The 72,089-nt window shown below is 43.3% G+C and overlaps 1 protein-coding gene across 4 annotated transcripts; it reads left to right on the top strand.

Moving 5' to 3' along the window:
• The first annotated feature begins 32,214 nt into the window (after nucleotides 1–32,214).
• SPATA2 (spermatogenesis associated 2) lies at nucleotides 32,215–49,572 on the top strand. 4 transcript variants are annotated; one of them, XM_088472133.1, is made up of 3 exons: nucleotides 32,215–32,351; nucleotides 43,545–43,921; nucleotides 48,307–49,572. In XM_088472133.1, the coding sequence occupies exons 2-3, from the start codon at nucleotides 43,604–43,606 to the stop codon at nucleotides 49,555–49,557; spliced, it is 1,569 nt and encodes a 522-aa protein (XP_088328259.1). In that variant the 5' UTR covers nucleotides 32,215–32,351; nucleotides 43,545–43,603; the 3' UTR covers nucleotides 49,558–49,572. The 4 variants fall into 4 exon arrangements, with proteins under 4 accessions (XP_088328259.1, XP_088328258.1, XP_088328257.1 ...); XM_088472132.1 differs by having other exon boundaries at nucleotides 32,215–32,425; nucleotides 43,549–43,921; XM_088472131.1 differs by having other exon boundaries at nucleotides 32,215–32,425.
• The last annotated feature ends 22,517 nt before the right edge of the window (nucleotides 49,573–72,089 follow it).

The raw sequence follows: 72,089 nt of genomic DNA, 5'->3' as shown, positions 1-72,089 counted from the left end.
TGCCAGTCTCTCAAGGTTTCAACACCATCTGGGTTGTAATAGACTGATTTTCTAAGATGGTCCACTATATACTGTTGAAGAAGTTACCTTCTGCCCCTGACCTGGCACAGTTGTTTGTCCAACACATATTTCGTCTACATGACCTTCCTGCTGAAATTGTCTCTGACCGTGGTGTGCAGTTTACTTCAAAATTCTGGAGGGCTTTGTGTTCTGTTCTTCAAGTGAAGTTAAACTTTTCCACGGCCTACCATCCGCAAAGCAATGGCTCCACCGAGAGAGTTAATCAAGATCTAGAGACTTTCTTAAGAATTTTTATGTCATCTTCCCAGGACAATTGGGCTGCCTTGCTGCTGTGGGCTGAGTTTGCACATAATGCTTCCTACCACTCGTCAACTAACCAAACGCCATGTCAGGTTGTATATGGCCTTCATCCTCGTGTTCCCGAATTCCGAAGCCTGCCTGTTTTCGATGTTCCGGCCATGGAGGACATGGTGCGGAATTTTGCTGCCATCTGGACTCAAGTACAGTCTGATTTGTTGAAGGCATCCTCTCGCTATAAGACCCAGGCCGATAAGAAGCGTAGAATAATTCCACGCATGCAAGTTGGAAGCCAGGTCTGGTTATCCACCCGGAATCTTCGTCTGAGGGTTCCTTCTATGAAATTCGCACCCCGCTTCATCGGTCCCATCACCATAACAGAAACCATTAATCCAGTGGCCTACCGTTTACAGTTACCCCCATACCTAAAAACTCCCAATTCCTTCCATGTTTCCTTATTAAAGCCCCTAGTCCTGAATAAGTTCCATAATGCTCTACCTGCTTCTCCTCGAGTCCAGACGGAGAGAGGAGTTGAGTTTGAAGTCACCCAGATCTTGGACTCTCGTCTGCGCAGAGGTCATCTTCAGTATTTGTTGGACTGGAAAGGTTACGGTCCAGAGGAACGTTGCTGGACTGATGCTCGTGATGTCCACGCTCCCATGCTCATCAGGAGATTCCATTCTGCCCATCCAGAGAAGCCTGGTGAGTGTCCTGAGGCCACCCCAAAAGGGGGGGGGGTACTGTCACGGCCAGGGTATTTCAGCATGGCGCTAGGTGGGTGTTACCTGAGGTCGTTGTGGTGCGGGCTGTCTGGTGGCGGAGCTGGTGTCTGGCGGGGGGCTTTGGCTACGCACGTTGTTGTGCGGCCCTGTTGTCACTCTGCGCTGGTGAGGCCTGGCGGCGTCTCCGTTCCATTTGACATGGGCCCCCGCCATCTTGCCTTCTGGCCATGTGATGCGGCTGGCCAATCCTGGTGAGTCACATGTTCCCTCCGGCCAGTAACAGCACGGGATGGGGTATTTTCTTTGCCAGTGCAACGTGTATCTCAGCCTAGCTGAGAGGGAGTTCTCTGTGCTTTCCTGTTCCTGTGAATTCGCTGTCTGCCAGTCTGCCTGTCAGCTCCTAGCTCCCACTGGACTACCCTGCTTCCTCCATCACCCTTGCCCATACCTGAGTGCCTGAGCCTGCTGACATCCTGCACTTCAGTTCACTACCTGTATACCTGGCTTGTTTATTTTCAGTTCACTACCTGCATACCTGATTTGATTATTTTCAGTTTCACTACCTGCACACCTGGACAGCTCTAATTGTTTCTACTTGGACATTAACCCTTTTACTCCCACCACAGAACTCTTGTGCACATTTATATATTCCTGGACTTTTATTTACTGCCATTATATGTCTACTCAAGCACTTATTAAAAATTCTAGTTTTATTTTCAAATCTGCTTCTGTGATCGCTCCTGCTACCACCCCGGGTCCACAAACAACCCAGAACATCACAATGTGATTTTGCATTTCTTAAGGGTTAGTTTATTTAATTAAGATCTCGCTTTTGACTTCAGTACACTTACAATATAATTTTCTTACCGTTTTTTCACGACTTTCAGGGTTCTGTGGGTTGTCCCCACAGCATTAATAGCCCTGGATATCTCCTCCCAAATCCTGTCTTTGGCTCCAGCCCCCATATTTCTTGGGGCATGGACAAGGTTATCCATTATCATGGTCATCAATGTCTCAAGCTCTATCCTTGAAAACGGAGGATTTCTTGCCGTTGGCCTGCTTGGCCCCGCCTCCTCCTCCTCTAGTGGTGGTATTGGATTCCTAACACCTACAATATTTTTAAATTTAGATTAAATAAAAAATGCGTTTTTGGAAAATATGAACTGTTCTTGGGTTTTTATCAAAATGTGTTTAACACTTACCTGCCTCATTTGGCCTCTACACACCATGCTCCTTGCTTGCCATTTTCCAAACTTGTGAGAGAGCATGAAGAATATTGCTTGTGAAGACTATTTTATAGATGTGAGCGCACCCCTGGATTGGTTACCCGTGCATCCCTATTTGCCTACGAACAATGCACACCTTGCCTGCATTCCGTAATCACTGCGTGGGTTGGGCTAGATGTGAGCGCATCCCTGGATTGGTTACCCGTGCATCCCTATTTGCCTACGTACAATGCACACCTTTCCTGCATTCTGTAATCACTGCGTGGGTTGGGCTAGATGTGAGCGCATCCCTGGATTGGTTACCCGTGCATCCCTATTTGCCTATGTACGATGCACACCTTTCCTGCATTCTGTAATCACTGTGTGGGTTGGGCTAGATGTGAGTGCATCCCTGGATTGGTTACCCGTGCATCCCTATTTGCCTACGTACAATGCACACCTTGCCTGCATTCCGTAATCACTGCGTGGGTTGGGCTAGATGTGAGCGCATCCCTGGATTGGTTACCCGTGCATCCCTATTTGCATACGTACAATGCACACCTTGCCTGCATTATTCAATCATTGTGTTTTTTTGGGCCTTATTTAAGGCAAAGCCAAATGTTCCCTTACTTGTTGGTTGCAGTTGGAGTGATTTGTGGTGCAGGAAGGGATTGCTAGTGTTTATAGTGTTTGGAGTTGTTTGAGTGGTGCTTGTGTGTGTTGTTTGAGTGGTGCTTGTGTGTGTTGTTTGAGTGGTGCTTGTGTGTGTTTTTGAAGTGGTGCTTGTGTGTGTTTTTGGAGTGGTGCTTGTGTGTGTTGTTTGAGTGTTACTTGTGTGTGTTTTTGGAGTGGTGCTTGTGTGTGTTGTTTGAGTGTGTTGTTTGAGTGGTGCTTGTGTGTGTTTTTGGAGTGGTGCTTGTGTGTGTTGTTTGAGTGTTGCTTTGTTTTTTTTGGTGTTTTTTTTATTTTTTATTTTTGGGTGGTGGGTTTTTTTTGGTGTTTTTTCATTTTTTGTTTTTGGGTGGTGGGTTTTTTTTGGTGTTTTTTTTATTTTTTGTTTTGGGGTGCTGGGGTTTTTTTGTTTTTGGGTGTTGGGTTTTTTTTTTTTGTGGGTGGTGGGTTATTTTTGAATTTTTGTTTGCCCATACATTTCCAAAACCCGGTTACTTTGTGTGTTTGGGTGGCCATGTTTTTTGAGGATCCAAATAACAACGTGCTTTGCAGACTCAAGTAAGTGTGCCAGCCTACTGCAAGCTTTTTTTTTGGGAGGGGTATTTTAAACGAAAAAAAGGACATTATTCAAACAATTTTTGTCATGTTCTATTGTTTTGTTTTAGGTGTTTAACAGTCCAGTTTGTACTTGATTCAGGTAAGTGTCTATTTTTACAAACCTAAAAAGTATGTTGTCTATAATAATGAAAATGTTTTATGCTGTTTTGTTTACATTTAATAATGCATTTGTGGTTTTTATTGATAAAACAATAATTATGCTTTCAAATTGTAATATTGCCCAATTTCAAAGTTAAGGATTGTTTTCACAATAATAGTAGTAATAGTGGTGTTTTTTTAATAAAATTTAATTTTCTTTTTCTTCCATAACATAAAAACCCGTACACAAACAACACCTGTAGGGGTTCCCGAAGATGGCACAGCCCGACCCTGTAAGAATATGCACCATTATTACTAAGCTAAGTATTTTTGGGAAAATTTTTAAAATTCTTTCTCAACAACACTTTTTTTGTTTATTGTAACTTTACAGAGCGATGTGGGCCAGCTAATAGTGGCCATGTTGCCCCCTACCAACCTTTCTCAGCCTCCTCCTGGTTGTAGGCATAGGAGGCGTGCAAGGGCCAAGATATATAGAACACGTGTCACCCTTTTTGGAATGCCTGATGATGTGGTTGTAACCACTTATCGCCTGCCTACAAATATTATCCTAGACACTCTTTCAATAATAAAGAATGATCTAGAAAGTCAGATTAAAATTCCTACAGCAATCCCACCACTTACACAGTTGTTGACGGTGTTACATGTCTGCGCCTCAGGGTCCTTCCAAACCACTGTGGGGCTGGTGGTTGGCCTCTCCCAGCCCTCATTTTCACGGATCATGAGGCGTGTGCTAGATGCACTCTTCAATCATATAGCACATTTTATTAGTATGCCTTTGGATACGGAAGCCCTTGATGTGGTAAAGCAGAAGTTTTTTGAGATTGCAGGTTTTCCACATGTCATAGGGGTAGTGGATGGCACTCACATAGCACTTCAGCCCCTGCATGCAGGGAACAAATCTATAGGAACAGTAAACATTTCCATTCCCTAAATGTAATGGTGCTATGTGATGCCTCCCTCCAGATCCTCACCCTAAATGCCAAATTTCCAGGCTGCAGCCATGATGCGTACGTGATCCAGCATTCAGGGATTTGGCCAAAATTAAGCACACTGCAAGCTGGTGATGCATGGCTTCTTGGTAAGTCGAAATCCAGTATGTAGCTATAGTAATAGTGTAAACATGTTTTCATGGTCAGTTTATGTATCTTTTGGTGTCCCATTTTAATCAGGTGACAGTGGATATCCTTGCACGCCCTGGCTGCTGACTCCTTATTTGACTCCCGCACCAGGGCCACAAACTCAATATAATGCTGCGTTTACTGCCACCAGGCAGGTGGTGGAGCGCTGTATCGCCCTTTTAAAGGGCCGGTTCCGGTGTCTCCATCACTCTGGTGGTGCACTCATGTACTCACCAGATATGGTTTCTCGCATTGTGGTCCTGTGTGGGATTTTACACAACATTGCAATAAGGAGTCGAGTACCCATGCAGCCAGAGGATGCCTTGCCAGAGGATGGCCCCCCGGAGGAAGGTGTTGTGATGCTGTTGGGGGGAGGGGCAGACGCGATTCTGTTGTTTCCAGATTTTTTAGGTAATCATTTTTACATTTATTTTGAATTTTACATTTGGAGCAAATGTATTTTAAGGTGTACCTAAGTTTTTGATTTTTTTTTTCTTCCACAGAAATCACAACACTTTCCAAAACTGCAAAACTAATGGAACCCATTGGCAATACCCTGTACTGTTTTTGGACAACTAACAAAATTTGCCCAGATATACCACAACATGTTTAGTTAATTTGCCTTTTATTTTATTAATTTGTCTGTTAAAAAACAAATATTATGTTTGTTTTTGGCTATTGTTGTTTATGTCTGACTAAGCAATATATTTTAATTTTGAAAACCCTGAGGACATTTTTTATGTGTGATTCTGTGATGAAATGCTTTTTCCGATTAAAAGTATGTTGGCAACATGTTTGTTATTTAATAAATGTTTAAAAAAAAAAAAAAAGGTTTGGTGTAAATGTTTTTGGAAAGCCATTTTGAGGTGGATAATGTAGGGCAACCCCAAACCAAAAAAAACAAAACATTACTACAAATGTTCTTAAGGTTTACATAAACATTTTTTAATTAGTTACACTATGGAAAGGCACCCAGCTTTGTTCACAAACTATTTGAAATGCAGAATTACACAATTTAATTTTTTATAAAAAAAGAGGACAAATGTTTTTCAAACAAAAACTTTACTGGAATAAGCACAATTTAAAAATGTACAAAGAGGAAAATGAAAACTAAAATCGCTCAAGCCTCCCCACAATCCGCTGTAGGCAGCAGTAGGCCTCTTGTTCGAGTGAGCTTCTCACGAATTTCCACCATGATGTTGGTTAGATCTGTGGACAGAAAAATGTATTTGTAGGTTAAAAACATCTAAAAAATGTCCAACATTTGATTATTAAACATTATTCAATGTCCCAAAAAGTGGGAAAACACAATGATGTTAGGGTGTGTTCGAAAGATTCCTCCACACAACATTATTAATATGTAGAAACTTTTATGGTGTAAAAACAATTGGAAACCCTAGCTTTGTGGCATAACCAAAAAAACCCTAGGATGTTTAAAAAACAACTGGGAGGTGTATTCTTAAGTCATGATGGCCATTTCCTTAAAACACACTGCACGTATTCACTTCTAGAATATTCTTGATAAACCAAAAATACAATGGGCCAAATGTAATAGGGTGAGAGTTTAGAAAATGTGAGAGTTTAGCAGTAAACTCTCACATTGGTTGAGTTTTATCTTCAAAACGGGCAAACATCTGAATGAGATTTTAAATCGTGAGAGTTTTTCAAGTCTAAAAAAACATGCAAGTTTGCTCTGTTACTTTGTTTTTGGACTCTATTACATTGGCAAAGTTTAAAAAGTGTCAGAAACTCTCACTTTTCTAAACTCTCACCCTATTACATTTGGCCCATTGTGTTTGTTTGATATGGCAAACATCACTTTTCCTAATGAAGTTACATCTTAGTAAATTTTAAACACAGTGTACACAACATTAACAAGGTTAGTCTGGTTCCTATCACCTTCCCAAGTTCTGTGACATGTTTTATTTAAATCTAAAATACTAAACCAAATGTAAACAATTTTTACACCAAATAAAAAGCATTTTGGAAACCCCAAAAGGCATACATTTTTGGGCTCCCCCCCAAAAAAAGGGCCCAGACACAAAACATAAGCACAAAATATTGAATAACAGCATTACTGTGCAATAATTATGACACCCATACTGTAAAAAATAAAAATAAAAATAAAGATTAAAAAACACATAACATCAGAGCGTTGCAACAAAGCACCCGATGGAGATGGTGTGGGAGATGGTGCTGGAGATACAGATGGGGAGTAAGTTAGAGTTGGGGGAATGGTGGGAGGGGAAATGGAGTGGCAAAAATCAAAGGGAGGGGAAATTTGGGATGAGGACTCGGGCACGGGAGTGGAGATTTGGGATGAGTGGACAGGGGAGGGAGGAATACTATGGGAGTTTTGGAAGAGGGAGGGTTACTGGGGAGTATGTTGGTGGGGAGGGAGGGCTGGGTTGAGCGGATGGGGAAGGTGAGGGCTGCAGGTTGGGACCTGCATTGCGTCCAAATCTGCGGGCCCTTCTCTGTCTCCGCTGTGTTTCTAAAATGTAAAGATATTTAAAAAATCGAAGTTTAGTTTTCACTTTCGGCTACACACTACAAGTACACTTTATACATTCAGGACAATAGGGACAACATACAGGAGGGTTCGTTTACATTTAATAAAAGAATTGGAAAAGGAACAGACATTTTTAAAAGTCCACTAATTATAACATTTATACAAACGCATACTTATGTCTGCGTAATCGCGCCCGCAAATTCCCGAAAAGGACTGGCGACCGGCGGAGCAAATCCAACCACCGCCTCTCGAGTTGCGCTATATTGCGCCTAAATCTGCACTTCGAAGGGCTCTCCTCACCTCGCATAGGCTGCACGCTTTATGCGGTTGGAAATTGGAGGCTGGGCGTTCGTAAGCCGCCTGTCCATAATATTCACCAAAATCATCAATTCCCGACGGGTAAAGGCCGCTGCTCTCATGATGGCAATGGCCCGATTTTACAGAAAACATGAAATATACATGGGGTAAAATTATGATGATTGGCTAAAATATTTACTCAGTTTCCTTAAAAAAAACCACTATTGGCCAATCCTTTAATCATGTGACCCGAAAAATAAGGTCAGATTTGATTGGATAAAACACGCAGTGTGCAATTGCAAACATAAGAGTGCAAATGATCCTAACGCAAAATGCACATGCATTATTAAAGTAAACACAATGAGCAACAGTACATTCACAGATAATAAACATTACTTTGTTTTGGCAATTGTTTAAAAAAACGAGAACGGGGAAAACACAAACAAAAAAACAATAAAGTTTATTGACACATGAAAAAAAAATGATTAAAAAGAACAGCAAGAGTTAAACACTCTTAATTAGATAATTGACAACAAGCTAATAACAAGCTGATCGATAGTCCATGTAAACATGACATGTGACCATCAATACAACACATACGGCCGCAACCATCACAACATAATTAGCATACAGCGACTGACAGCGCCTGACTACGACTGTCTCGTTCGTTCGATCAGATCAGTCGGTAGCTAGAGGAGGTGCAGTGCTAACGAATGGGCGTCACTTTGTTTACGATCGAACAGCCTTACGATCGGATTTTGCGACCGTAGCCCGTACAACCGTGCGGCCACTACGACTGACTCTGAATGAGGTCCTTAGTCTCTTATTCAAAGCCCGATCTAATCTTAAGAATAGTCTGACAAAAGCACCTGCTTTGGGAATACCAGATTATGAAAAACCTTTTGATTTGTATTGTACGGAAGCTGATGGGTATGCAGCAGGCGTCCTCACACAAAAACATGGTGATGCCAGTAGGCCCGTAGCATACTACAGTGCACAATTGGACACTGTGGCATGATCACTCCCAACGTGTTTAAGAAGAGTAGCAGCAACTGCTCTATTGGTTAGTAAGAGTGAGGATGTGGTATTAGGCCATGATATGATTGTCTATACTCCCCATGCGGTATCTGCTTTGCTAAACTCTGTCCAAACCAGACATGTTTCCTCAGCTAGGTTCACAAAATGGGAACTAACCTTAATAGCACCTGCAAACATCACCATCAAAAGGTGCAGTATGTTAAACCCAGGTATGTATTTACCATATGTGCAGCATGATGCACAAAGGGTGGAGAGAGGTGAGCAGCTGGCAACAGGTGAGTTCTGCAGGTATATTGATGCACATGATTGTATGGAATATCTGAATCAGACCTTTACTGCAAGACCTGACATACGGGATACACCTTTAGAAAATGTAGATGTGACATTTTACATGGATGGGAGTTGTCATAGACAGACTGACACTGGAGAGTTATGTACAGGTTATGCTGTTGTAAATGACGAAGACATCATAGAAGCCGAACCTTTAGGACCACCACACTCGGCCCAAGTGGCGGAACTGGTGGCACTAAAGAGAGCGTGTGAATTAGCGAAAGGTAAATCTGCTAATATCTACACTGACTCTAGGTACGCCTTCGGGGTAGTACACGATTTCGGTGCCTTATGGCGTCTGAGAAAATTTATGACAGCAGCAGGCACACCAATTGCACATTCCAAACATATAAAAGGACTATTAACAGCAATCCAATTGCCAAAGGCAGTGGCAGTAATAAAGTGTAAAGCCCATACAAGTGAAGATGATCCGGTGTCACTGGGCAACAACAGGGCAGAAGAAGCTGCAAAATGGGCAGCAGGGTTAAAAATGAATGTACCAATCAAACAGATCATGACTTTCCAAACAATTTATATGCTGAAATTAATTGAGATGCAAAATTTGTGTTCTACCCAGGAAAAGTCAGTCTGGAGGTCCAAGGGATGTGGGCAAGTCCTCAGGACTCTGGAGAGACGGACAAGGTAAGCCAGTAGCTCCCAAGGCATATTACCCAAGCCTGGCTGAGGCAGCGCATGGTCTGACTCATCTGAGAAAGCAAGGTATGTGTAAATTGGTGAGAGCATACTGGTGCGCATCGGGTTTTTCTTCTCAAGCGGAAAAGAGAGCAATGTCCTGTCTGACCTGCTTGAGGAAAAACATTGGGAAAACGATCCCTACCGAACCATCCCACATTCCTCCGACTGACGGACCTTTCCAGGTAATACAAATTGATTTCATCCAATTACCACCCTGCAGGAATCTCAAGTATGTTTTAGTATGCACTGATGTGTTTTCCAATTGGATTGAGGCATGCCCAGCTGCCACTAATACTGCTGCGTTTACTGCCAAGAAACTTGTTCAGTAGTTTGTGTTCAGATACGGTATCCCTAAAATTATCGAGAGTGATGTTGGTACTCATTTCACAGGTGATGTTTTTCAAAATATGTGTAAGCTGATGGGTATTAATAGTCGACTTCATACCCCCTACTGACCGCAAGCCAGTGCCAAGGTGGAGAGGATGAACGGAACTATTAAAAACAAATTAAGTAAAATCATGGCAGAGACTGGACTAGGATGGCCAAAAGCACTATCGTTGGTCCTACATAGCATAAGGACCACTCCTAGAACCCCTCTAATTCTGTCCCCCTTTGAAATACTGTTTGGTAGACAACCTCATTTGATTATAAGCCCGAAAAGGTAACAACGAGGTAACTGTAAGGTATCTTATATCAATCAGTAAACAGTTAAAACAGTAACAGCAGAAACTGAAATTGTTGTCCCATGATATGCCTGAAACAAACTGTCATGATGTTGAACCTGGAGAAATATGTTATGATCAGAAATTTCTTGTATTCAGGTTGTTTGACTGATCGTTGGGAAGGTCCGTATCAGGTGTTGCTGACGAGTACCACATCTTTGAAGGTGGCCGAGAGAGATACCTGGGTCCATTCCACTCACTGCAAGAAGGTCAACCAACCGGTGGAGGAACAAGGCAGAGAAGAGGCTGATAACGTGGACCTGTCGATCGCGAGCTTGTTCCGGGAGGGTTAAAGGTTGCAGTGAGATATCTGAGCTAAAGAAATTCGCAGGTCCTTGCTGCAGCAATGGACTGGTCTGCTGTGTTCATTTTTATATTCTCTTCTAGAGTTTCCATCGTCCTGATTTGTTCAGGGATATCTGGTTTCTGTGACGGGGGACTGATAGAGGAGATGGGAGCCGATGGCAGAATTGATGGAGTAGAGTCGGAAGGAGGAGTGCTATGCCAATCAGGGGAGTGTTTGACCAATCTTAGTACTGTAATTGTTAAGAGATTTGCTATTTTGGATACTCGGGGACAGTGTGAAGGTCTCTCGTTTGAGGATTATTGTATGTGTGAGTTCTGTGGGTCCGTAATTGATGAGCGATGCATCCAACAGTGTCAACCCAAGTGTAATCAGTATTGGGGTGGGTATCCTCTAGAGGAATATCACACCATGGTGGGCAAAATTTTTAACCAAATTGACTGTTGAGTGTGCTCTCACGTGCCCCATGGACAGCATAATGTAGGATTAGTGTCCTTCCCGTTAAATATCTCTGAAATCCTAGAATTGCAAAAAGGGAAGAAACTGGATGGAAAATTTCTTAATACAAAACCACCCAATTTTAAGCTCCACCAGTACCAAGTAGATAAATCACTTTTATGTTTAAACATCACCAACTCCAATGACCGAGGAAGTTGTGAAGTGACTGGAAATAATCAGACGATGACCTTCTCACAAAGAGCTGACCGTGAGCCTATGAATTATGAACTATTACGCAAAATTAGGTCAGGTGGAAGACACTTCCGGTATAAATATACACTAAGTTCCACCAAAGAGATGATTGGTAGGGTACCAGATGGATATTGTGCCAAGATAATACAACCAGAAACATGTATTTGTCAGATGGGAGAACCTGAGATAGGATTATTCGTGAGGGAAATGTGTTTAATGATCATGATGCATACTATTTCTTATGTTCTCCCCGAGGATGTATATTTTATATGTGGAAGGAAAGTGTATAAGTGGCTCTCCCCGAGTTCCGAAGGTTTGTGTTATCTGGGAAGAGTAGTCCCAGAGGCTATGACCCTCACACATGATGAAATGCTTGGTATTCATAAAAGCACACCATCACCTTATCTTCACACACAGTATGAACACAGAGGCAAAAGAAATATGATACCTGGTGATGTGCATAAAGCCACACAGTTAATTAGTGAGACAACTGACTTTCAAGTTTTAGTAGCACTGGATCCCACCAGGATCGCTTGGGGTACATTAAATTTTAGATATATCCAAGATCTTGCTAAATTGATAGATAATATCACCAAGATGCATGATGACACATTCAGGTATACACGTAGGGAGTTGCAAGCGTATAAGAAAGAATTGGTGCAACACAGACTAGTGTTAAATTATTTAACAGCTGTCACTGGAGGGTATTCTGTAACTTTGGCCACCCAATTTGGAGTAAAGTGTTGCACTTATGTCACAAATGATACCAGCGACCCCAAGGAGGTAATAGACCGGAACAGTGGCGGAACTGTGGGAGACAATGGAGGCAGCTGCCGCCGGGCTCCAGCCCTGAAGGGGGCACCTCCTCCATTGTCTCGTTCCGTGTCCTCTCTGCTGTGTAACCAAGGAGCCCAGGGGCGGGATGTATCAAAGCTTACCTCCTTCCCCTGCTCTGTGCTCTGGTCGTGGGACATCATGTAAAATCTGTCTGTGACCCTGAGCCTGACTTAGCCTGGAGGTGTGGGTGTGCAGGGAGGAGGACGGCGCTGCTATCACAAAGTGGAATGGCCCGTGGGAGCCGGGAGACAGTGCGGGCATGCAGGGAAGACAGCGTGGCTGTCACTGACAGTCTGTGTGGAATGGACCGCAGGAGACTGGGCGAGTGTGCAGGGAGGACGGTGCAGCTGTCACTATGTGGACAGTAGGTGCCGGGAGACTGTGCATGCGGGCATACAGAGAGGTGGATGGCGCAGCTGTCATGGTGTGCAGCGGAAGATCAGCAGATAAGTAGTAGTGGGCTGGGCAGTGACTTTTGAAGAGTGATATAGTTAATGAGCAAGGTATGTCACTCTCTCATCATTATACATTTAAAGAGCAAGATAGTGTAATTATGGTGCATTAATGTATTTAATATAGATTAGATACACCTCCAGTGCTACCAAATATATATATATATGTGTGTGTGTCTGTGTGTGTATGTATATATATATATATATATATATATATAGTAACAGAGATGGCGGCACTAAGAAAATAATACAGATTACCAGCAGGTAAGCTTAACTGCTGGTAATCTGTATTATTTTCTGAGTGCCGCTGTCTCTGTTACTGCATTGTTGGGTCTCGGCTGAGGTCCTAATACGGAGGGCACCAGCACCATTATATCCTATACTTGGAGTGCCACCCTTGGAATATTATATATATATGTATATATACTGGGCCGTAGCTAGGGTAGTGCGGCCGGTGCCATCGCACAGGGCACCACAGGTCAGGGTGCGTTGTTTGGACCTGTCAAATTTCTGTTTATTATCATTCTTGCTTGTAGCTTCCTCTTATTTCATCCCCAGCATCTCCTGGCCTCCCCTAGCCCTTCCCCATGAGGCCATGGCCCTTTTTTGGGTGCATGATGTCTCTTTGAAAAATGAGGGGGGCGTCAATGCGCTTTCTGGCACAGGGCACCAAAAAGTCTAGTTACGGCTCTGTGTATATATAAAAAAAAGAAATATATATATATATATATATATATATATATATATTTCTTTTTTTTTTTCTCCCATAGCACTGGTGGTGTATCTAATTATCACATTATTATTTGTCAAAATAAAAACTAAAAAAGATGGGATTTTGAAATCCAACTGAAAAAAATCATAACTGTGATAGCTATCTCCCAACTCAGGAGGTAAAGTGAGACATTTGTAATCTTTCTGTGCTTGCTACATGTGCTATTTCAGGGCAGACTAGATGGACCAAGTAGTCCTTTTGCATAACCATATGTCAGGTTTACAAAGTCCAAGAGTCGGCATGGGGGGGGGGGGGCACCAACATTTATCTTGCCTCCGGGCAACTGGGATGAAGTTATGCCACTGGACCGGAAGATGGATGAAATTCTGCAACTGAAATGGGAATTTCAAAAGAACCATAATGCTTCAGTGGCTGAAGTAGAGGAGAAGGTAGAGGAATGGGTTTCATGGTTGAACCCAGGGAAATGATTCTCAAGTCTAGGAGAATGGGTCCAGGAAATGATGGCAAGTATAGGTAAACTCCTGATTCTCATACTGGCTGTCATCATGGTAATTGGCATATATGTCAGGTGTGTTCCTACTGTGTTGAAGTGTGGAAAATGTAAAGATAAGGTAAACAGGAAGAACGAAATTTTGATGGTGGTCAGTAGTGACAATATGAATACTGAGGTAAATGTAGAACTGCAATACAATCCTGAACTAGGAATTACCATCGTATAATGTATTATATTTAGACATGCATAAAATGTATTATTAAAATGTTATTTTAAAACATCTTAAATAATGTAAGTCCCTATTCCCCCTCAAGACTTCCTTTATAGGATTGGTGCACCCCCACATCTTTCCCATGATCTCCCAAGATCCGCGGTGTGCATATAATGGTAGTTTTATGTCCCCTCCTAGAGACACATTATTGATGGATTAAGAACCACCTTGTGCCATCCCATAATATAACATTAAATATGTCATAATGTAAGCCTAAAATTAATTGTAAATCAGAGTATGATAGCATGTTGTTTGCTATCAAAGGGTGGACTGTCGAAGCCAGATAATTGGCTGAGACAGGATCGGTTTAAAATTAGATCTGCGCGATGCCATTTTGCGAATGGCAATGAGAAGCCATTTTGCGACTGGCCGCCCAGCACCATTTTAGTGAAGCTCGCCACTATAAGTACATACGGCAATGCTATTTAGCGTCATGCGATTTCTACACAATAGAAAGAAGTTAAAAGTCCTTACCACATAAATACAGCCACTAAAACATATAAACTAAGTATCCCTGCAAGACACGCCCCATAATGTACTCCACAAAACACAGTCACACAACGCTAACTTGCATCTTTTCCCAATTCCCCAATACTTACACACTGCACACTTACATGAAAGGTTCCCTAGTATTAAAGTGTAACATTCAAGGTTTATCCAGTGGTTATTAATGTTGTGTAATAAAGGTTATTTAATATCTAAGGTTTAGTACATGGTAAGCAGACCGTGTCTGGTGTTGTAGTGATCCACTGTGTCTCCACAGATTTCCCGTACGATCGGTGAGAAGATCGGAACAGATGTCTGCAAACTATGGACTACAGAGTTAAAACATTAAAATGTACTCTGTAATGTTAGCAGCTTAGACTTGCATGCAGCCGGAAAAGGGATACAAAGGGCGGTTGGAGGCCATTTGTGTCCATTTGAAATTGTCCAATAAATAATCCTGTAACCAAGACAACTTTAAGAAGAACCAATGGAATCATGCCAAACTTGCCTATTGTATTCCCAATCCCTGAAAGAGTATATATGTGCGCTCTCTGACCCCAGTCGGGAGTCTTCTTGCTGTGCTGTTGATGGAGGTTTCTTGGTGATGCTGGTATCTGGGACCAGAGCGCGTGCGTATGTAACAACTGTACCTTGGGTCTTTATGATTTATTTGCGCTAAATGTCTTTAGATCACAGCATGTAACCATTTGTTTTTATGTTAAATAACTTTTTGTGCTTTGGAAACACATTCAAAGTCTGAAGGCATTTATTTACTGTGCGACTCATTACGCTAAATTGTGACAATTTTAGAAGGTATAGGCAGGATTTAGAAGGTATAGGCAGGATCGTATAGAGGTTTAAATTAGGTATCGATAAATACTAATAATATTGGCTTCCCGGGGGACTTTGTGGCTATTTTGCAGGCGTTGTATCACAACCCCTATATTCAAATTTCAGGCAATAACTATTTATCTACCCCGTTAGAAGTTAAACAAGGCACTTGACAGGGAGATCCTCTATGTCCCTTATTGCTTGCTATATCCCTTGAACCTTTAGCTATAGCTCTGTTCTACAAATGCTTATAAGGGTAATCAAGTTGGGTCAGTGGAGCTCAAACTATAAATTTTTGCTGACAACATGCGACTATTTGTGTCTGACCCCGACAGCTTGGTCCCGGTGCTCATAGGCATCCTTATTGAATTTGGCTCTTTTGCTGAATAAAAAATGAATGTTCAGAAATCTGAAATGCTGTTGGTTGCCAGAACTTACCCTTTTCTTTTCTTCCCCAGACTCTGACCCAATTTAACTTGACTCACCACTAATTTAAGTATGTGGGTATTCATATTCCTGCTAATCTCTCTGATTTATATAAAATAAACTTTGCAGCTATTTTTGACAAAATCTATAAACCATTTTATAAGTGGCAGTTTCTTCCACTCTCCTTACCAGGTACGGTCGTTGTCCTTAAATCTATTGTTTTTCCCAAAATATCGTATGCTATCCAAATGCTTTGTACATAACTTAAAAAGGCAAATATACAGCATTGTTTGAAACACATATTGCTTGGGCTAAGCGGAGTCTGGGTAGATGAGAGGGGGGTGTAGGGATCCTGGATGTCTAGGCTTTCACTGATGCTGATTTTTTTAGATTGGCTATTAGATAAAAATTCTTATACTAATAAGGCCCTTGAAGAATCCCTCTTGTATCACTTCACTCTTTCGGCACTTCATCATGTACCCAAGAAACATTCCTACATGTGTTTTTAATAATATTTTGAGACACATGCACTAGACAAAAGTGATTGGACACTGACAGCAAATAGATCAATCAGATTTTATTGAGGTCAGTACTTTGTACGTCCACCATGTGCAGTGATCACTGCAGATACCCTTCTTGGCAAACTGTCCACAAGTCCCTAGCCAACAGCAGGTGGTATGATTTGCTACTCCACCCTAAGGGTCTGATTCAGCAGCACTATACCAAGACGCCAACCAGCTTATAAAGCTGCTCATTTCCCATTACATACATCCGCTAGTCAGAGAAAACATCGGTAACATCAGACCCATACGCAGAGTTGTGGTTGAGTTTGACATGACTCACAACCTGCAAAGCTTCCGGTCGCCATGTAGAGCTATGGCTGCGTATATGCCATCGCTGGAGCTTAAATTGTGCACCCCTCTCCACCCCCAAATGGCACTTGGCAAATGGCACAATCATTTCTGTGTGCCACTGCGTATCCGCTGCGTTCATATTTGCGGTCGCAGCAGCCTGTTCGTGCACTGCGGTGCATACGCAGAACGTAAACATCGACCGGTTGAGTGGGAACGCAGAATGAGGCCCTAAGTACAATGACCAACTGTTACACTGAAGGCAGGGTTGCCTACCTTTAATATTCTCTTCCCGGGAGAAGCCCGGGTAAGAGAAGCAGCAGGGGGCCGACGGGGGCGGGGCTTGACGATCCGCATCATTAAGCGGTAAAATTGCCGCGATTGGGCACAATTTACATAGGGGGCGGGGCCAAATGCTGTGATTCTTTCAGAATCACAGCTTAAGCCCTGCCCCCTTCACGTAGACCCACGATTGCCGCGGGTATTCTCCTAATTCTGCCCACTTCACTAGGAAGTGGGCAGAATGCGGGAGAAGTGCCTACCCTTCCGGGGGTGCGGGGGGTTACCCGAAAAATCGGGAGCCTCCCGCGAAAACCGGGAGGGTAGGCATGTATGACTGAAGGTCAAGTCAGCCTAGAATGCACCCGTCGTTTCAATTCTTCCCAGAGGTTCTTAGTGGGTTTAAGATCTGGACTCTGAGCTGGCCAGTCCATCCGGGTTACCGAATTTTCTGTATACCAGTCCAGCGTCGCCCTGGAAACATGACAATTGGCATTGTCGTCCTGATAAAAGCATTTGTTGTTTCCGTAGAACTGCCACAATGTAAGGAGCACAGAGTTATTGAGAACATCTCTATACTTCTAATTTTATACTTCCATGCACACATCAGCTGCAGGAGCACACCATTTCACTGGCGCGGGGGTGTCCAATCACTTTTGTCTACATAGTGTATTTTGCTTGACTTCATATTAATCATAAACTGGCTAGATGCCATACAAAGTGAATAGGGCGCCCTCCAAGTTCACAGCTGAAACGTGTCAGGCAGTTATTCTAGGGGTCCAATGGCACCCATATACCTTGAGGAATAACAATATAACAATAACAGTGCTGATAAGTTTATAGTTGCATTTATAGTCCCATTACAATTGTCTTATTTGTTTTATTATTTCAGAGAGATATCTTGTGGAATGTCATGTATTAATTGAATCTTCATTGGAATATGCATACATGTACTTTATTCATGTCATAGATTTAGAACTTGTATTTGTGTATAAGATAGCTACCCCTTTTTATTATACATATTAAATACATTTTACCAACTTGCCTTGTATCTCGTTGGTCCGGGTTAGACGTTTGGCGCTATTATTGTTATGTTGTTATTCCTCATGGCTAGATGCCATACAGTATCTAATTACGTCTGGTCTGGGGCAATTCACTATGCACACCAGGTTTAGAGGGATCATATTTACTTTTCAGGAATTCCATAGTAAATGTCACCATGTGTGGTCCGGATACTTTACAAACTTCTCTTTTATCCAATCTAGTCCTTACACGACCAAGTACCTTCACTCTGATTTGTTGTACATGCTGATAAGATTTGGTCTAAATGTGTCCTCAGTTGGCAGTCAGAAGTGGCAGCTATTAATTACTCAAAGGTTTTATTGGCTCATCACAACGGTCCTATGAGAATTCTCCACTCTCCTATGCTTCAAGAGGTATACATAAGGATGATTAATTGGGCCTAAGGAGCTCACTCAGACCCGCTCGCTAAGATGCATACTCTCGCTGCTGCCGATGGTATGCAGTGTGTATGCATTGTGCGCATGCGTATGCATCGCATTGCGCATACCTTAGTGAAAGTTCACAATGCACTCACTCGCTGCACATAGACAGCCCAGCAGAGTGAGTGACAGGGGAAGCCGTTTGTAAGTGGAAACAGGGGCTGGCCATTAAACACGGGGGAGTGGAGGTGCAAACGCAGGCGTTTTAGAGGTGTGCATAATTATAAGACAGCATCATAGTACACGTCACCTGGCTTGTTTTTACTCTGAAGTGCTCGCAGTGCTTACGGCAGGGTATGGTCAACCTCAAGCGCTGTGATAGCATCTGATGTACCGATGGTTGCATACACTTCCTGGACATGACGTGCACAAGTGGGCATCTTAAAACAGACTGGTGGGTATCTGCATACACTATCTGATCGCTAAGAAATAGTGGGCGTGCTAATGCATTGCTGTGCTATAGCATTGCCTACACAATTTGCATACACATCGTGCGAGCGGCTCTGAATCAGGCCCTGAATGAGCTCCTGTATGTGATGTTTCTGCTTGCACCATATGGACCATGTTATCTATATCCCAATGCTCGTTCATTCTGATTATTGCACCTATATTGTTTTTTTATTTCTGCAATAAAAATAAAATACAAATTGTTGATAAGAAATAGAAATCAAAGACCTATAAAACAGGACTTATAACTTGTAGCTGCTTTCCAAGTTCCACTGGGGTGAATAATGGGCAGCATTCATTGATGATGCTCCCAAACCCACAATGTAGTTCCTTATTTGCATAAGAAAGGAAATCAGGAAAGATAGAGGGGGAAAGGGGGAGCAAACTCCTAATGGGAAATCCTGTATGCTGGCATGTTACGAGAAACAGTGTACCTTGTATGACACTACAGAGGAGAGAAAAAGTACAACCAGATAAGTGTGCAGAATATATGAATAAAGAGGATTCATGAAGAAAAATTAGCAAAAAGTAAAAGTGGAATATTCTCTAATACTCACAGGAAAATAAAATGTACACTGACAGTAACCTAGATATGAGAGACCAATGCTTGGAACACAGGGCCTGATTCAGAGATGGACGCTAATGCAATTTTCACACAGATCGAGCGATTGTTTGCCATTGCGCATGCGTTCACACAGAGGATCCCATCACAAAGTGACTGATAGGTTGCCAGCATTTGGGGGTCAGGAAAACGCAGGCGTGTCTGTGTTAGCATATTTTCGCTGCTGCATTGCGTATGAAATTGCAGCTGCGATCACGTTAACATCCGTCTCTGAATCAGGCCCATAGTAAACTATAAAGAAACAGCCATGGGTAGACATCAGTGATATACAGAGGCAAAGTAACCATAATGAATATGCAGCAGTAATAATAAGTCCTTGCTAAGACAAAGCAGATAATATCTAGACTAGTTCTAAACTATGCAAAAAATCTTGCATATGATATAGAATAGACGCCAGAAATAAAACTAAAGAATTAGAGTATAACTTGGATACACAATAGGGTCACAAATTATAATGTGTGCAGGGAAATGTATCACATGTAGGATGTGATTTGTAAGGTGATATCCAAGATCACAGGTGACAAACAGAAAGACTGTTCAGTATAGTCACTGGGATAGTCAGAATCCCTGCACCAGCAGCCCGACTGCCACCATCCCAACGGTAAGTATTGGGGTTAGGTTGACAGTTAGGGGTTAGGCTGCCAAGGGGGGGAGGGTTAGGGTTAAGCTGCGGTTTGGGGAGGTTAGGTTTAGGCTCTGGGGGGGGTTAGGTTTAGGCTGCGGGGAAAGAGGGTTAGGATACTTGCCGACAGGTGTCGGTATTCTAAACCTGTCAGGATGCCGGCATCGGGATTCAGACCGCCGGCATCCCGTACCCTAGTCACCATATAACCACCTGTTTACGGACAGGGGACTTCAGAAACATAAAACAGTCCATGGGAGAAAGAATTATGATCTGGTGTGCAGGCCAACAGTCAGCAACTTCCCCCACATAAGACTAGAGCAGTCTGTAATAGATGAAGTTGGGTCCAGTTATATATTTATGTATAGGCAGGATCTAAGGATTTCACATCTAGATAGGATCTTCAGCAGGAGTAGCCTGAAAAGCATAAGTGGGACTCAGAACACAGATAAACACATGCAGCTTAGGTCCACAGGTCTTTATGAATATAACTACATTGGGGTTGTTTCAGCAGGAACAAGAGTGCACCACAGTCCAACCCATTAGTGCAGCGTGTCACATAAGATGTCCACCAACCATGCACTGTATTAATCTCCTACAGACTCAGCAAATGCAGTAGTAGAAAACGCGCTCCCTCGCAATGGGTCATAGTCACACAGATGTTCAGCGGTTAGGAAGGCCAGACAATAGGCATATGGGAGAAACAACATAAATCCCAGCTCTGAAAGACATGCTGGAAGAAGTGCTGCAAGATGGCTATCGACACACCAGCTTGGCATCTACCAGCCGTCAAGGAGCCGCGGAACAGCGAGTTCTACAAAAATCCCGCAAACAAGATCCAGGGAGGATCAAAACACAACAAACAGATCTCCAGACAGTACAGCAGAGAAGTTCTAAATGGATCTGTGAGTTTCTCAATCCCTACTCACACCGTATAGGTGATCACTGGCATCTTGCAGTTGGAGGCTGGACTCTGGTGCATCAGCTGATGTCTCTTCAGACACTACAAAACAGTAGTCTTCAGTAGATGCTGGATATATTGGCAAAGAAAACAATAATTGTTAGGAGCGGCTAAGAGGAGCCCAGTAAAATGCGGAATTTGCACACTTGACACCGTCTTCATCAGCTTTGATTAAATGGTGCCAGTTGCATGATTACTACACTGAGAACCTGATTCAGACCTACTCGCTAGGATGCGATCACTCGTAGCTGGCCGATATTTGCATTCTGTGCATGCGTAATGCATCACAATACGCATGCGCGAACCACTGCGACAGATCAGAAAGCGCTTGCTCGCCCAGCATAGACAGCCCAGTTGAATGAGTGACAGAAGAGGCCATTTGTGGGTGGTGACAGGGGCAGGCCACTAGAAACAGGGGAGTGGAGGTACGCCTGTGTGTTTCAACGCCGTTTCATAGGAGTGCATAATTAACATGCAGCGTCATTGTATACGTCACCTGGTTGTATTTCACACATGAAGTGATTGCAGTGCTTGCGGCCAGGTATAGTCAACCTCAAGCGCTGCGATGGTGCTCAATGTACCAATGTTTTCATGCTCTTCCAGATGACGTGCGCAAGTGGGTGTCCTATGAATGGCTGGTGGGTTTCTGCATACACAAAGTGATCGCTCGCCAAGACATAGTGGGTGTGCTAATGCCTTGCCGTGCGATCGCCTCCCTTTGCTGGGCGTACCCTGGATTTGCATACACTGGGAGCGAGCGACTCTGAATCAGGCCCTGAGTGCCATGGTCCTCTGTCAATCCTTAAGTGGGATGTAAGTTGGTCTTATATTAATTAATTATCTAATTTTAAAGGATTTTCTTGTCTCCTTGTGATGTCTTTATTAGTCTCTGACTGGTATTGTATTCAGCCCCAGTTCCCCCTAATTTATTTACACGTTTGCCACTGGTTTGTATAACCTGACTGAAATATTATTTAATAATAGTGTATAAATAAATTCTCATCCATTACATTGTTGGCATCTTCATTCCAGTAACCAATCAGAGGAGGGGCGTTTCTAGTGAGGGGGGGACCGTGTGTAGTCTCCGTCACGGGCCCCCTCCTCTCCGTTCAGCAGCCGCCAGCGTTCTGAGCAGTGCGCAGCCAGCACCGGAGTTATAGACTCTGGGCACTATAGCGCATACACAGGTCACCGGGAAAATGGCCGCAGCGGCCATTTTCCCTGTACTGCGCATGTGCAAACGATGGGAAAATGCCCGCCGCGGCCATTTTCCAGACGTTTTTACAGCGCCGGACCCCCGCGCTGATGTGGGACTCCGGAGAGGTAAGTATATTATGGGTGCAGGGTGTGCGGTATGGGGCCCCCTGGACCCAGGGGCCCGTGTGCCCCGCACACCCTGCACCTATTATAAATACACCCCTGAATCAGAGCATCTTTGTTCTGATTGGTTAGAACGTTAACAAGCCGCTCTGATTAGATACTTGCATATAGATCTCATGTGAGGTATAAATTACTTCACTGTAGCAATTAGGTTAATTTATACATTTTGTGAATTAACTTCATTAATGAAAAATATATTTTCTACAATTTATTTTTTACCCCATGGGTTCCCCCTTGCTCTCGTCAGTACAACTATGTCAGTACAACTATGTCACCAGTTACTAGCCATGACATGTGAAAAAAAATCTGGGTATATAGGAATTATGGGGTCTAATCAGTGATAAGAGAGAGTGAAAAGTGATAAGGTGCCAGCCAATCATCTCCCAACTGTCATCTCACAGGCTGTGTTTGAAAAATGACAGTTGGGAGCTGATTGGCTGGCACCTTATCACAGACTTATCACTTTTCACTCTGTCTCTTATCACTGCTTAGTACATAGACCCCTATATGTGGCATTTAGTACACAAATAAGTATTAAGAATCTCAGGGCTTATGACAGCTAGTGCCAATGAGCGGTGGGTCCAGGGCTGTCTCTTTTATTAACAGCACATAATATTCATCTCATCACAGAAAGTAGAAAGCACCTTGAAGTCTTGAAGTTGTGTACAAAATAACTCATATTATGTAACACTTAAGATTCCACTCTCTTGAATTCCCTCCTTCATTTAGCAAAACTTCCCTGTTTATGTTCTGACATTTGTTGAAACCTCAGCTCTTTAGGCAAGCCTATTTCATTCTCACTCACTGTTTTACCATCTCTAGACTAGTCCAGCTGATTATCAACCTTCTACACACTATCCTAAAATATTACTTGTATTCTTTTTTATGCTCAAACAAACTTCTAACCCCAGACCAACATTAATGTGTGATTGAATCATTCCAGTCCTGCTATGCATTTTTTCCCATTGTAATATGGCTGGACTAATATACAAGCTGGCACTTACATTGCATATTGTACTCTTATTTTTCATTTTTGTGAGCTCGCAAGCAGGGTCATCTTACCTTTGTCTGTTTGCTAATATCCATTTTTTTCCACAATTGTAAATCTCTGTGGAATACACAGTCACTATATGAATTAATTTTAATAATAATCTTAATAAAAATAATTATTTATTATTATGCATTTGGACCAATGAACAGATGATATCTTGATAAAATTGTGTTTTTTTTTTTAAAATGAATACACACAATCAATAGATAACATAAATTACTTGTGTAAATTAGCTTTAAATGTAATATTGATTAAATAAAACATAAGGTAATAAATTATAATAGTAAAACAATAACATATGACCTCTGTGTTATGGGAGTATTGGGGCGAGTCGCATAACTAGTAGCAAACTCTGAAGGAATATCTGACAGAGATTCTGCACCTACAGTAACATGGGTCTGGTGCAAGTTCCATGGTGCATCCAATGGTTGCATCAAAAGAGGCACCAAGCGGGATTGTTGTATCTAAAGACGTACAAAGTGGGTATCCCAGTCCTTGCACATTCAGAAGAACACTTGTACACCAGGGGAAGTTTTTTTTACTAACTTTAGCATATAAGACCTAATTCAGGGGCGCAAGCGCCCAATGTTTTACTTATGCGCATGCAACCGAGACGTACTTTGCATGCGTCCCAATGGTAACTGCCATCAGGCGCAGATCGGAACTGCATGGAGATCCAGGCATTCCTGGGCGGTGACGGGTTGTGGCTCAAGTCTGCAGGCACGTGCCAATGTCAAGAATTGCATCACACTGCTGCACTGACACAGACAGCCAAATACCGTCAGACATGGAACAACCATAAGGTTGCTCAGAAGTCTGTTAGTGCGGCCGATGTCTTCTCGATGGTGCGCCTTTGTGCGCACCACCGTGGATTAGCTGCAGCCGGTGGGCATCTCAATAGACAGCCCATCGGCTGCAGCATTAGCACCATTTTAAAGTAGTGGCTGTGACAGAAGACGCAGCTGCTACTGCTTAGTGTCCACCACTTAATCAGGCCTATAGTCACAAACGTGCACTGACTTATCCATAATGGGTGCAAGGTGTGCGGTGCACACGGCCCCACACAGCGCACACCCTGCACCCATATAAATATACTTACAGCTCTGTTTGCCCGGTGCAAAAATCACTGGGAAGATTACCACCGCGGTTATTTTCCGGTGATTCACGCATGTGCAGTAGAGATGTCCCAGGAACGCGGCACGGGCGCCATGTTCTCAGAGACCTTCGAATGCACAGTAGACTGTGGCCCAATGCCAGAGTCTACTGCACCGCAGGAGAGGAGGGGGCTCGATCGAAGCCTACACAAGGCCCCTCTTCTCTTAAACATCTGCAAAAGTGACTATAGCAAAAGATGCAAAAGTGGCAGCAGCGTAGAATCAACTCCCTAATGCTCAATATATAAAGCAGTATAGTACTTTTGTTCAATTGGGTAATATAAAACATTTACATTGTAACAGTCAAATCAAATCTTTAAAACTTTGGACAGGACATGGATAATGGGGTCATTAGGCTGTAGTGTTATTAATGAACTTTAAATTACAAAAAAATAATAGATGTCAATTGTCCCCAAATTGCAATAGGACTAAAGCTGGGTACACACGTAAAGATTTTCTGTCCAACCAGCCAACTAGTTGGAATGAAAATCTGGTAAGGTATGAAAGCAAATGACAATCAGCAATTTGCTCCCAAATGCCAGAAAATGGACAAAAACTGTTGTTTGAACAAATGGTTTAGATCAAACATTTAACAAACTTGTCTGTTTAACAAACTTGTCCATTTTCATCTGTTTTCTGGTATTTAGGAGCAAATTGCAGATCATCATTTACTCCCATACGTTACCAGATTTTCATTCCAACCAATCAACTAGTTGGATTGTTGGACAGAAAATCTTTACGTGTGTACCCAGCCTTAGATAACTAAGGGGCCCATTTATTAATGATAGCCTTTACAATAAGATCTGGGTGCAATATTAGCACCTGTGATCGCATTGCAGGATGCGATCATAGCGCATGATTCAGAGATGAAAGCTACATTGATCACCGCTGCGATTTCGCACGGAATGCAGCTGCAAAAATATGCTAATAGTTCCAAAGCCTAAGAACGCCCACCGATACCTTCTCAAATGCGTACAACGTTGCTTACCTACATAAATATCGGCGACATGGAAGCACATTGAGCGGCCATCTTGCCCTTGCAGCAGGTCTGACCAGCCGCAGATTTGCTCTCATGCTGCACAGGAGATCGCAAGGGCTAATTTATGCATGCCCATGTAACAGCGTTTTAAATGTCAGACACACCGGCGTTTTATTTACCACCCCCCCGTTTCCTCCCCCAAATGTTGACTACCTGTTACACACTTTGCGAATGGATTCTTTGTGCGTGCGAAATCACAAGGCTGCGGCACGTGCACAGTGCGGCTTATACGCAATGGCAAACAATCGCTCGATCTGCGTAAAACTCGCAGTATTCATCTCTGAATTAGGCCCATAGTGCTGGGATGTAACAAAATGCAACTGCAGGGACAGGGGCCCGAAAGGAGCCCGTCCCTGCGATGTGCCGGGAGTAAAGAGACTGCATCAGTGGAGGGATGGCCATTGACCATCGATGATTCATGTTGAATGCTTTTACCATCGATGGGGGAGAACCAGATGGTTTCCCTCCATCGATGGCAGCACAGCATAACCAAATGTTTCTTTTTTTTTTACAAGGTGTAGGGACACTGAGCATAGCTCCGCCCCTGACACCCATGAAGCCCCACCCCCCAGGCTCTGATTGGCCCACTGGAAAGAACAGGGATGATCATCGGTTGGTGAAACCATCGATGGTAATCAATTGCATAGTTGGTAACCATTGATGTCCACTTGTTATGTTGCCATCGAATGTTGGCTGGGCTTCCACCATTGAAACTTTCGATGTGATGATAACTAACCATCGCATCAAAAGTATTCAATGGCAAAAACTATTTCAATGACTGGTGGTAGCGCCTCTGTGAACGGGGCGGAGCCTCGCAGCTCCCGTCACGTGATTGTGGGGGCATGCCCAGCACTTTCCGAGATTCTGGGCTGCCCCCATGCTCTCCCTTTACAGTGAATAGATGCCGTGCATGATGACAGCATTTTACCCTCATAGAAACCTATGGGGGTTGTGGTGTTGGTGGAAATGGAGGGACTGCAGCAAATATTGGAGCTATCTGCTGCGATCTCTCCATAATACATCAGGGAGATACTTAATATTTGTGGGTATCCCCCAAAACTGGTGTCTTCGGGGAATACACCGCATATTTTAAATAATAAATGTGCCCCAAAGGTGTCTCTTTATCTTGAGTTGAGAAAGGCCCTTTCTCTGTTGTTATCACAAAAGAAACTTATCTGTTCCCATGGATGTGTATGGGAACACTGCAAGTAACTAAAGGCTTTGTTTATACCCGTCTATGGGGGACTTGAGGCCAGCAAGATTCCCTCCAGGTCAAAGCTCATATGTATATTGCAGAAACTTCTTGTTGGCTCTGTTAAGCTGCCAGTAAGGTGGAAAAGAACTCACATTGCCATCCCAGATTGCTAAATAGCTGTGCAACTTAAATCCTGAGACCATTCATGTGTGGGGTTGCTTCTCAGCCAAGGGAGTGGGTTCACTCACAATTTTGCCTAAGAACACATCCATGAATAAGGAATGGTATCAAAACATCCTGCAAGAGCAACTTCTCCCAACCATCCAAGAACAGTTTGGTGATGAACAATGCCTTTTCCAGCATGATGGAGCACCTTGCCAGAAGGCAAAAAAGTGATAACTACCGTAAGTGGCTCGGGGAACAAAATATTGAAATTTTGGGTCCATGGCTTGGAAACTCCCCAGACCTTAATCCAATTGAGAACTTCTGGTCAATCCACAAGAGGTGGGGGGACAAACAAAAACCCACAAATTCTGACAAACTCCAAGCATTGATTAGGCAAGAATGAGCGGCCATCAGTTAGTATGTGGCCCAGAAGTGGATTGACAGCATGCCAGGGCGAATTGCAGAGGTCTTGAAAAAGAAGGGTCAACACTGCAAATATTGACTCTTTCCATAAACTTAATGTAATTCTCAATAAAAGCCTTTGACACTTACGAAATGCTTGTAATTTTACTTCAGTATACCGTAGTAACATCTGACAAAAAGGTATAAAAACACGTAAACAGCAAAGTTGTGTCATTCTCAAAACTTTTGGCCATGGCTGTAATTGATCTGGTGCCTGACCACCCGATATAACGTCCCCTGCCGCATCCCGCTGCATGGGGTCATCAGTCGCATTATCAGATTGCGCTGCATGTAGGGACGACCTGACAGGAGCGCGCATGGCCCAACATAGTGGGTACACATTAGACGAAAATTACAATATATCGGACCGATCCGTTGGATCAGACAAAATATCATCTAATGCAGTGGGTCTCAAAACTCGGTCACCCCCACAGGTCATGTTTTCCAGGTCACCTAGCAGGTGCACAGGTGTATTCATTACACATTGAAACATTTTAAAAGATCCACAGGAGGAGCTAATTATTTCACTTTTGTTTCTGTGAGACCTGGAAAACATGCGCTGTTTGAGGTTCTGAGGACCAAGTTTGAGAACCTGTGATCTAATGTGTACCCAGCTTTACAGCCCTTAATTGTAAAAGGGATCTGATGGCTACAGGTGATATCTGATGCAAGACCATGCTTTTTACGATGCATAAATTGACCCTCTGGGATTAAAAGAAATAATTGGACGTACAATCTTCCATGAAATGCAGCAGCATGCATGGTCGGGGTATGAAAGATAAGCAGTGAAAAGGTTCACAAGTACAAGATCGACATGGTCATTAGGTTGATCATTCTGTAGACATGTATTTAGGATGACAAGATTAAATGGTCGACACATTTAAATGTCGGCACTGAAATGTCAATACATTTTTTTTTTATTTTAGCCTAATTGAGAGGTTCCCAAACGCGGCCCTCAAGGCACCCCAACAAGTCAGGTTTTAGAGATATCAATGGTTGAGCACAGGTCGTTAAAGTAAATTGAGGTACTAATTTATACCCCTTTTCCACCAAAATTCCGGGTCTGACCCGGAGTTGGATCTGAGGGCCTGATTCAGAGGCACTCGCAAAAAGCGAGCGCTCGCTCTGAAACAGGGCGGGCGCTGTTCTTTTTAGTTGCGGCCTCCTGGCCACTCGCATAGCTGTGGGTGACCACCCACAGCTATTGTGAGCGGCCAGGATGATGGTCGCGATGGTCAAGACCATCGGGCTTGCGACGAGACCCTCCTGGTAGGGTCTCGTGGCCGCAAGCCCCAGAGAGCTTCTGGCGCTAATAGAGCCGGACGCTCTCTCACTGACAATGTTAGTGGGGCCGCCCACAAACGGCAGGCGTTCACTTGGGAACGCCTCCGTTTGTGAAGCCACCCCCCGGCCACGCCTACAAAACGGGGCGAGCTGTTGATCAACATCGACAGCCGTCCCATTTGTAGTGAGCCACGAAGCGAGTGCTTTTTGCGCACAGCGACACCATCGACCCACTTGCGAGCGGGTCTGAATCAGGCCCAGAGTTCCTATCCGGATCAGGCCCAGAATTTAGCCGGCGCCGACTCGGGATATTCCCAAGTCGGCGCCGCTCACACCAGTCGGGTCTGCATAGACCCGGCTTTCCCGGTGTGAAAGTGGACACTTGTAGATGACATCATCTCCAAGCGCCACTGAAGCCGGACCAATCGGCCGGCTAGCAGTGCACTCCAGGTCATCGTGACCCGGAGTGCGCTGTTCTCACAGCAGGGTTTCACGGGCACTGCCCGTGTTAAACCCTGCTATTTACCTGGGTTGGATTGCCGGGTCACTCGGCCCGGTGATCCAACCCTCTCCCCTTTTACACCAGGGAGTTGCCCGGGTTAACCCTGCAATAACCCAGGTTTTAGCTCCGGGGTAAAAGGGGTATGTCCTCTCTGGTCAACATAGATATCCTTAAAACCTGGACTGTTAGGGTGCCTTGAGGACCAAGGGCCTGATTCAGCTTTGGGAATAGAGTGAGAATTAGCACTTAACTGTGTACGTGGACAAACCATGTTGCAATGCAAGGGGTGCAAATACATACATTTTTATGTATGTAGCCCACAAATACTGCACAGCTTTATTATTACACTGCACTTTAGGGGGTAAATTTACTAAAGTGAGAGGTTTTAGAAGTGAGTTTTAAAAGTGATGTTGCCCATAACAACCAATCAGATTCTAGCTATTATCTTCTAGGTGCTAGTTAAATGTTAAGTAGAATCTGATTGGTTGCTATGGTCAACATCGCTTTTAAAACTCACTTCTAAAAACTCTCACTTTAGTAAATTTACCCACCTCCCTCCCAAATCTAAATCTCTGCACAGTTTAAATTTGCCCCACCTGCAGTGCAACATGGTTTCACCAAGATGATCAGTTAAATGCTAAATCTCACTCTATTTCCAAAGCTGAATCAAAACCAAGTTTGAGAAACTCTGCTTTAGTGGATTAAAAGGTCAGACACTGTTTACACAGCATCATAAATCTGGGTTATTCTCAGGTCAGCCGCGTTGACACTGAACCTGGGTCTGCCCTGCTAAACTTGTGAGGTCATAATAAGTGGGAGGTGACTGCTCCACAACCACCAGACAGCTCATTTTAGGCATGACCCAGGTTGGATAACCCGGGTTACTCTTTTTACACTGCACCATTACCCAGGTCCATCCCTGATAGCTACCTGGGTTGGATTGCCGGGTCACTTGACCTGGGTTATATTTCAGGGACCCTTTTACACTGAGCTGCGACCCGGATAGACCCAGCAAAAACCAAGATTTTTGTTCTGGTGTAAAAGGGGTATAAGTCTACTGTAGAGGTAATGATTAAGTGGGTGTAGTAGGTATTACCGCCGGCCGCATCGTCCTTAAGGTAAGTTTCGCTAACCCAATTCCCCCCCCTAACCCTCCCTTAGGAGTGCCTAAACCTAACCCCCTCTTCCCCGCAGCCTAAGTCCCCCGGGGGGGTTCCTAACCGTAACCAACCCCCGGGGGTGCCTAAACCTAACCCTCCTGGGGGGGTGCCTAACCCTAAGTCTCCCCGGGAGCCCTAAACCTAACCCTCCCCCAGCAGCTGTCCGTGCCCGGCTTACCTTCGTTCGGTATGCCGGGCGTCGGTCTTCCAGCATATGGTTAATGACAGGCGTCGAGTTTTCAACGCCTGTCATTAGTACCACGCTGGGATTAGAAAGTCTGGAAGCCGGCGGTCGCATTTAGACCGTCGGCTTCCAAACTACTGTACATCCCGATTAAGTTACCTGTACCTGTGGTAAAGCATGGATATCCTTAAACCCGGACTGTTAGGGTGCCTTGAGGACTGAGTTTAGGCACCTCTGGCCTAATGGTGCGTACACATGGTACGATAAAAATGCATGATATGAACAATAACGATATCGTTCCCATCGTTATTATTCAGATCGTTCACTTTTTTGTGCCTTCCAACCCTCAAACGACCAGCGATGCGCAGGCACGTATGGACGATAATGATATCTACCATCAGCCGTGCATGCAGGCCAACCTGGTTGATATCGTCCAGGATATATAGGGACCCACGATTGTTGATCGCGGGTCGCTGGCCCGTCGTTGGTGGTGTGCTGGATGATTGATATCGATCATCCAGCACACCGGGAAAGTGCAGGGCATACTTGTCTACCCACTTGATTCGGCTGGGTGCCTCTCGAAAATCTGGTGCTGCTTCCGGCCCCCCAGAAAGGCAGGCAAGCCTCCCAGCGTCCGCCGACCCCCCCTTAATCGCGTCATTTTGGCCCCGCCCCTGCTTCACAATGCCTGTAATATCGGCATTGTGTAGCAGGGGTGGAGCAAAAAAATTACGCGATTGCGTGGCCCCGCCTCCATTCACAAATGTCCACCATCTGTCCGGCCACGCCCCCTGCCCTGCTGATCTGGCTGCTCCCTACCGAGAGGGGCAGCCAAAAAGTCGGCAACCATGATGCTGGGAGATCTCTCAGCAATATTATCTCAGACTGATCGTACCATGTGTACGCATCATAAGTGCTAAACCTAACAACCATGAAAGAAAACGTCATGTACATACGTCCCAACATGACCCTCTCCAGGAGGGACACAATGCTCTGGTCCTGGACTTCCCTGGTAAGAGGCGGGGCTGCAGCACAGTTCAAAAGTCAAATAGGGAAACCACACCAACTGTCATTTCACACACTGCCAAACATCACTGGCTGGGACTCACTGGCAGTTGGTGTGACTCCCCTATTTGAATTTTGGACTGTGCTGCAGCCCCACCTCTGGTACCGCCACCAATCATAAATTACCAGGGAAGTCCAGGACCAGAACATTGTGTCCCTCCTGGAGAGGGTCATGTTGGGAGATATGCATGTTAAATGTCGACCTTTTGAATGTGTCCACCATTTAACCCTGTTGACTCAAACACGTCTACAGAATAATGTTCACCCTAATGACCATGTCGACCTTTTTTTATTATCTAACGATCGGGTGGTGGGGTGAGGTTTCAACAGGTGACCTGCATGACGGAAGCATGTTCTCCACCACCACCGGCAAGTTTGGCATTACCACCACCTTGCAGGCACCTGTCCTGACCCGTGCCGTGCTGCTAAGCAGGCGGCGGGGGCGCGCAACCCGGTAGAAGGAAGGCGATGCCACGCTGACGTGCGCGTCCCCGCAGGCTGCGTGCTGACGTCGCAAGAAGGAGGAAGTGAAGCGTTCTCTCTCATAATGGCGGAGGTGAGGGCGAAGCTGCGGTTCGGGATGTGAAGGGGAGCGCTCTGGCGGGTTCGCCTCCCTAATTCTCGGCTCGGGTGCGTATGTCCGGCGGCCGGGAGAAGGTGTGCCATGGATGGTGCATGTGCCCAGGTCTGCGCACTAGGTGGTGTATTTCCACAGCCAGGGGGAGGAGAGTGACAGGGAGCCGGCAGCACACCTCACCCTGCCCCAGTAACCTGTATCCTACAGAAAATGCTCTGCCACTTATACTCAGCCCTCATACACTTTATGTCGTGCATTGCTAGGGCAGAGCTTTCTGTATAGCTGCCAGATTGCAGTCAGCTGCCGAGCGTTGTCCCCCCTGTACACGGAATATTGGGACAGGGGCTTGCTGTATAGTTGCTATAGATATATACTATCACTTGCTGCGCATTGCACTATACAGTTAAAACCACCTGCATACATGATCTATTCAGGAGCCTAACCAGTATATGCTTCCTCCATGTCATGCAGCCCCAGCTACTACATCTTCCAATGCCACCTAAATATTTTGGATTCTATTTATTATTTAATTTTTTTTTCTGTCATATGTAAAAATTGATAATGCAAAGGATTGCTAATTATTAATGTTCTGTCATCTTATGATAAAGAATGAACTGTACAACTTTATGGCGTCCCTGCAGTTATAAAGATATTGTCATATATGCACAATTACAATACCTTCTATTTACGGAAGGTATTGTCAGTAGAAGGTATTAATGGTGGGAGCTAGCCATTGTATGGAGCTTCAGGGTTTTGGTGTTTCTAAGTGCTTATTAGAGCCGTAGCTAGGGTAGTGCGGCCGGTGCCATCGCACAGGGCACCACAGATCAGGGGGCGCTGTTTGGGCCAGTTAAATTTCTGTTTTATTATCATTCTTGCTTGTAGCTTCATCTTATTTCATATCCAGCATCTCCTGGCCTCTCCTATCTCTTCCCTGGCCCTTCCACATGAGGCCATGGCCCTTTTTTGGGTGCATTCTGTCCCTTTGAAAAATGAGGGGGGCGCCAATGCTCTTTCTGGCACAGGGCACCAAAAAGTCTAGTTACGGCTCTGGTGCTTATGATACATTGCCATACTTGTGATCTGTTTTGTGTAGTGTTGTAATAGTTCTTACAGGTAATACTACCAAACATGTATCACAGTAGTTTGTAATGGTTACCTATATAGCGTTTATAAATTCAATATATTTCCTATCTGAAAATGGGATTGCTATATTGTTGTGTAATACTTTGCTTGTAAAATAAACAGGGTTGTAACCCTGAGACAGTCCTGTTACCAGTGGTAACTTTATTCATTATAAACTTGTAGTTGATAGAATGTTCTTTGTAATCTCCCTCAAACTCCTCCTATTGCTCAGGTGAGTATACTGGGAAGCTCTTTCTTCATATCATTGCTCCCAGCAATCCAGTCCATTATGGGATGATGTCTGTGGTGCTGTGAAGCCTTTAGAGAAAGTATAGCTCAACTTTAAAGTGCAGTTCACTTCTTTGTGGTGGGCATAGTTATGTCTCCATAATTCCCCCCTGTCACCACTCTGCAAATCCCTGCTTATCTAGATTGCAGGAGAGACAGTGTATGGCCAAGCTCAGTAGTTTCATTCTGGGTATGTTTGCTTACATTTCCCTGAGGGAAATTAGAATTTTTTTGATCTAATTTTTTTTTTTTGTTTTGAGGAAGATTCTGCCTTTCACTGCTAAGCAACTGCTAATAATTCTGGTAGGAGTCCCGCTGTAATATAAAGTTATTTTTCCACCAGGGGGCAGAAGGTTAATAGTTTTGTGACTAGTGAAAAAAATGGCTACTGTAAGAGCTACTTTATATAGACCGGGGAAATCCGAGGTGACTTCTAATATCATTTATTTTATTTTTTTTTGCCAAATGGTAAACCATATTGTGAATACTACCAATATTGTCTTGAAATTTACTAAATATAATGGATAGTGTTGTCTGAATACAGTTGGTAAAGGATGCGGTATGGTAAGCTGACCAGCTTGTAGGCCAAGAACTTTATCTACAGTCACTGCTTATATCTTTTTGTACAGATAATTATAGGTATATTACCTGTCACGTGCATTGCTTACAAATGCAATATGGATATGTGCCAGTCATTACAGTTGTCCATCAACATGGCACAGTTATGTATGTCATTCTCTGCACGCACCTTGAGTCATGAAATAGAATTTGGTAACCTCAGAATCAATAGGTGTTGTATTACCTTGTGTAGCCTTTGGAGGTATGACAATGGAGTGTTGGGAATTATATATTTTAATGAGAACATGAGACCAGATCACGGTGAGCCACTTTTATGAACTGTCTTTAATCTTTATATAGACTGTTTTGTACAGTAACGTAGTATAATGGGTCAGGGCACAAGTTAGTCAATGGTGTTAATAAGTACCTATAAATCTTAGCTAGTGTGTAAGTGCTGATGCTAAAATGCACTTTGCATTTTTATTGAATGACTTTTTAGCCACATGGGGCGGAATTCAATTGATTCCTGCCCCCATCGAGCCCGACGGAGCTATTCAATTCTTGCTCCTGTTGGGCACGATCAGCTGACAGCGCTACATTTCAGCTCGCAGCCCCAGGGGGGTGAGAGCTGAAATGTGCGAAAAGTGACATGTTTGGGGGCCCAAACATCACTTTTCGCGTTCGCGCCCAGCACTTTGGTCGGGTTGAGCTGCTTTATGCAGCTAAACCCGACCACTTTGGGCGCGATCAGCACGAAAATCTGGAACAATTGCATAGCGGCCCGCGATCTCCTGTCACTTTAGACGGGAGATGCGGGCCGCGAAAACAATTGAATTCCGCCCATGATGTCTAAATTAGGTGTGGAAAAAGTTCAGGCATCTAGAAGTATGATGGTAGTGACCAGCTGTTAGAAAACCAACCTCGGAGCTAACTCACTAATTTGTCAGTGTTCCGCATGGGTAGCAGAGATATTCTGTTGCACACTTGAGTCCACAGTGAAACCTCTTTCTCCCTTACTACCCCTACAGTCTTTCACAGTCTTGACCCCTGATTTTGCTTTCCTTTCAGAGCACCATAGACACTCAGTTCATTTTTAGAGGAATATTATCTGAGCACACTTTGCCACCTCTTTGCACCCCCAGACTTTAACAGACACTAGAATATAATGCAATAATGAACTCATGTTAAGAGAGAAGATTTAGTTGATTATTTCTGTCCTCAAGCGGTTGCATTCATGTCATGATTATTATATCCATTTATTTTCTGTACAAAGTTTAAACAAATTTATAAAGTTATATGAAAAGTAAATGAACGTCCATGTAAATTATCACTGATTTAATTCCCATGTGGTGGTCATTTACAATGCACTGTATTGCGATTAAAAACATAGGAAGGTTGAGGCACTCTTATGGTGGGTACACAACTAAGCGATCTGTCTGCAGATGATATTCATTCATACAAACTGAACAACCATCTGCATGCTGCAGCGGGTCCCGGCGGCCGGGGGGGCGTGTCCCGCCCCCCCTCCCCGCAATTATCGCTGTGTGTGTATGGGTGGTCTGCAGATTGCCCGTACACACTTGCCGATGAACAGATATGTCTGCAGGCAGCTGTGCAGCGAAGCCAATGCGATATGTGTGCGAACGACGCCGTTCAGACATATCGCTGGTACACACTGGCTGACGTGCAGCAGATATATTGGCTGATCAATTGATCGGCCAATATATCTGTACCCAGCTATACTGGCTCTCTGAAAATCTCCTTATGTGTTTCCACTGTTTTTTTGTTTTTTTTTTTGTAGTCCCTCAATCCCCCCCCCCCAAATTTTTTTTTTAACAAATGAGTCATTACATAAATCCTTACTTGTATTCAATAGCTCTGCTTCCCTGACGACGGATTCATTTCCGAAACGTAGGAAATAAAGGCATTATTTTAATCTACTAAAGTCTCCCAGTGCCGCCATTATTCACGGATATTACTGGGCTACTATATGACCCTTGGAATGCACGGGAGCACAAAGATTTCTATATAAACAAACTAGTGCCGGATGATTGGATATATTTGAGGACAGACCACTGGTGTGGAAGACGTCCAATGCAAGGCACAGTATCTTCATATTATATGACTTTATATGCCTTAGCTGGATTGACTGGTTATGAGGAATTGATATAATTTTCTTATACCATAACGGCAAGGATTACCTAAACCAAATTATATTGGTCAGATATTGCAACAATACAGATGGCAGGAGCTGACGCTGACACACATCTACATGTCCAGGAATTACTGGAGGTTGACAATAAGGAGCAATTTAGTTACACTGATTCTGAAGTGGATACCATCTTGTTCACTAGTAAGCTAAGTGATGATACCAGCATGAGGTCTAATGAAGATCTATTTAATGAGTGGGTGAAGTTAAAAAAGAAAGAACTTGATTTCTTATATCATGGGATAACGCTGTCAGACCATTAACGGGAGAAAGTAATACCACGTGGCTACCGAATAAAAAATATGCCCACGATAGGGCGATACAGTGTACCCTTACAGTGTATCTAGATAGCTATCTTAATCCGTGTGTACAAAAGATACCTTCCTATGTGAAAGACACTACGTCTTTGATATTTTACAAACTAAGGGAAGGTTTCCCAATAATACTTTATTATGTAGTGCAGATATCAATAGTCTGTACACCAGCATACCACATAATGATGGTATGAAGGCAGTACAGATGCTGATCCAAGATAATGCAGACTATAAAGGTCCCAATGTCCACTTTTTTTTAAAAATTGTTGGAAATGGTATTGAAAAAACACTTATTTTTTGTATGACAATCGATTTTATATACAACTAGCGGGCGTAGCGATGGGGTCAAATGTGGCCCCATCCTACGCCAATGCGTACATGTATATGGTTGAGCAGCAACTTTTTTGCACTGCTCCAATTATACAGAATCATCTGAAAATATACCTACGCTTCATCGATGATTTATTAATTGTTTGGGAGGGTGAAGACTACATGTTGCATGTTGAGGGAATTGTTGGGATACCATAATCGGTCAGGACATGCAGCTCAGCTTACTTATAAAATTAGCTCCCACATGATTACATTTTTGGATGTCAATATATCTTTAAGGGATGGCATATTGTCAACTGCCTTATATGTGAAACCCACCGATAGAAACACCATGTTGCGAAACGATAGCTTTCATCCCCTAGCACTTCGTAAGGGGTTACCATACTCCCAATTGTTACGTATAAAACGCATAACTAGTGATGAACATCAGATGGAAATAGATATGCAACAGATGATACAGAAATTCCAGCTGAGGGGATATGATAAAATTTTTTTGGAGGATACAAAGCAAATTTTTTTTAGCTATACCGAGAGCTGATACATTGAAACCTATACCAAATAAGGATTCATTGCAACATACTATACCTTGGGGTAACACATTTACCACGAAAACTAAAATGGTGGTAAAAAAGGCCAAACAACTATGGCCTCTGATAAACACTGATTCAGAGTTACCATTGTTATTTAATTCTAGAATGATGCCTAGCTATAAAAGAGGACCAAACTTACGTGACCAGTTAGTCAATTATGACATAGCCACTGGATGACGCCGTGGTCTGCACATGCACGGCTCTCATTGCAGGGCATAGTGGGATGCCACAGACGTCATGGATGACGTCACCAAATATGTTCCACTCCCTACGCATGCGCAGAATGGCGATTAACGCCAAAATCAATTTCAGCAATTGCTCATTAGTTCAGTATATAAGGGGCACTCTTTGGGCTATACTACCACCCCTGAGGAGGACGAAAAGCGTTGGGACCACTATTCCAGCCTTTCCCAAGGACTCTGGCTTCTTTGCAGATAAGCACCTTCTTTATTGTTTAAATTACCTTAACATTTGTGTCTATTCCTGTGTTTCATATCCCTTCAAATTGTAATAAATCCCCTTTTTGGTAAAATGATCACTGACAATGGGTTGTTTCTATTTGGTTTAAAGCCTATAACCTGGGGTTACCAAGGGATATCGGAGGAAGTGCTCAGGAATCTTAAAAAAAAAAAAAAAGAAAGTAGTCAGTGCTTTCTTGTACGCAAATATATTATCTGCATTGCCAAAAATTTTCTTATCAAAGAAGTACTACACTATATTACTTACCCCATCTGGCTCTGACCGAGCCCCTTCTTTTAAGGTCTCCAGACACCAGAACATACGGTTCATCCCACTGGTTGGAATATCCATGCAGAGTTTCAGATAAGCCTCAAAGATTTTTTTATTTGGTTCGCACAATTCTACTTTAAGCACGTGCGCTTTACTTAACTTACTGCACTAATAGGCGCAGGTTTTTTCCAAACCCCCCTTTCATACACGTATATGCATCTGGAATGATACAGCCTGCGCTTAACACTTTATACAAAACCCTATAGCTACATAGTGTGCTTTAAAATACCTAAGTACGGCTACTGGGAACTATTGAAATAAACTCCTGATGCTTGGCATTCACCTGAGCTGTTATCGCTCCTGAGGGAAGACCCAGGCACAGAAATAGAAACAGTGGTGCACAGCACTGAACATTATATGTGTATTGGTGAAATGCTTCAAACCAATTCTGTTGGTTCCTGGTAGGTGCAATGGAGATTGTATTGTCAATCAGAATTTCTCATCTCTTTGGGAGGACACAAAGGATGGGTTTCAATTTAACAGGAATTGCCAATGCCCGGCTGCGTACATAAGAGGCGCTTACAGTTGTACCGACATAGCAAGTTTTCCCTTGCACCTCTATAGGGTCGAGGCAAAATTTGTGATGCAGACGCCAGAATGAGCACATCATGCCCGTGTTGGGAATTGAATTCCCCTGCAAACACTTGTTGCATTATGACGACTAGGATTCCAGTGGCACTGACCAGCTTGCTACACAAAGGGGATGGCATCATTGCTGCCCCAGTGGCACCTGTAATTGGCTAGTAATGTGCCTGCAACAGCAATCTGAGGAGCTGCCCAGCACTTCCTTGGCATGTGCCCGACACTGAGATTCCTTCTTAATGGCCCTCTCTACTGTGACATCATTACGTCTTATGTGCGGGGGACGGAGAGCAGCAGTGACTGCCCAGTGCACAGAAGTTATGGCCCTGGCAACGTGGTGTAGGTGGCGATTAGAGAGATTGCAATATGGGAGTGGATAGAATGATGGCGCTTAGAGAAATATTTTAGAACTGCAAACTTTGATTGCACCATGAGTGCAACTGTCAGCTATCTTTAGGCACCCCCGGGGGGACGTTAGGGTTAGGGGCCCCCCCCAGGAGGGTTAGGCTGCGGGGAGGAGGGGGTTGGGTTTAGGCACCCATGGGGGGAGGTTAGGGTTAGGCACCCCTAAGGGGGGGGGAGGTAGGGATAGCCTACTTATCTCCGATGTCGGGATCTTCACCCATCGAGCTCACACCCAGCGGTCATACATAACTATTCCAGATTGATAGTGTACTTTTTATATTTTCCACTGTAACAATGGGATTTGCATATCTAATTTAATCCTATCTGGGTATCCCCAGTCTGCACCTGAAGTCTGCCCTCAAAATATAGCTCACAGGGCTGGTTATTATCCCCATACAAAAAGAAGGAAGTGATGGCTTTTTAGTTAAGTGTTTCTGCCCTAGGTTAATCATCTAGAGCAGATCTTCAATCGGTTTCTACCAGGGATAGTGAAAATACTTATTTGCACTATCTAGTTTTATCAACCACTAATTTATAAAAGGTGGTGGTCGTGGTCTCCAATTAATCTAATAAAACAACTGGCCCGGGTGCCTGTCCTGAGGTACTCTCAAAGATAGACAATGAGATGGCACTCATTGTGATCGACTACTCATGCTGGAGTGCCGTCCCATTGTCTTTTGGCTATATATATTTTACATTTTTCATAAATTCTGAGTTTAAAAAAATATACAGAAGTACAATGGCTAAAGATTTCTGAAGTAACATACCCTAATTATTTAGTAGTTATACATAGCACATTACTATTTATTACATTTCCTGTACTCATGTTGGCAACACCTGACTGGAGACTGGGTGTGGTTCATTAGGTCTACATTGTCCAGCTATACAATGTTTGGGTAGACAATGGAAGATTGACAGGCAATAGATGGTCAGGGACTGAAGGTCGACACACTAAAGGTTGACTGGTAACAAGGTCGACACTCATTCAGTCAAATGGTCGACACATTTAAAGAAAAAAAAAAATATAGGGTTCAGCACTTGCTTCGACGGGTCGACTAGTAACAAGGTCGACAGGCAGTAGTTCGACACTCATATAGTCAAATGGTCGACACTTTTTTTTTTTGTTAGGGTTAGGCACTTACTCCGACTGTTGGGGTTAGGCACCAAGATGGAGGGTTAGGGTAAAGATTAGGGCTAAAAACAAAAAAAACAAAAACAGTGTGGCGACCATTTGCATGTCGACCATATGAGGGTTGAACTAATGACCATGTCGACCTTTATACCAGTCGATCATGTTACCAGTCGACCTTTAGTCTGTGACCTTCAGACCCTGTCTATCTATTGCCTGTCTATCTTCCATTGTCTACCCAAACATTGTCTATCTAGACCAGGGGTCAGGGAACTTTTTTTTACCTTTTACCCCAAAATATATTTAGATACGCCGACGTTACCCCCTTGATTTGAAAGGAAGGAAATCATATAGTAGTTCCCCCATATAATGCCCCTGTAGTAGTGCCCCCATATAATGCCCCTGTAGTGCCGCTTGAACAAAAAAAAAACCACTTACCTCCTGCATCTGTTTTCGTCCTGTCTGCCCGGCTGCTCCTCGGAACTATGGGAGAGACGTCATGACGTCTCTACCACGTCTCTCCCGTAGTGCGCATGGAGAGAGGCGGAAGCTGGAGTTCAGAAGAGAACTCCAGCCTCCGGCTAACAGGGCGCTGCAGGGAAGGAGCCTGGCGCCCGCTGGTAATAACATCTCAGTGGGTGTCTGACTTAGAGCCTCCCTGCGGCACAGCCGGGCATGCATATGAATCATTCTATATTATAGAATGATTTATATGGATCCCCGGCTGTCCGTCCATTACCCCCAGGAATTTCATGTTTACCCTATGTGGGGTAATTTACCCCCTGTTCCCCGACCACTGATCTAGACAATGTAGACCTAATGACCGGATACCCTGGAGTCTGTATAAACTGATTTGTCATTTTCACATGTAGAAATGATTCATGTCTCTAAAAGGGTTTTGAACATAAGCATGGACTTAAGATTTTTTTTTTCTCTCAATTTAATAGTGTCATAGACTTAACTAATGCTAAAAATAAATGTTAAAATTTCAAATTATCTAAATGTTCAGAATTAATAAAATGAAAATGCAAAAGCACAGTGAAAATACTATTTTTTGTGTCACCTATATTTGCGCAGATGCAACCCTTTTTAAGAAAATATGCATAAATTTCAGATAGTGCTGTTTGCACCGGCACAAAACATTCTGTTTGGAGGAGCTGAGGGGACCCTGGGTTGTCATTTGCTTTACAGTCCCTATGCCCAATCAGTGTCTGAGTCTAAATAGAGTAGAATTATAAGAGAAGAGCTGAAAAGTGTAACTTAGTGATTAGGTTAAGGTGCGTATTCACTAGCAGATAGTGAAACGATAGTACGATTACAATATTGTGATCGTACAGTCGTTCCTCTTCCCCTGCAGTGCCTACACTGAGTGAATAGTCGTTCAGTGTAGGCACCCTCCCTCATCCCTTAACCTGGTCAATCTGTCGTTATCGGCAGATCAATCAGCATGTCCAGTCGATGATTGATGTAGAAAACGACCAGCGGTAGCGCACAATGCTGGTCGTTTTCGGTATTTTCATACCCGATTAATGAGCGATTGCACAATTACAATGTCTTAAGCTGGCCACACACTAGATCAACTTACATCCAAGCAGCCAACTAGTTGATTGGTTGGAATAAAAATCTGTTAACGTATGGGAGTAACTGATGATCAGCAATTTGCATCTAAATGCCAGAAAACAGATGAAAATGGACGTCAGACAAGTTTGTTAAATATTTGATCTAAACCATTTGTTCAAACAACAGTTTTTGTCCATTTTCCGGCGTTTGGGAGCAAATTGCTGATTGGCATTTGCTTTCATACCTTACCAGATTTTCATTCCAACCAATCAACTAGTTGGCTGGTTGGACAGATAATCTTTAGATGTGTGGCCAGCTTTAATCGTGCAATCGCTCATTAATATCTGCTAGTTGATACGCGGCTTAAGACTGGTCTTTTGAAATTACATTTTTGCTATGGACTTTTCCAGTGAGACCCATAAGATGCAGACGTGACTGGATCAGTGTGAAAAAGAAAAACGTTTCAAACTATTGAACACATTTGTGCTTATAGAAAGGCTTTAAAAAAATAGACAATTTAAAATTTATTAAATTTCTTTTTAAATTAGAGCAGTTTTGCAACTTATTTATTACTATTTTACTTTGTTAAGGAAAAATATCAAAGACTTGTGCATCTCATATGTTGATGTACAGATGGCTGTGTTTAATTCTAGTCCGTTGCCTCCTTGATTTCCACCCAATGACAAATACACTTATTACTGTCAGTTCCTTTCTGAATGGCTCCTTTCCTTAAATTACTTTTCCTTTTATATTATTGGAAATCCCTTTCTCATATCGTGTAACACTTTTCTAGGAGAGGTTGTTAACAGATTGTTTTCTTAAAGACAACTGCAGATCCTTAGAGGTGTATTCCCATAATACAAGAGAATTAGAACATCTTGGAATAAGAATAGCTGAACTGCTAACAAGTACATATGGACCAAAGTACTTATCTATAAATGTTATACCATAATAGTCTACATTCTAGCACCCTGCACCTATCACAGCCTGTGCGGTTCCTCTATCCTGCCTGGGGTGTTGCTCTCTGCTCTGGTGCTTCTAGCATACTTAGCTGATGCAACAAACTGCTGAAATATAGCAGGTTGTGTGTTAGAAGTACTAGAGCAGAGTGTGACACCCCAGGCAGGCTAGAGGAACTGCACAGATTGTGACAGGTACAGGGTGCTAGAACGAACACTACATAAGTAAATTGTAAATGTGATTTGTATGGATATCTGATTAGCACTGATACTACTCCAGAGTCCTTGTATTTGGCAGGATGATAGTCATGACTCTCCATTCTATCCTCACCAGACAGACAAGCCATGGATGAGATGAGGTAACTGCAAACCTGTGTATAAAACCACTTTTCAATGGATACAAAGTACAAAGAAGACCTCTTCAGAAAATATGTACAGTTCCATGAGTCCAAACTGGAAGCGTCAGACAGTAAACAGCGAGCCATTAGCGATGAATACCTTCGCACCGCCGCCTCTGCCTTACTCAGCCTGCCGAAAATTGATCCCATATATCGATTTCGGCTGATCAGGTTCTACGAAGTTTGTGAGAATTCCCTGAAATCCATGCGGACTTCTAATTTACGCTCCCTCCATAATGCTGCAGCTATGCTGGAGACCATCGGCATTAATCTCTTCTTATATCCTTGGAAGAAAGAATACAAAAATATCAAGGTGAGGAAAGCCCTTGCACGGCTTTAGTTTTATCTAGTTGTAGTAATTGGTTAATAAACATGTTACTGGATTGAAATTACAATGCTGTAAAAAATCTTCCCTTTTAAAGATGTTAACAATACCCTTCTTAAACACAAGACTAAAACCTAGATATTGTGTGTTTTTGCAGCAGATTTCCCAAATCGTAATTACAGGCCTGAGCTTTAAATTGTTCATGATACTTCTATCCATGATCATATTTTTTTTTTTCATAGCTTATTAAATTAATGCATAGTTGGCTAGTCTTGTTCTACATCCAGTTCCCTTGTTTCTCTCATGAAATGTTTTATATGAATAGTGGGATGTTACATTTAATATTGAGGTTAAACAAAGAATAATCAGTGACCGCGCTGAGCGGAAAAATTTGTGGGCCAGGGACCCCTCACTTTAAAAAAATCGGGGTCCTACTCCACTGTTTCTGGGTGCCATCACATATTATGGGGGGTGAGGGCAGGCAGCAGTTGGGGTAGAGCTAGGGGTAAAGGCAGAGAGAAGTTGGGATAGATGTAGGGGTAGAGGGCAGTAAGGGCAGGCAGTGCTGAGGGTAGGGAGGGGGTAAGGGCAGACAGCAGTTGCAACAGTGCTGGATGTCAAGGAGGGGGCAGTGCTGGGGTGGAGAGGGGGCAAAGGTAGATAGCTGGTGCAGTACAGGGGGCAATGGCATTGCACAAACTGGTCCCACCACACAATGGCAGCACCCTGGAGCAATTAAGACGGGGCATCCGTCCCCACTCCTCCGGCTTTCCCCTAGTCGGTAAGGCCTCCACACGTTATCCGTCCCACCCAAACTTGTAAACCATGTGACAGCAGGGGTCCACAGGAGCCAGAGGTGAGCAGGAGGGCAATGTGAGGCTGAATATATAGATCAGAGAATGTGGCGTATTGGCAAGACAGCAGAGGGGTTGTGAGGATATTAACGCTATCCTGTGCTGCCTACACCCAGCCCTGCCGCACTGCCCCTCATTAGCCGAGGCAACAGGTTACATACCTTCTAAGCTGCCCCTTTGTTCTCCCCAGCAAGCTGCAGTCAGGACCGGGAAGCACATGCTGGGGCTGCCGCCTCTCTGGGCTGGCTCCAGGCTCCTCGTGCACAGACCCCCTACCTCCCCCTCCCTTACTGTGGTGGCATTAGGCCTGGCCCTGCTCATTATGTCCTCCGATAGATAGCGAGCCGGGAAGGGGCGGGCATCCTCATTGGACAAGGAGATGCTGCTGCCCGAATATGATTGGTTTGGGAAGATGCTGGGGAAGATACTTTGCCAGTGCTTCCTGCCGGACCCACTCACTTTTTAAAAAGTGAGTCGCTCATTGCCCGTAGTGTGTAATTACGTGCTTTTGCGATTACAACTAATACTGTATAGAAACTGTAGACATTTTGAATCATTTTTCCATTCATTGTACAGTAAACATTGTATTAAAGTCGGTTATATACAATGACATTAGTCTGTAGTGTGCTATAAGCTGTCAGCTCCATTTCCTTTAAGTTAATTGTCTCTCACAAATTATTTCCCTATTCAATTATCTAAAACTAGTTGGATCTGTTATACAATAAAATACAAACAAAAATACTGCTTTATAAGAACACATTAGCAGCACCTATTCTCAGGAGCATGCCTATACCCACACATACATGCCTTCATGTTTAGTTACATAATTAGTACATATCATAATAAGCAGACACTAACCTGAAATATTAATTCATTTATAGTTGTGATGGGAATTCAGTAACAGTGCTATGCCTGGATGCATGCACCCTACATCCTAAAAATACTGTTTTTTTTTTTTTTGTTGGTTTTTTACACTGTAACATCTGTGACCCTTCAAGTTTCCTATATGATGCAAATAGTGCTTGCTAAACTATAAACCCAACCGATAAAGTAGTGCATTGTTTTAATGTTACCAAACCGTAAGACAGGTAGGCAATCTCAAGGGTCACAGACGCTGTATAGAGCGATGATGCGGAACTGGCAAGTTTATGATAAATTCCCCCCCAAAAACAAACCCAATAATAGAAATATATCGTTAACCAATTATTTAAAACTAGTTTAATTGACTCGGCATGTGCCAAGTCACCTTAGGCCCCACACCAGCTCGGTACAGCCCAGTTTTATCCTGTCTCTTTACCAGCACTCCCACTCCCTCCGATACTTACCTCGGCAGCTGGTCCTCCTCTCCTGTCTTCGTTGTGGGAGCAGTTTTGGGGATGATAAAACATAACTATAGCAATAAGCTTAAATGGGTGTATGAATTTAAGGACAGTTGGTATCTGAGTAATGTGTCGGTGTGCACTAGGCTGATGTACTGTGTGCTCAGACGGGGATCGCTGGAGGGTCGAGTTTTCACTCCCCCACTTCAGCAGATGAGATTTTAATACATCTCATTGGTTCTGCTTCGCCTCTGTAAAGAGGCGAAGCGGGAAGAGTTATAGCTGCACGATCTGTGCTGCTATAATACAGCCATGGCCAAAAGTTTTGAGAATGACACAAGTATTGGTTTTCACAAAGTTTACTTCAGTATTTTTAGACCTTTTTGTCAGATGTCACTATGGTATACTGAAGTAAAATTACAAGCATTTCATAAAAGGCTTTTATTGACAATTACATTTAAGTTTATGCAAAGTGTCAATATTTGTGTTGACCCTTCTTTTTCAAGACCTCTGCAATGCGCCCTGGCATGCTGTCAATCAACTTCTGGGCCACATACTGACTGACTGGCTGCCCTTTCTTGCCTAATCAATGCTTGGAGTTTGTCAGAACTTGAGGATGGACCACAAGTTCTCAATGTGATTAAGGTCTTTGGAGCTTCCTGGCCATGGACCCAAAATTTTGATGTTTTGTTCCCCGAGCCACTTGGAGCACCTTGCCATAAGGCAAAAGTGATAACTATCATGCTGGAAAAGGCATTCTTCATCACCAAACTGTTCTTGGATGGTTGGGAGAAGTTGTTCTTGGAGGATTTTTTGGTACCATTCTTTATTCATGGCTGTGTTCTTAGGCAAAATTGTGAGTGATCCCACTCCCTTGGCTGAGAAGCAACCCCACACATGAATGTCTCAGGATGCTTTACTGTTGGCATGACACAGGATGAAGACTTTTGGAAGATGGCCTGGTGTCAAGAAGGGCAGCAAAGAAGCCACTTCTCTCCAGGGACAGACTGATATTCAGCAAAAGGTACAGGGAATGGACTGCGGAGGGCTGGGGTAAAGGTTGTTTTTTTTTTTATCTGATGAATCCCCAGATTGTTTGGGGCACCTGGAATAACATTTGTCCGGAGAAGGAAAGGTGAGCGCTACCATCAGTCATGTCATGCCAACAGTAAAGCATCCGGAGACAATTCATGTGTGGGGTTGCTTCTCAGGCAAAATTGTGAGTGATCCCACTCCGTTGGCTAAGAACACAGCCATGAATAAAGAATGGTACCAAAACATCCTCCAAGAGCAATTTTTCCCAACCATCCAAGAACAGTTTGGTGAGGAACAATGCCTTTTCCAGCATGATGGAGCACCTTGCCAGAAGGCAAAAAAGTGATAACTAAGTGGCTTGGGGAACAAAACATCGAAATTTTGGGTCCATGGCCAGGAAACTCCCCAGACCTTAATCCCATTGAGAACTTGTGGTCAATCCTCAAGAGAAGGGTGGACAAACAAAAGCCCACAAACTCCAAGCATTGATTAGGCAAGAATGGGCGGCCATCAGTCAGTATGTGGCCCAGAAGTTGATTGACAGCATGCCAGGGGGAACTGCAGAGGTCTTGAAAAAGAAGGGTCAACACTGCAAATATTGACTTTGCATAAACTTAATGTAATTGTTAATAAAAGCTTGTAATTTTACTTCAGAATACCATAGTAACATCTGACAAAAAGGTCTAAAAACACTGAAGCAGCAAACTTTGTGAAAACCAATACTTGTGTCATTCTCAAAACTTTTCGCCATGGCTGTACATCCTCCCCTCTCTGCCTGCAAGTAAAGTATTTATTAAAAAAAGAAGAAAGATTTTCACCCAGTTTCCCCTGCTGAAAGTACAGATTAAAAATATTTGTTACCTGTCACGCAAACATGTATTTGCATGGCTGTTGATTAAGCAAATAGAGTATGATCATGTTATTTAGGGTGACCATATTACTATTCTAGCCTTGACTGAAGCCCTGCGCAATGGCTATAGTTACTAGGTTATGATATGTGAAGTGGTAAATAACAATTAAAAATGTCAGCTTTTTTAAAACTATACAGTGAAATTTATCAGTATATTGCCATATGTGAACTTTCATATATCTTCTGAGAATCTTTGACAAATTATTTAATATTATTCTATTGTACCTTAATGCTATTTTTGTTTTTATGTACTAGACATACACTGGGCCATTTGTTTACTATGTGAGATCTGCTTTAATCGATGAAGACATCTTGCATATTTTGAATAATATGGGTTATGTACAAGAACTGGGCACAGTCTACAGACTAAAAGAACATGTAGACACCACTCAAGTCAAGAGAGTTTCCTTTGAACTTTTTCTAGCAAGAGTTGAATGTGAACTCCTACTCGAAATCTATCTGCAAGTGAAGGATAAAGGCTACTTGGAGCTTGATGTAGTAAATGAGCGAAGGAACAGTAACGAAGATGTTAGAGGGTGCACAGATGAAATGAAGAGGCGTTCTGAGTGTAAAGAATCCTTAAACATATCCATGGCGAGGATGGTCCTTCAGAAATCTGCCAGTGAGAGAGCTCCTTCAAAGGATTATTTTAAACAGAAAGTAACCAAACCATCTAAGTCAGTTGATGCGTATGATAGCTACTGGGATAGCAAAAATAAGCCACCTCTGACAGCCCCTCTTAGCCTGAGAAAAGAAGCCATTTTGGTAGATGGAGAAGATGACCTCAAAAATGAAATCATGCGTCCTTCGTCCTCTTTGCTAACCATGTCTAGCTCTCTGCATGGCTGCTCCGATGAATTTTTAAATCTTTCGTCCAACCCTAATGGACTTTTACGAGCGAATGCAACATTTGGTTATTTTCCTAATGAAGATGATGTAGATTTATATACGGACATGGATTCTAGAATGTTAAATGTCAAAAGGCAAGAGCTTGCTAAGCCCGATGTCTGGCTATTTGAAAACAAGATGAATCCGTCTTATCATAAGCGTTCGCATGTAGCCAAAGAGACCGTTTTGATGAAGTGCCAAAATTGTGGTGTATCCTCCAGTGGCTCTATATGCCAAAAGTGTGACAGTATGCTTATTTATAGACCAGACTGTCCTCTACTCAAACAGAGCAACTTGCCTATCAAAACTTCTGTTCAAAATGACAGTTACTCCTCTGGCTCAGTGTTGCGGGAGAAACCTTCCTATGTGACATCGTCCCAAGACAGGGTTTCTCAGCAAAACCCCAAAATGAAGCCTTCCACAACACTCCGCTGTGGCTTTTGCAACCGAGCCGGGGCTTCCAACACCTGCACAGTCTGTTCCAAAGTCTCGTGCGATGCTTGTGTTGTTGCTTATTCCCATGAATATTGTTGCAGAAAAAGCGATCACCATAAATTTGCATCAAACAATCAACTTAATTATAAATCCTCCCAACTATCACATGTTGTGTACAGATAAACTTGCTTAAACTTGCACCTATTATTGTGGGTTTTTTTTTTTTTTTTTCTTTAAGGGCTAAGGGACCGGACCTCCAGACTGGAATTTACCACTGACCGCTAGAACAAAAACCAGACTGGTTCAGGGGGAGATTACAATCAGTGCTTTGTGGTTACTCCTAGTCATTGCTGCTACACCATGGAGCAATAAATCCTTGTAGGCTTGCTATTTAAATTAAAGTTCCTTAAGGAGAGAAACTGATGCATATTTTAGAGAGAGAAAAGAAAAGTATTATATATTAAAAAAAAAAAAAAGTTATTATGTGGTTTTGCCTCTGGTAATAAATTCAAACAGTCAAATGAAAATATGCTTAGCCCCCCTTTCCAAATATTGCTATTAATTTCTATAGCAAGTGGGCACTTCTGAGGATTTGTTTGGTAAGCACATGTAAAATTCTAAATTTTAAGAGACTTATTTTTTTATTTTGCCGATGTATATTCCTATACATATGTTGGTCCCAACTGCTTAATGCATTTTTAATTTGAAGAAAGACATTTTGTGGCAACTGTAAGCAAAATTATGAGTTTCTTAATCACGTTACTCTACTTCGCTGTTGATGTCTAGTTTGCATGTAGTATCCCCACAAAGTGGTATTTAAGATTGTGTCTGGCTTTGTCCTAAGAAGGCTGTGCCCTGTTTTCTAATCTATAGCCGTTTGACGGTGTATACTGTAGGTAAGTTATTGGGTAACTATTTTTAGTTTGGGAAGTATTGCAGAAAAAGGCTAGTGTATAAAAGAACAGGTTGCTCTCTAAAATTCATTGTGTTCACCACTGTGTTGCAGAGGAACGTACTAACATTGTATCTAAAAATGCGATATGCAAATCGTTCATAATTTGTTATTTTTGCATTTAATAATATACACAACCCTTTGGCAATTTACCCAACTATACCAGTTTGCTGTATTGGCCACTTAATACAAATGAGTTTCCTGTTTGGGCTAAGTTAGTAGTAATATACATAAGAGCAGTACACTACTGTTGGAGACTTTTGGGGACCCTGCAGATTGGAAGGATAAGGACAGGAAGGAAGCTACTCAATGCTTGAACCTTTACTTATGGATGTTAATTTAATGCTAGCTTTAAACATTAGTTGCCTTTTCAGCCACCTGAAGCCATGGTGACGTGTAGTTGAGATAAAGCCACTGTTTGTTGGGGGGGTGGAAAAAAATGGGGGATTTTGTTTCATGTCATTTATCTCTGCAGAGTTAGAAGTGGCCTCTTTCTTGTCCTTTACTGTGAAGCGTATATAAGACACATTGACAGTGCCATTTAAATGTATTTAGTAGTAATCCCCTTTCTTAGGGGGCGATTCAATGCAGAATGAGGTGAATAGTGCGTGGGAAGTTGGCACTGGAGCTATTTCTCCTCTGTTTAGTCCGACTATAACAATTCGGAGAATGCCGATTCTTCATAACCTGCGAATCTGCATCCTCCGACTAAGGTTCCAGCCTTGAGGCTTAGTGCTGCGCTAAGTCAGCAAACAGCCTCGCGGCCGGCATTTTAGTCGGATTTCTGCTTTCACCCACAGGAGGGTGCGAGAAGATATCTTTTAGTCGACCTAACAGCGCGCTTAATTGAATAGCTCCGGGAACTCCTTCCCGTTGCTATCAACAGCGTACTGAATTGAATCTGTCTCATATAGTGATTTCAGAATGCACAGATTTATAGGGTCTACAACAAGGCTTCTCATCTCCAGTCCTAAAGTATAACAGGTCATGTTTTTGTGGATGTCTTTAATCGGGGACAGGTGAGTTACTCTATTTTGTTGGGTCAGTAATTATATCGCCTGTTTCTAAAGACTGAAATTTCTTAGAACCTGCTTAGCCTGGTGTGGCATATGGATTTCTAAATTAGTCAGCAATTTGCCCATTGATACAAATATAACCCAGATTATCATGCATTATGTGTTAAGCACATGTGTTATATAATTTTTTTGACAATCACTACTGGTTTTGGATAAGTCTCATACTTATGTCTATGGATTGTTTCTGTTTACAGGCTGCAAGTTAGACATTTTGCATAATGGGCGTGTATAAGGTAACTGCCTAAATATTAATTGCCTTGCACATTAGCTTTTGTACAGCCCATATATTTTCTTAATACTAGCGAAATCTATCAAAGGTCATAGAAGGTTTTGTATGTGGAAAATTGATAGTAAAGCAGATTTTTGCACCACTAATACAATTACTATTGTCTTGTCATATCACTAGGTGGCAGAACAATGACATGTAATCAGGCATAATGTAGATGTATGTTCAGTAGAAGGGAAATTAAAAACAAAACGGGTTGTCGAGTATCCATGATGGCATATAAAGTTCATCAATGCAGATGATTTAATAATCTAATGGAAAATCAAAATGCAGTAAAGCAAAAAAGTGAACTGGTATTTTGTTTAAAAAGTTGCAGTTCTGCAGACTTCGCTTTTTCCACTCCTAGGTCTCTGCAAAGAAAATGACTCCAACTTTAGTTGAGCTTGTATCCTAGACAAATTGCTAATGACCAGTACAACAACTTCAGTGTAGTAAACTGCATTATCATCCTGTATTATAAATACAGCTATTCATTGTGCCATATTAAATCCATTGAATTTCTTGCAAGTGATCTTTTTTTTTTTTTTTTTTCCTCTCTCAAGTGCCGAAAGGAGTTTAAGTCATTATAAAATGCTTTTTGTGTACTCAAAACAAAATTCACATTTTGTAGCACAGTGGACAAGCACTTTGGGGGGGCCTCAATCAATACATATGAGGCACAAAGAATGGCCGCTGCCACAATTTTCATTTAGATACCCAAATAAAAAGAAATGTAAAGTGTCTTTCCAAGCATGGTATACTGGTACGGAATATTGACTTGTGTTCCACTTCTGCTACAGCAACTATTGTTGATATATACAGATAAGCACAGTCATTATGATACAACTTAATGTATTTTATAGTGACTAACCATGTAGAAAACCTCCCAGAACCCTCTGCAGGCCTCATACCCTACGTACAATATTTAGCTGTGAAATAGGAGAAAATGAAAGAATTTAGCTTAGAAAAACTAAGCCCATTTTTTTTTTTTTTTTTTTTTTTTCCCTCCTGGAAAAAAATTAGCTTGACGCACATTATCAAATTAAAAACAGTTGGTCACTGACACTAATGCTTGCAATTGCTCGTCACTTACAGTAATATAAAATCATGGATGACATCCATTCTAGTTAGTGTAAAGGACGTACAGATGTGTCCACATACATCTATCTTTCGTGCACTACAAGTAGCGTTACATAATGCATGAACGCCCTGTGACTCTGTAGCGCCAAGCGTCTTTTTGTGCGACTTTACCGTCCGGTGTATCTCATTCGCACAGCGATGCGAACAGGACGCACAACATCTTCTGATTAAAATGATATGCAGCATGCCTATATTCAGTGCACTGTGGGTGTATCCGTATGCACAATGTTACGTTAGTGACACTGTAACGTAGTGGTTTTTTTTACACCCGAAGTTGCGCACAGAACATAGGCATGCTGCATATCATTTTAATCAGCAGAAGCTTATTCGTACTGTTCACATTACTGTTCGAATAAGAAGGTAAAAAGTTGCACGATAAGACTTCATGCGTTGCTGTCATGCCACGGCTAGAAGGGCTGTTTCTAGCGCAAGGAGGCTAGATTTATGTGGACACATCTGTATGAGCACTACAATTGAGTCACTGTAGATGGGTTACTGGTTATATGGGGGATAGCTACGATTGTTCAATAGTCATGATGTCTACATCTATTATGGGGACACTGATATGGTGGTGCTGTTATAGCAAAACAGTTGTAACACTATGAACAAAATTTTAAAGGGGACACCATTATAAGTTTAAATATGCTGGTAAAACAACATGTATATATCTATACTGCCGTCCCTTTTAAAATACCATTAGCAGCATTGCAACTGTGTTGCTATATTCGCACCAGTATATCAGTGTCCCCATAGAGCAGGGATGGCCAGACTTTTGGACTTGATCTACTCCAAAGGGCCAAAATCTTTCATGATCTACCAATTGGGGACATGTGCGAGTGCCTGATAAAAGGGGGCGTGGCCTTTCTACAAAGGGCATAGGGACTGTCCTATATATCAAAATAAGGCACTGCGCTCATGAAAACCCAGAAGTATTGGCATGGCAGATACAACAATCAAGACGCGTGTCTTGATATATCTGCCATGCCAATACCTCCAGGGTTTTCATGAGCACAGTGCCTTTACATTCCTGCTTACTTAAATGTAATCAGATCTCCCCATTTCCCTTGCTTGCTCATTAAACCTCATCCACATGAACATTAAAAATCTCACCAAAATGCCTCTCCCTTCCCTACTTATTATTATGTTGGAGCAGATGAGTGAGAGCAGATTCTCCTGGGTCTCCTCCACTTGCAATTTTATGAACCGTAATCTCCCTGTGCTATACAGAGGACACATGACTCAGATGCAAGTGCCACTTTGACACTGACCTGTTTTACTGAAGGCCCCCATACATCAGAGATTGATTGCAGCAATCGTGCAATTTGCAATCGATTGAAAAAGGGAAAGATTTTTATACACAATCGATTGCAAATTGCACGATTGCTGCAATCAATCTCTGATGTATGGGGGCCTTTAGTTTTAATATTTATTTTTTTTTAATCCCATTTCTCTGACCACTTTCCTCAGCCAGGTGCCCTGATAGGAGTCTCCACTGAAGCTGACCCGCATGCAATGTTACAGCATCATTTTGATTTTGCGGGGAATGGGTGCTTTATGCCGTGGTTTGCAGCATTGAGGGAGGACATAATCTTCCAAGGGTGCTTCTCTTGACCATACAGCCAGAAACAGCAGCTGTGGCGGCGACCACATGGGTTTTTGCACACTGGGTGACCTCTTCGGTCACACCGCACTAGTTATGGCCCTGGCCTCAGCCAATGAGAATCGGCCTTACTCTTATTGGCTATTGCTCTCACACTTGACAGCCACAGCTGCAGTGCAGCAAGCAAATTAGAATAGGCCTGATTCTTATTGGCTTTTGCTGGACGTCTCAGTCATTTACCACTCGAGTATTCACTTTGGCCACTCCTGTCATAGATTGTCATCGACATGACCATGGTCAGACTAACTTCTTCCTCCATATGGATATAAAGTATTAAAACACAAAAATTTTACTTAAAAAGCAATTGGCCCAACTTGTACAATTGGTTTTTTAAACACCTATACCTATCAATGCAGTGTGGTGCCTTTCTCTGCTGTTTAGGTTAGCACAGAACTGTATCTAATACTATGTTTTCTGAAAAGGAAGTCTGCAGCACAAGCTAAAGTAGTGCTCCATGGAATTGCTTCCATGAACTTGGTGTAAGCTATGGATGTACTTGGTCCACTGGCACTCTGCATCAGATGAGGGGTGGTAGGGTTATAGAAGTGGTTGCCCAAAAAATGGTAACAACTGTAAGTGAAGCCTTTGCTATAAACTTTTTTTTTTTTTTATTTCTTTGGCTACTGCACATTATTTTTATGTTGTAGTGGTTTGTACTTGTGAAGAGCATTAGTCAAACTATGAAATTATTTTAAAGGTCCCTTAGTGCCTAATTTCACTATGTGACAAAATTTATCAGTTAAGTAAACTGTATTGCATTGGAAGTCATTTTCTGAGCCAAGCGATTCTGCCCGTTTCCGTTTGATAGCTTGCAAACCGAATAGTAAACGGTGTGTTAAATGGAAAAATACAAAGCATTTGTGCATTCAGCAGCAATAAATGCAGTGTAACCTGGTGCCAACGTGATGGTGTCATCACATGTTTCCTGTGTTCTGGGGTCCCCTATTGCAGTGTAGGACATTTCAGATCTCCCCTGCCGTTAAAACTATTCGGTAAAGTGTTACCTGGCTTATGTGTAAACAGTGGGGAAATTTCTAATTTGAAATCAAAATATATGCTTTAGCTTTAGGGTTCTATAAGTGTGTAAAGCCAAGTACATATTTGTTCTTTTACCTAAATAAGCTAGTATGATTACATTTTAAGGGTGAACATGTATAATTATTGTAATAATGTAAAGCATACTATGAGAAGGTGTATTATTATATCCCCACCCTGATACCAAATCAAATCTGTGCCCTGAAATAGAGAGAGGGGCTTATGCAATAGCTTGTGACTTCTAGCTGCTGTGGGAGTTCCTGCGAGTCTTCCCGGTTTTTCTTTGTTTTTTTTTAAACGGCAATCATTTTAAAGGCAAAACAAACTTGGTTTTGCGCTTAAAATGATCACTGCTTTAAAAATAAGGGAAGGCTCTCGGGAGCTCCCACAGTGGCTGGAAGTCACAAGCTATTGGATAAGCCCCTTAAAGTTTACTTGCACGGTTCACATCTAGTTTATAATTTGTTGATTATATGTTGCCCACGTTTACTATATTAAAACATAACTGTTACATTGCACACATGAAAAATAAGTGAACTTTAAACTGCAACTAATGAGTTTCAAAACCTGTTTCGCAGTCCAGTTTGAATTCATACAGGCTTCAGTTTGCAGTTGTAAATCCTGGTGTCACCAATGTCACAGTGCAGCTTCTTGATCTGTCAGCACCTTTTGACTATTTGCTCCACCAATTATAAATTAAATGTTAATAACAATGCCCATCAATTTTAAAATGTAAAATAAAGTCAATGTACATATATAATGTATATATAAAGCATACATAATTTTAGAATGAAATTAACCCTTATAACCTATCTGTACAGTGACTATCACGTAATGTTACTTCAGATGGCTGCTTGCTGGTCCAAATATACTTACAGTTGTAGAACTACAGCACTACATAGCTGAACCTGCAATGCCACGTATCCTGTACAGAGATTACAGCTAGGATGTCTGAGTCTGGTGTGTATGTAGTGCCAAACAAATAGTTGAATCGTGTTGAACTGCGAGTTATATTATGCTATTTTTATGTATATTTTGTTGTATGGGATTGCTGTGATGGCAGTGAAAAAAATCTAAAATATAAATTAATTTAAGATTTGGGTGTTTTGGGTTTTTTATTATTGTCACCATATGGAATGATGTGTTGATACTTATTATGCACATAATACACAAATGGTACAAATTAAAGACTATGCAATTAATGTACCAGTATGTAAAAATTATATATATTTATTTTAGTTCATATGACCGGCACTCCAATTAAGATTCACCTGCCCTGGTGCACTCCTACGTGTCAACTTATAAAAACATGCAGCTTCAAACAACGGGTAGCACACCTGGGTCTTAGCAATGCAAAAATAAACAGGAAACTGCATTAAGGAAAGGTTCCTGTTTGTTTTCACATGGCATGACCCAGGAGTGCCACCCACTCTTTGTGAAGATACATTGAATATATATTCTCTCTCTTCCCCCCTATGGCTTCACCTACAATGAAATTGCTTCTGACAACTTTTTTTTTTTATTTGAAGTGTCCTAGTTGTGTTGCTTTTACATAGGGGCATTGTCGCTGGAGTGGCCCACGTGACCAGCGACAAGGAGTAGCAGCGCCTTCACCCACCTCTCACACCAATATACTGCTATGTAGCCTATCCTATTCAAACAAGCCCAAAGCATCTAACCCCCATTCCTTACTGGATGCGCGCATGGTGCCACACCTACCTCTTGAATTGATAATGTCAATACATTTTTGTTTTTTTTATTGCTCAGCTTTAACTTGACTGATTGAGATGAAACAAAGTGCAGGTTATTTCTAGGAGTTTCCAGTCCAAAATGATGCAGTTTTCATGAAAATTGGGTCAGTAATTTTAGTGCCAACTTGGAACACAGACACAATATTCTTATATTATTAGTATAGATGTATTCTATAAATAGTGTATGCTTAAATGAATAGTTTAAGATATCTAGTATAATACAAGCTAGTTGCCTACAATCCAGTTGGTCAGCAATATTTCCAAAGCAGGAAGTGTGACACCTATACCTAGACATGTCTGTCATTTTACCCCAAACAGGAAAAGGTGGTCCCATACTCCCCCTAAGTTTACTACAAACAGTTGTCCTTGCACATGCTGCAGAAAATTTGTTACGCTTGTGAATCTAGTGATGATACTGGTCTACCTACTGCCTATCTGACACTAGCGGATGGTGGAGGCTCAAGGCATATTAGTGTCTTAGATAGTTTTCTACTACAGATGAAGACAATGAGGATATGATAGACAGCGGCTGCCCCTGTCTGCAACGAGGGAGCTGTTGGGGGGGGGACCCTATCGCCACTGCTTGCGGTTAGCGCATGGGTCCTCAGCTACAGGGACCACTGTCCTGGGGAGTACTGCAGTCCCCCATTAGCCAGACCACCACCGGCAGCAATGGCAGATCTGTGAGTATGACCCTGGCTCCCCGATTAGCGGGGTAGCCAGGCACTATAAAAGGGTGGTCTGTGTATATAAGATCAGCAGCAGCACTAGCGCCATAGCGGGGGGGGGGGGTAGGGCCTATCTCACGTGCTGGCGGCCATTGCATGGATACCTGCTGCTGCTGACTGCGCTGTTAGTGACCGCTTACCCTGGAACTGTGGGTTAGGCTGGTCAGGAGAGCTTTGGAGCACAGTAATTGGTTTCAACTTTACTCTGCCTAGCGTTTTCTTGCACTGCTAGGAACACTGGTAGGGCAGGTGTGTTTCTCCTACCGCTCTGCATCTTGCCTTTTTTCACTGTCCACTACTGTGCTGTGTGTTTTCAGTGTTTGTGTACCATGGCTGGAAGGGGCTCTAAGGCTTCACAGAAGTCCTTTTAATTGCGTAAAATGTGCTGAAAAATGTACACATGGCCAATCGTCTAGCTCCCTGTTGTGTGAAAAATGTGATACAGAGCAATCTGCTGAAACTGGTGCAGGAAACGCAGACATGGGCAGTGCAATTCACAATGGTTATGTCACCTGTCTGCAGATCTGGAGGCTTCTCGTTAGGATAGAGAGGTTTCCAGGTCTCAAGCTACTCTAGAAGAACCAGCCTGGGTGTGGTCCCTAGCAAAATCTATGGAAGGGCTCAAAAGCCATGGCACCGTCCCATGCCCTGTCCGTGGTTCATTCTCCACAGAACTCCAAGAAGAGACTTGCCCACAGTCCTCCATTCGGAAGACTCAGGATGAGGATATGCCCGCTCTAGAGGAGGGGGAATATGCACAGGACTCTGGAGAGGAGCAGCTTCAGGAGGAACCAGAACCTGTGTCCCAAGGGATAGAGGCGTTGATTTCAGCAATCCACCATGTGTTAAAAGTAGAGGAGGACCAGGGTCCTGCATGGCTGTCCTTTTTAAAACTGATAAAAGATTCCAGGTATCCCGTCTGTTTTTGTCCGCTTACCTGGCAGACAGAAGGAAGTTATGTGAGACTACTGCGGTAGATCCCTCAGTCTCTCATCTGTCCAAAAAGACCTGCCGTTTCTGGGTGCCACCTCATTAAAAGGAAGCATTGGACAGGAGGTTGAAGAACTCTCTAAGTCCGTATATACAGCAGCAGGTGTGACTTCGACCTGCAATAGTGAGCTGCTGGACCAACAAGGCAAAATAAAATTTGTGCTACACAGCTAGCCGACGGACTACGGGCTCAACTCCCCGTTGAGGACCTTATTCCTTTAGCACAGTGATTCCCAACCTCGGTCCTCAAGGCACACTAACAGTCCTGGTTTTGGTGATATCCATGCTAAGGCACAGATGGTTTAATCAAAATATCTGAGGTACTAATTAAGCTGCCTGTGCTCAAGTATGGCTATCCTTAAAACCTGGACTGTTAGTGTGCCTTGAGGACCGTGGTTGGGAACCCCTGCTTTAGCAGAACCTATAGGGGAATCTGCTTCCTATCTTGGAGAGGCATCTAAAGATGTTTGTAATCTCCTTTGCGGTATCTGCACGCAGGGCGCTTTGGCTTAGACAGTGGCAGGCAGATGCAGAATCAAAAAGTGGTGGAAAATCTCTTTCACAGGCAATGTAATATTTGAACTGGATAAGTGGATTTCCCAGGCTACTTTAAGTCTACTTTATCTTCCATCTGCTGCTCCAGCTCCTCGTAAGCCCTATTCTTGACCTTCCTTTCGTGCCCCGGGAAGATTGAGGCTGTTCCAGAGGAGGACCTACAATCTCTTTTGGTTCCAGAGGGTGTGGAAGATCCGCAGCGCCCTCTGCTCCAACAGGACACTGTCAACCACTAAACCCAGTGCATGACTGGTTTTCCTCTGCCCTGGAGGACCCCAGGGTGGGAGCTTGTCTTCGGGACTTTAGCGAAGTATGGGCAGAATCTTATCCAGACGCTTGTGTTCGAGACCTCCCCACTCAGGGATACAAACTATTTCCAGTTTCAACCTCCTCGGTTTTTCACCACAGGTTTCCAGCGACAGGAGTGTCGTATTATAGGAAGCGATGGACAAACTTCTGACCGCTCGGGTAATGGTCTAAGTTCCCATGCATCAAATCAAACCGGGATTCTACTCCAGTTTGTGGCTCCGAAGCCAGACTGATCGGTCAGACCTATTCTGAACTTGAAGGATCTCGATCCCTACTTAAGAGTATTCAGGTTCAAGATGGAGTCCCTTCAATCTGTCATTGCGGGGCTAGAGGAAGGTGAATTCATGGTTTCTCTAGACACCAAGGATGCTTACCTCCACCTTCCAATCTGGCCGATTCACCATTCGGAAACTCGCATTTCCAGTTCCGGCCTTGCCCTTCGGATTGTCATCGGCCTCCAGAGTATTCACCAAAGTAATGGCAGTGATGATTGGTCTCCTTTGGACACGGCGTCACGATTGTCACTTACCTGGACGATTTCCTTCTGAAAGCTCATTCCAGTGGTCAGTTACTACAGAACATCGTAGTGACTAACAGGCTCCTAATACAGCACGGTTGGATCCTGAACTTTTCCAAGTCCCATCTGCAGCAAATTCAGACTTTACAGTCTCTGGGGATGATTCTGGACACCGTTTGTCAGAAGGTCTTCCTTCCTCAGGAAAAGACAGTCTCAATTCAGGAGATGGTGAGGTTAGTTCTTCAACATCGGCGAGTATCTGCACTTCTGCATACGACTCCTAGGGAAGATGTTGGTGACTTTCGAGGCCATTCTCTATGGTTGTTTCCACTCCAGGCCGTTTCAGCTGGATCTCCTCTCCCAATGGTCAGGATCCCATCTTTTCCTACGCCTGCGCGTGAAGCTAAATCCCAAGACTCTGATATCTCTTCTCTGGTGGCTGAGGTATCGCCTATTGGAGGGCAAGAGGTTCGGAGTGTTGGATCGGACTCTCCACACCACAGACGTGAGTCTGACAGGGTGGGGGCAGTGACTGGAGAACCACTTCCAGGGCCGCTGGACCTCAGAGGAGGCGGTTCTGCCGATAAACATCTTAAAATTACGGGCAGTTTTCTATGCTCTTCAGTTTGCTCATCACCTGATGCGGGGTCAAGCCGTAAGGGTCCAGTCGGACAATGCCACAGCGGTGGTGTACATAAACCGTCAAGGCGGCACCCGAAGTCCCGTTGGCAATGAAGGAGGAAAGCTGCAACCTGCTCTGGGCAGAACAGTACAACGTGGCGATATCCATGTTCATTCCAGGTGTGGAAAATTGGGAGGCCGACTACCTCAGCCGTCAGAATTTGCATCCTGGGGAGTGGGCGCTCCATCCCCAGGTGTTTCAACAGCTTGTCCAAAGGTAGGGCCTTATGCAGGTCGACCTCATGGCATCTAGGCAAAATCATCAAATGCCTCTGTACTGTTCTCGGACGAGAGACCCGGAGGCCGTGGTAGTGGATGCACTCTCAACACCATGGAGGTTCCGATTTGTCTCTGTTCCTGCCATTTCCTCTTCTGCCTCGGATTCTATAACTCATCAAGAGGGAGAGATCCAAGGTTCTATAAGTGACTCCGGATTGGCCTCGTGGAGCTTGGTATTCCAACTTTGCCTTCTGCTGATCGACTATCTGTGGCCCTTACCTCTGGGAGAAGATCTATTTAAAACGGGGTCCTTTAGTCTATCCAGACTTAAGGTGGCTGAGTTTGATGGTGTGGCTATTGAAAGGGCAATACTACGGCGAAAGGGGATCCCATCAACTGTAATCCCTACTATACTCCAGGCCGGGAAGGAAGTTACTTCCAAACAATACTGCATTTGGAAGGCTTATGTAACATGGTGTGAACAGCGGGGATTGCCTCCTACAAATTTTAAGGTATCCAGACTCCTCCTTTTCCTGCAGGCAGGCTTCTCAGTGGGGCAATGTCTGGGATCCATGAAGGTTCAGGTCTCTGCACTGTCCGTTTTTTTTTTTTTCCAGAAAAAACTGCCTTACTCCCAGATGTTCAGACTTTTCTGCAAGGGCTTATCCATTTATAACCACCCTTTGTACCTCTCCTATTGCTCCATGGGATCTAGTTATCATCCTTTTCTTAGTCTTCTCTGTTCGAACCGTTAGAGAATTGAAGAACCTCTCATGGAAGGTGGTACTTCTCCTCGCTCTGGCCTCAGCCAGAAGGTTGTCTGAACTCTGGCTCCTCTACTATCGTCCCCCGTACTTGGTTATTCATGGAGATAGGGCAGAACTTCTTAGGAAGAACTATTCTTCTTAATGCGGTTTCTGCATTCCACGTAAACTGTCATGAAACCTCCAGTGTCCCCTAGTGGATGAAGGAGAAAACAAGATTTTGGTACTTACCGATAAAACCCTTTCTCCGATTCCATATTGGACACTGGAAGCCCACCCTGCACTGTTTCCTCTCGGTCATGGTTGTTGTCATTATATGTTATGACTGTTTTGATTTAATTACGGTTTTTCAAACCTTTCACACGTTCTGTGTTTATGTGTACTTGTTTCACTACCTCCTCTTCCGTATGTTTTCCAGCTCACCTCGGGCATAGTTTTTTAAGACTGGGCTTGTATGGGGGTATAGAGGAGGAGGAGCTAGTCACACTTTGTGAATTTTAAAGTGCCAGCTCCCAGTTAGCACATCTCTATACCCCACTGTCATGAAGCCTCCAGTGTCCCTTATGGAATGTAGAAAGGTATTTATCGGTAAGTACCAAAATCCTGATATATATCTCTATTTATCTCTATCGCCTGATTTAGAGATGTATGCTAATGCCGCTACTGCTGCAAATTGGTATGCAGCGGCTGTGTTCGAAAAAAATGCAAAGATCGCAGCTGCCATGATTTGTATTGAGACTGTAACCAGCAGCTTCGCAAATCGAAGTGACTGTGTACAAAGTCACAAATCAGTAGATTTCTGAGTAAGCCTATGGTCGAACAGAATGGCCACTGGAACAGACACCAAAGTAATTTTCACTGCTTATGGGATCACAGTTGCAGGCAGAGATACACCCCGAAAAATGGTTGCGACACGTCAGCATTTGAGTTACAGCCTCCTTGTTGCCGCCCACAAATAGTCCCTACATGTTAATCATTTTGAGAAGAAATCCTCACTGGGAGCGTCAATGAAAAGTAAATTTGACGCATGCGCAGATTACTGATAATCATTCAAACTGCATGGACATTGGCTTTGGGTCCATCTCTGAACCAGGCCACCAGGGCAATAAAAGAAATAAAACAATTTAATAATAAGGGAAAATAAAATGCTGCATTTTGTAAATTCTGTTTTTATTGGAATAACAAAGTAATACAGTTCCATTCAACTTGATGAAAAAAATTTTGTTTATAAAACATCAAGTCTCGATGCAGCGAGAAAAATTAACATTACTATACATAGCAATATACAAATAAAAAGACATTCAAAATAATATTCAAATCAAATTTCTAAACTGAAAAATAAAGGGAGCTACTAAAAAACGAAGGGGAGGGGGGGAGAGGTAAAATAAATAGGAATATTTGACCGTAAAGGACACATTCGTAAAGAAAAATCCATACATTTTATTCATAATGAATCAGTTTGCGTCAACACATGTGGAAATATAATTGGTATATGTGCTTGTTAATTTGTAATCACACCAAGGGTACCTGGTGGACATAAAAACAGACCGTTTGTCTATTGAAGATAAAAGAAGGTCCTCCATTGACGTATAGTACTCTATTCTAGAAAACCATGTCTTGCGGGTGGGGGGGGGGATAGATGATCTCCAAAGAGTGGGTATCGACGCTCGAGCAGCGTTACTTAAGTGGCGTAACAGTGTTTTTTTTATATTGTGCCAGTGGAGTGGAAGAATGATTTAACAGCCAGAAGGCTGGATCTGTAGGGACAGATATTGCAAGTAGTCATTGGAAATTGCAATGACATCTTTCCAGAAGGGCTTTATGAGAGGACAGGACCACCATATGTGTAATAGAGATCCTACTGAGTCAAGGCATCTCCAACATTTAGCTGACATTGAAGAGTACATTATATGTAGTAAAGAAGGATGTCTGTACCAACACATTAGAATCTTATATTGGGTCTCTCTAGTTTGAATACATACAGAGCTAATATGGGCTTTAAGGAATATGTTTTCCCAATCTTTTTCTGTTAGCTTGGGAAAGAGACCTTAATTTAAATCTAAGGTGAAATGGAGAGGGGTCCGGGAGCCCTGATGTTGTAATAATTCATATATAGTGGATATCGTATGCGTAGGATTTGAAGGAGGTCTTCTCAAATTGTGTCAACTCTCTAGATGCCTGTGTGATTCTAGAACCCGATTGGAGATAATGTCTGTCCTGTAAAAACTTCCAGAAGTTTTTGTGGGATATTCCATTTAGTCTTAATATCAGAGAACTGTTTCACACCCTGGAAGTCACCAGCTGACCGACCCTAAAGAGCCCTTCAACCGCCCAGCCCGAGAAGTGTGAAAGAGTCATACGAGGAGAAAATTCTGCGTTGGCTGAAAATGAAGTTAAGGGACCGAATACTGAGGAAATGTCAGGAATGCGGCGTAAAGCCCTCCAAACTGAAAGGGTCGGGGTGACTGTCGGGTGAGAATAAGGAAGCCTCGGCAAGACAGGGAGCCAGGGGAAAATCTCGGGATATTGCTGGATGCATATACCTTCCAATTCCACCCATTGCTTAACCTCGCGACTCCTGGTCCAGTCCAATGCCCTGTTTAGGTCAGTCGCATTATAGTAATTTTTAATATCAGGAAGCTGGAACCCTCTGCAAGTGGATCGCATCATAATTGATCGTTTACGCCTGGGTCTCTTACGGGACCAAATTGTTGAATCAAGAGCTGTATGGAGCTGAACCAGGAGACAGGAACACTTATCGGCAATGTCTGGAGAACATACAGTAACTTAGGGAGAGTGTTCATCTTGACGACACCTATTCTACCTAGCCACGAGAGCTGTTTAAAGTGCCATCTGCTAAAGTCTGCTCGTAATACTTTAAGGAGCGGTAGGTAATTTAAAGAGGCTAATAAGGATAAGTCTCGAGGCAATTTGATACCTAAATATGTGGTATGTGAATTCTGCCACTGAAAGGGGAAAGAGCGTTTCAACCCTACCATATGTAAGGGAGAAGTTGAATGATTTGCACATGTTAATTTTAAAATCGGAAAGTGTACTGTATGAGTCCAACTCACATCAAATGAGGAAGGGAAGCCTCAGGATATGAGACCAGTGCCAAAATGTCATCCGCAAACATGGCTAATTTGTACTCCACATCTCCCATCCAGAGGCTGGATATATGTTCATTAGCCCTGATTGATCTAGTTAGCGCTTCTATACAAAGGACAAAAATCAATGGGGACAGGGGACAGCCCTGTCTCATCCCATTGCTTATTGAAAAGGGGTCAGAAAGATTGCTGTTGATACGGACCCTAGCAGTGGGCATATTGTACAGGGGTAGAATCCTGTGCAATGCTTGAGAACCCAGCCCGATATGCTCCAACACAGACCTCATGAAATGCCAGTTAACCATATCAAATGCCTTCTCGGCGTCAGTGGAAAGCATAATAGTAGGAATCTGACCTCTGGAAGCTAAGTGGATTAGGTTCAGGACTTTAGTGGTGTTATCCTTTGCCTCTCGGCCAAGGACAAATATCACCTGGTCGCTATGTATTAGTGAGGGGAGTAGGCCATTCATTCTATTTGCCATTATTTTTGCAAATAATTTTAGATCCACATTTAAGAGGGAATTAGGCCTGTAGCTGGAGCACACCGAGGGGTCCTTACCTTGTTTAGGGATCACTGTTATGTAAGCTTCTAAGGACTGGGGAAAAATGAGTATCTGCTGAAATACAATTGAAAGCTTGCAGAAGTCTGGGGGCCAAGATATCTTTAAATGTTTTAGAATAAACTATGGTGTAACCATCTGGACCTGGGCTCTTGCCCGATGGCATAGCTGAGATGGCATGTTCCAGTTCTTGAAGAGTAAAGGGCTTTTCAAGTGCTTCGCGATCAGAAAGCGGGAGGGTGGGGTAAGTTACAGGTGCCAAGTATTCTTTAGCATTTAATAAGCAGGAAGCAGGGTTTGCTGCTTTAGGGGCTTTATTCAAATTATATAAAGTTGTATATTTTTTAAAACGGGATGCAATTTCGGGGGTCTTAAAATGAAGAGAGCCAGTTTCATCTTTCATGGATCTAATAAATGAATTCACCCTCTGAGACCAGAGCGCTTGTGCAAGCAAACGTCCCGGTTTGTTTCCCCATTGTTAGCTCAGCATACTTTGGCCCAGACAGTGTGGATTTATGTGAGGACTCTAAAGAGTGAATTAGCTGCAACAAATTCGCTATGCGTTGCAGTCTCTGTTTTTTCATGAGAGCCAAGCTGGATCATCTTGCCTCGCAAGATGCACTTATGGGCTTCCCATAGAGTAATTTTAGAGACATCTTCAGTGTTGTTAATGGAGAAATAATCAATCAGGGTTTTGTTGATGTCGTCCCTACAAGTAATATTCTGTACTAAAGATTCATTCAGGCGTCATGTCCACTGACTAGGCGATTGATGCCGAACTGACAGTTATTGATATGTGGGTGTGGTCCAACCAGGTAATTGAGCCAATCGAGGCATCTAAAAGGAGTGGGAGGTATTTTTTTTTTTTTTTTACTTAGAAACAAATAATCCAATCGTGTGTATATTTGGTGGGGGAGAGAATAAAATGAATAATCACGACCTGATGGGTGAGAGACCAACCAGGTATCAGCCAGCTGAAGGTCGTGGAACATCTTCCTGACCCTACTATATTTCTGTTGAGAATATCTGGGGGCTTTAGTCGAGATATCAAGGGTTGGATCAAGAGTCCAATTAAGGTGGAGGTTGAAGGGGAAGCCCCATCTATATTTCAGTTGGCGTTTGCGGAGCTCATCTCTAACAGGTTTTACGGGATTTACGCTGTTGAAGCATGTGACAGGACAAGTCTTGGAATATTTGGATTACTGCACCGTTGAAGTCAACTCTATCCAACTATCTTGGTTTGCGCATAATTTCATCTTTCTGTGAATAGTAGTGTAGACGACATATGACATCACGGGGGCGGTCAGCTGGGAGACCTCTTGGTTTCAAGGGTCGATGAGCTCTATCGAAGGTGATAAGCTCATTCGGACCATTTCCCAGAATTTTGTTAAATATCTTTGTAAGTGCATCTATCAGACCAGATTGGGGGACATCTTCTGGTAGACCTCTAATGCGAACATTGTTCCTCTGTCCCCTGTTATCGAGATCTGTCATCCTTAAATTAATAGCGCAAAGTTCTTTTGTTTGGGCTGAAATTATGTCTTTCAAGGATACCAAGTAAGCATCTGCGGATTCTTGAAAGTTTTCTAAAGAAGTTACTCTGTCAGAGATCTGCGATATGTCTTGCCGGATAATAGCAAGTTCCTGCCGAATAGGGTCTTGGAGATCCTGTTTTGTGGGTAAGGTCTTCATGAAAGACAATGTCCTGGAGATCTATATCCTTCTCAGAGGACATGTGGGGTTGGTCTTCCTGGAATAGGGACATTGTAGGGGTTGATGAGGAAAGGGGGCTGGACATTGTAGGATCTGCTATGACTTTGGCTGGAGTGGTGAGTAGAAATGGTCTCAGATCTGCCTGAGAATGGGGCCCTTTCGGTAGAGGTGTGTTACCTTTTTGAGGTGGTCTTTTATTTTTGACCATAATGTAGCGTAAGAAAGAAGATCAGTAGATAGTAGCATAGGTCACAGTTGGTGGAATCAGGTTGCAGACATGTTACATACAGTAGGTAAAGATTCCACAGACGGTGACTCCCTGAGGCCTGGCATCACACTGACATTAAGTCACATCGAGTAGCAAGTCAGAGAGTAGCTAGGTGGTCTCCCAATTGACCTACATAAGGGTTGAATGCACATTAGAATTTATATAGTTGAATATTTCTTCCTTAGCAGAATTATAGTATGGGAGAAGGAATGCATTCAGTAGAAATGGATTCAATTTCTTTGTAGAAACAAAGGGTGGAAGAGTGATGGATCACTTGCAGACTGCTATACCCCCCAAAGAAGGGTTGACAGAGTGTCAGTCAGACTTTGTCTGCCGTGTTTGGATGGGGAGAGGAATAATCTAGACACTGTGGGACTCGCCAAAGCATATCCCCCCGTGGTGAACGAGCCAGGTAGCCACAGGGAGGTGATCTCAATCTAGGTGCTTCCAGAAACTCAGTGAATCCACATGTTGCTGTGAGGTATGCTGGAAAAGATGGTTGTCTGTGGAGTCTCCAGAGTCCGGTTATCTGCAGCCCATAGCAGAGTCAGTAGCTGGGTGAGGGATGAAGGACGTCCACCTGTGCAGGGCTAGATGGTAGGAGGCTCCGGTGTCCCTGGGGATAATCGCGGTGCCATGCGCGGCGTGTCACGTGGGCCACGAGGTGCCACCGGGCTATTTAGAAATTAAGGCCCAGGATGTAGAGGGAGACTAGGCCGTGCAGATAAAAGCCGTCTGCTCTAAGTGAGCGCTATGTGTCGGGAGAAGTGACCGGCAGCTACACGTCACCTGGGTAACCAGACGGCTGCCGATCACAGCGCTCTCCGGTGGTGCAATCAGCGGGTCTCCGCGATGTCCGCGAAGCGCTGGACAAGGAAGGGCACTTCTGGCCGCGTCTCCGGCGCGAGTCCCCGGCTTCAGCAGGGTAGTTGGGCTGCAACCCGCAGATGCACTAATAAGTACGTCCCGGCTCCGCAGCCTTCACCCTGATGGTAAGGAGGATTGGAGGGAGCATATGGCGTAAAAGTGGACACCACAGGGTGATATGGGAAGGGGGTTAGAGGCCCGTTCGGATCCGGTGAACAGGAGCCTCTTGAAAACGTGGCTGCTTCTCTTGCCTGCCAGGACATGCCCCTAAATGCTGTATTTTGATTGGCCGGCTCCCAGCAGCACTTTGATGACATCATCATCAGTGACAGCCGGAGAGGGGATAGGCTAGGAGGAGCAGATGGCAAAGGAGAGGCAGGTAAGCAGAAAAACCCGGTTTATGTCTGAAAGGGGTCTACCTGGGAATTTTCCGGGTAGACTCTGTAGTGTAAAAGGGGAGTCTCGACCAAATACTTGGGATTTTGCACGAGAAATTCCTAGGTCGTATGTTTGAAAGGGGTATAAGTGGTAATCAAGTAATCCATAGTGCATAGCACACTGGTGTGTGCACAAGTTCAAATATGTGACCTTATTAGAATAATTCTGCAGTTAAATACCATCAATAAGGTTAAATACTGCAATATTTGAGCGTTAGCACCCACAGACCTGCTGAGCAGTTTGGTGGTGAGGTAAACCCCCTAGGACAAGCATCACACGACCGAGCTATGAAGGGAGAGCTGAGTGGCTGATTAGACGGACGCCATGCAGGTGTACTAATACTGCTCTTCTGTCAGTCGGAACGTGTGGAGAAGACTGTGGATGGTCATACCACGTGTAATAGAGAATCTGCGGCTGTTGGTAGTTGTCTGCAGACATAGAGGGTCCGGGGACAGCCTTAGTTGCTAACGGGTGTTAGGATGGAACTACTGGGCAAGTAGCGGTGCAGGTCGGTTACTAATAGATATTGTTGAAATCCGAGGGTGCTGTATTAATGCTTTTTTCCCCTTACACCGGGGAATTCAAATGTTAAACCTAGAATTAAAAAATAATGAACACACAATGATTAATTTTGTGTTTCTCATTTGTTAACAAATATATTTTATTCTATATATTATATATAAACTGTTTTGTCAATGCAATAACATTGTATTAACTTGTATTGCTCCAATAAAAGGAGTAAAAAAACCCCATTCAACTGCTGGATCATGTTTTTTAAATTGGATCGTAGATTTCACTTGTCCAGCTTTATAATGAATCTGGGAAAGTCCCAAAGATGTTTGTAAGTACATAAGATTGATTACAATGTTTTATGTAAAGTTTAAACTTACATGGAGATAAAGTGCTTTTAAACTAACTAAGTAGACATTAAAATCAATTTACAAATGCATAAACAAAACCGTATCAGATCATGCCTTCTGCAGTGGAGCCAAGTCCCCTCATGGCCTTTAAACGTTTATTCTTCTGGTGTTTTGAAGAACTACCTGCTGCAGAAAAGAGCCCATTATTACCCCAAAATGCCCCTTCTTGTCAATGAAGTGATTAAATGCAAACTGCATGGAGCAATGGAAATTGGTGGCCTGATCTGATGAATTAGGGTTTCTTTTATATTATGTGGACGGCTGGTTGTGTGTGCTTTGTTAACCTGAGGAAGCGATGGCACCAGGATGCACTTTGGAAAGAAGACAAGCCTGCAGAGGCAGTGTGATGTTCTGGGCAATGTTCTATTGGGTCCTGCATTCATGTGGATGTTACGTACCACCTAACTAAACATTGTTGCAGACCAAGCACACATCTTTACAACGGTATTCCCTGATGACAGTGGCCTCTTTCAGCAGGATAATGCAAAATTTATTCAGGAATGGTTTGAGAAACATGACAAAGAGTTGTTGACTTGGCCATCAAATTTCCCAGATCTCAATTCAAATGAGAATCTGGGGGATATGCTAAAAAAAACAAGCCTTGGAGGTCCCACCTTGCAACTTACAGGACTTAAAAGATCTGCTGCTAACAAAAAGAACAGCTGTGCTAATATAAAAGGTACTGACAAGTGTAGTTAATAGCAGCTGACAACAAAAAGGTACCCTGTTGGTACCCCTTAAAAATGAAGCAAGAAATTAAAATGTCTGCACTTACAGTAACATTAAAAAAAATAAAATATCCCAATAGCTCTCGGACAAATAACGTGCGCCGCTGCTCCCGGTGCCAGTGACCTCCAGCACGGCGCTGCAGAGAGGCTCCAAGCCGGACGTCCGCTGGTAATATTTATTACCAGCGGGCGCCCGGCTCCTTCTCTGCAGCGACGCTGTGTAGCCGGAGCCGGAGGCTGGAGTTCTCTTCCGAACTCCAGCTTCCGGCTCTCCCCACGGGCACTATGGGAGAGACATAATGACGTCTCCCCCATAGTTCTGAGGAGCAGCCGGCGGACCGGATGCGACGCTGGATGCAGGAGAGGGTTCAAGGTAAGTATTTTTTTTAATAAGCTGCACTACAAGGGCATTATTATGGGGGCATGGGCAATAAGGGGCATTACTAATGGGGCATGAACACTACAGGGGCTTTACTATTGGGGCATGGGTACTACAGAGGCATTACCACAGGGGCATTACTGTGGGGGCATGAGCACTACAGGGGCATTACTGTATGGGCACTACAGGGATATTACTATGGGGGCATGGGCACTACAGGGGCATTACCACAAGGGTATTAATATGGGAGCATGGGCACTACAGGGGCATTACTGTATGGTGGGCACTATAGGGGCATTACTATGGGGGTATTAACATGGGCATTACAATATGGGCACTACTATAGGGGCATTGCTATGGGGGCATTATCATGGGCACTACTACAGGGGAATTCCCTCAGGGGGCATTACTATAGGGGCACTGCTGCAGGAGGAATTACCAGGGGGGGGCGCCAAATTACTGTCTTGCCCCTGGTGACAAAAATCCTATCTTAGGGGCATATTCAATTGGGGTTGAGAAAAGCAAAAATGCCAGACCTGCAAGGTTTTCCTGAAGGCGCGGGATTTTTGCTATTCAATTAGGTGCAGATTTTTTCTATTTTTGTGCTTCGGCAGCTTTTTAGTCTCGCACCTCCAGAGCAAGTGTGGGTTTTTTTTCCCTAAAATTGTTGATTTTAGGCAAAATCAGCAGGACTTGCTCTGGGATCCCGGCGGCACCCACCCTGAGGACTAATTAAGCAATTGGAAGTTTCCAATTAGCTTAATTAGTGCATAATTACTTACCTTCTGCAGCGCTGCCTTCTAAATCATCTTCTGCATCCAGCGTCGGAAGCCGGGTCTTCTGCAGCAGGATGAGTATGTCAGTGTGTTTGAGTAAGTATGAGTGTTTGTGTGTGTGTGTGCGGAATTGGCGCTGGGAGAACTACATCTCCCAGCAGCCCTTGCCTTTCTCACCAGCCCCTGGAGCCTCCCAGCAACCCCCGGGACTCCCAGTAGCCCCATTTCCAGTGATAAGATAGAGGGGAGGCCACTGGGAGCTGTGGAGACTCCCGGGCAGGTAAATGCAGAATTATTATTAAAAAAAATTTGCGTGG

This window comes from Taudactylus pleione, unplaced genomic scaffold, assembly GCF_031769625.1.
Source record: "Taudactylus pleione unplaced genomic scaffold, aTauple2 ptg000121l, whole genome shotgun sequence".
NCBI classification, from domain to species: Eukaryota; Metazoa; Chordata; class Amphibia; order Anura; family Myobatrachidae; genus Taudactylus; species Taudactylus pleione.
Note: the sequence above shows the minus strand (reverse complement) of the source record. Positions and strands in the feature narration are given on the sequence as shown.

Coding starts and splice junctions, on each gene's coding strand:
- SPATA2 (XM_088472133.1), top strand. CDS start 43,604: ATGGATACAAAGTACAAAGAAGACCTCTTCAGAAAATATGTACAGTTC. Junction 43,922..48,306: donor AAGAATACAAAAATATCAAG/GTGAGGAAAGCC, acceptor TTTATGTACTAG/ACATACACTGGGCCATTTGT.